Here is a 60948-nt window from a genome sequence, read left to right on the forward strand (position 1 = left end):
CGGGACCTGACGCTGGAGTCGGCGGTGGACATGGCAGTTGCTGCAGAAGCAGCGACAAAAGATGCCACACAAATGGTGAAGCCGGAGGGAGAACTCCAGAAGATAACCGCGAGAGGGACCAAGACCTCTCAAACCCGAAGTCCTGGCAGGATCCAAGAGAAGGTGATAGCATCGGAGGCCTGCTACCGTTGCGGGAGAACTTCACACCTCCCTAAGGACTGCGGGTTTCGGAAGAAGACTTGTTTTCGATGTGGGAAGATTGGACATGTTGCCCAGCGTTGCACTTCACGCGAGACTACGTCGCGTGCAGGGGCCAACGCCTTTGCTGGAACAGAATCTGATGACGACTGTGGCATTGACAGCCTTTTTCCACGACCGCAGCGAGAGGACACGTTGAACCTAATTGCGCCGGTCCGACGGTTGTTCACGTGGGGGGGTGTTGACCTACTCATGGAACTGGACACCGGCTCCCCGGTCTGCGTCATTCCAAAAAGGGTATATGAAGAAAACAAAGCAAGGTGGCCTCGGTTGCAAGAAACCACGTTAAGTCTGTCATGCTACCTCGGTAGGGTGCCAATCATCGGGAAGTTGAGCTTGACGGTCAGTTATGAAGGACGTCAAGAAAAAGCCGAGTTAACGGTTTTGGGATGTAACGGACCAAGTCGATTGGCCGGTGACCGGTGAACCCTGGTCGAGGTTACACTTGGATTATGCCGGGCCCGTCGAAGGAAAGATGATCCTGATTGTCATCGACGCATACTCGAAGTGGATTGAAGCTACAGCTACCAATCATGCAACGTCGGATTCCACAATCCGACAGCTTCGGGAGCTTTTCAGCCGTTTTGGAATCCCACGGACTGTCGTCACGGATAATGGTACACCATTTACAAGTGAAGAGTTCTCTCAGTTCCTAAAGAGGAACCACGTGGAGCACTACCGCACGGCCCCCTATCATCCACAATCGAACGGCCTCGCCGAACGAGCCGTACGTACTGTTAAGGATGCCTTGAAGAAGACAAGCGGGTCCACACTGGACGTCAAGTTGTGTCGACTGCTTCTCAATCATCGGCGCACGCCTGTGGCTTCGGGCAAGTCTCCATCCCAGTTACTTTTGGGATACCAGATCCGGTCACGTTTGGACACGTGCTTTCCGGACAAGAGGTCAGAGCTGACTGCACAGGGCGGGAGTCAGCCCACTCCGCCATTTTTTAAACCGGGCAGAAAGATATTCTTCCGAAACTTTGGTAAGGGTCCAAAGTGGCTGCCGGGAATCGTCAAGAGCGCAGAAGGCTCACGCATGGTGACGATACAAACCAATTCGGACCTGGTGCGTCGCCATCTTGACCAAGTTCGCCAGCGGCACACAGAAGACCCACTTGGGTTTCCGGAATGGACTGACCCAGAGGCGCCACTCACACCTACATCAGAGAGCAAGGTTCCCTGCGACGGAGCTCTAGCTGAACGAGGGCTGGACCCATTGCCGGGCCCGAATCCCACTGATTCAATTCCCGCAAACCCAAGTTCATCTAAAAGTCCCTCAACAAACCAGAACCAGCCCCTCTCAACTCCTGTGCCACTTCCACGGCTCTCGACTCGAGAGAGAAAAAAGGTTCAGCCCTTCCAGTCTTCTTTTTAAGGGGGAAGATATGATGGGAACTGAGACTAGACGACGACGACAACACACACTCGTCTGGAGCCGAGCGCGCGAGCGGCGATTCGGCATCCGCCATCATGAAGTAAAGACGTTTACTGTCCTGGCTCTTCAGTTCTTAGTAGAACATATCGCCACACCGGCGATTCGGTAGTACTTTACCACACTTCCATTTACTTAATTTACTCTTAAATTGACATTTACTAGTTGCTGAATTGTCATTTACTGCCAATTACTTTATTTACTGTTGAATATGTATAATTTGGATGGAGGTTGACAAAGAAGAAGACTGTTGTGGAAGTAAATGAGAGCTGTACGCTGTGCTGGTTTTGAGACGGTAAAGTGTACGTCCCTTTTTGTTTCCTGGTCTCAAGGTTTTATTTCTCAATTATGACTAAAAATAGACGCGAATTATCATCATCACGAATTACGTCTTCGTCCATCGCTGGATTTTTTTTTTCCGATATGCTACTCACTTTTCCTTCAGTGGTGCTTGACGTGCTTGCGGAAGCGCCGGCAGTATCCATCGTTCGTGGTTTCGGTTTTTTCCGGATTTGGCTCGGCCACAACACCGGCAGTGAAGTGGTCTTCTCAAACAGCTCGCTCCCCCCTCAAAGGCCACGTGAGAGCGTTTCTGAGCGGCCATTGGCGGCGCCCTCAGAGTGATTGACAGGACTCGGCAAAGTTTCAGCAAAAGATCGCTCCAGAAGCGATGCGTGCGCGCAACTTTATTTAGATGCGCGCGTCCTTTTCGGACTCGTTCAGAGGGCGCAACCATTTCGCGAAACTACGTTTCGCGACACTAGATGCGCGAGAAAAATGCATCGTGTGAATGGGCCTTAAGTATAGTATTTAGCGAAATAAGAAAAATCGTTTTACGTCCTTTTCAACGTCGCCTACTTACGGTGTCGAGAATCTCGGGCGATGCTGTTTTGCTTTGTCGAGGGCTGTTTTAACCAGGGAAACGAAAAATAATCCAGACATTTTTAAAATAAAATAAATAAGGTATATTTTAGATAGACCTGATTTATTTTAATTAAAATAGATTATTATAATATTGCCACAGTTATACCTGCTCTATGACGCAGGTATAACGTGAAGATGTGAAGGAACGTGACTTTATACCCCTTTCGCGCAAGATCACTCTGGGTATTAGCACCTGTGAGGCAGCATCAATCGTATCGCCATAGCGGTGCTCGGGTTCCCGGATGTGTTCGAAGGTTGACAGGACGTTTAGTGCTTTTAAATTTTCGTATTCTCTTAGCTTTGTTCGATCTTTGGAATGTCTGAGAATCTATGCGACGTTTACGTGTCGTATGTAGGGCCTAGGGAAGTTGTTTCAGCCCTAGGTAACCGCATAATCGCAGTAACTTCTAGCGAGGAAGCTCCTGCGATCTTCACGTTGTGTACTAATCCTTACAAAAGTTATCGATGAATTTCAATTGAGTTTCTAATGTATTTTATAAGAAATAAATAAGAAACTCAATTGAAACTCGTTGATCACTTTTGGAATCAACGATTGTACGATACAACTTTTAGCATAAGATTTTCGCATTTTTCTAGCTTCGTTTGAACTTTAAAATGTCCGAGAATCGAAGCGAAAAGTATATTGTAAACGAATTATTTTTCATGAGCTCAATATTTCGCGATTTAGATAGGTCAAAGTTGAAGTTTTGGAATGATTCGCAATTTCCAATTTTCGCGACGCGGTGGGATCTTAATATAGATTCCAATGTGTTTACATTTTATTGGAATGGTTCGCGGGTCCTATTTTTTGCGAATTCTAGGCGACTCGCGAAATTCGCTAAAATTAAGTCGTTGCTGTACGTCGCGTTTTGGACCATGTGGAAATTGTTTCAGCCCTCGACCACGGAATAACCGCAGCAAATTTTAGCGAGTAGGCTCCTGCCATCTTTAACCTTTAGTACTAACCGACGATCTTGCAAATTGGCCGTTCTCAAGATTTTGATATAACGTGCTTTCGTTGTAGTACTTGTAAAAGTACTACAACGAAAGTTGTAGTACTTTTGTAGTACAGTAAGTGAAAAGCTGGAGTTTGTTTATGTGGCGTGCACGCGAACTCTTACGAAGTAGTCGGACCAATCATTGAAAAAAAAAAAGTTAATTACTGACGTTCATAAAACAGTACATTTACTCCCTTGCAACTCAGACCACACTTAGCAAGCAAGTCTTCATATTTTCGATTGATCAGTGCACGAATTACTGCATCCGACGTCCCTTAGAAATTAGTTATAGTAGGCTCTTGACCTTGCCGATCGGTATCAATAGTCCAGACTAACCTCCATCTGAATGGTCAAACTCCTCTTAGATCAGGGGTGCTCAACTCATAAATGACGCGGGCCAAAAAAAAAGTTTATTGGGCAGTGCGCGGGCCGCACCTAGTGTGACACGTTACACCTTTCTGCTGCAGACAGGTTTTTAATATCTGGCATCAACGCACTTGTTGCCGTCTTGAGCACATCTTGAAGTGTCATGTCCGTCATATAAAATTGGAGACTGTTCTTGTTGAGGGTCATCAGTGAGAACGTCTGCTCACAGACATACGCGCTCCCCAAAAGTGATGCAAGCTTCAATGCGTGGTCTTCAAGGTTTCCGTACTTGCTCCTTTGAAGGTTTCTGTAGAAGTCAAGCAGCTGAGACTCACGATGCATACTCTTTAGTCCTGGCGAGCACTGGAGGTCGATCGATGAGTTCTAGCTGCAGCGTCGGATCTGTGTCTTCCGGTGCGACAAAACGCGGATCGCGGAACAAATCGTAGTTGCTCTTCTCACTTTTGAATGCCTTGAGTCGTTGCTGGAACTCTGAGAGAAGGTTCTCAACCTGTGGATCGTATACACCGCAGCTACCTTCTCCCGACTTTCGCCGGTGGGAAAGAGCTTCTGGCAGTTTGGAAAGTGACCTAAGCTTCCACCCCCAAGCTGCAATTCGAACAGACACGCTTCCCTGTGAACGCGAAGATCGCGCTCACATGTCCAAAATGAGATGGTCCTTTCCTTGGAGAGCTGTGTTAAGCGTGTTCAGATGGCTTGAAATATTGGCGAGGAATGCGAAATCCCACAACCATTGTTTGTCCTCCAGCTCTGGTATGTGTGTCCTTTCCTCTCGCAAGAAAGCGATGATGTCGTCCTTCAGCGCGACGAAGCAGCTCCAAACATTTCCACGCTTGGCCAGCGAACTTCAGTGTGATACGGGATGACCGTGTGCTCACTCTCCATTTCTTTAAGGTACTCTTGAAACTGCCTGTGCTTCAGTCCCCGAGCACGTATAAAGTGGACAACCGAAGTCGCGACCTTCATCACATGTTCAAACTTCATTACTTTGGCACAGAGTGCTACGTGGTGTAGCACGCAGTGATATATTGCTTCAATTCTACACCACTGCACGCTTGAAGTATAAGCTAACAATTTAGTTTCTTCTTCCCATCATGTCTGGGGCTCCATCGGTACAGACACCTCAGTGATTTTTCCATGGTATTCACGACTCCAGCGTCCTATAGGGGGCGCCACCACCAAACAAACATGGCGGCTGAGTCCAGGTCGCGTCGGCTCGGCCGAGCCGCCTGAATGGGTGGCGCATTTAATTTAACAAATTTTCTTTTGCTGAATGCCCATTTTATGGGTATTTGAACTGAGACAGTTAAGTGTAGCCGGTGCGCTTAAACTTGCCGAGCATAGTTTTGTTTTGCCGGTGTTTTTTGTTCTTTTCATGTCAAACTTTCGTTTCGGAGACTTCGATCAAAACCGAAACTATGGGCTCCGGAGAAACGGTAATAGACTCTAATTAGTTTTGATCATCTAAGAAAAGCGGCGAGGGCTACAAAATTGTTCCACCGAGAGTAATTTTTAGCTAACTCGCATGCCTCGACCATGCGACTTATCTGTCCGCAAAATTGAGCTTTTGTGCCTGTCCGCGTTTCAAGAAACAGCTCCACTCGTGTGCTCGGTGAGCCTCGGTCAAGAACACAGGCTGCAGGAAAATTACGAAAATTAAGCAAGCGCTTCTTGAGCCAAGGAGCATGTCAACTCGCTGGCGCTTCACCAAGCAGCTGATACTCGTATATCAATTCAGGTTTTAGTAGCAATCGAGAAGTCATTTTGACGAATATGCGGATTATGTATTATATTACGTACTACCCACTAAAGCGATATTAGTATATTCTGCGGGTTGAAATATGAGCTTAGTTGACTAACTATTAGGTGAACTGCTGAATAAAAGTATATTTGACAGACAGAGAGATACTACTTAAACTTAGCCAAATGGTTCTAGCCGGTAGAACGGAGACGAATGCGGACAAACTGAGGAGAGATTTCATCGGAGATTCACTCAGACCTCTCTGCATTGAACTTGACTTGGAATCCTGAACGGATAAAATGAGTTTATTATTATAATGCAATTAAATGCAAAGGTGCAAGCGAGCTGGACAATAATGATGAAAATAATCCCTGGAGAAGGGGATAAAATGAGTATTTTTTGTGGCCGGTCAACCTGAGCAATGTAGACGTATATTGCTGCTGGCTTCGACAGGGTTTATAATATAAATATTGGAGGCGCGATAGATCCTAATGACGTGACAGCTTCTAACTTTGCGAGACGCGTCCCCCACCTTTTGAAAGCAGATAATTTCCCTCATTAATCATATGCAGCGAGCAGGTTTTCTGAATCAAGTAATTGCGAAATTAGCCCAACTCCTTCAATGTGGTCTTTTTCGGCGAAAAGCCGCCAAGATGAATAGCCAACGCACCGGCCGGCGTTAGTGGCTCAAATTAACTTTAAGCTAATCGAGCACAACCAAACTCAAGGAAAGCAGCTATCGAACCTTCCGATTCACTTGACTGCAACATTGGTGTTCCCTCCAGTGAAACACTTCGTCTGTCGACCTCAGTCCACTGTTCTACATCCTTATAAAGAAACCACTTATCAGTTACCAAGCAGTCGTCACTTTGAATGTGATTAGAGACAAACGAGAAATCAAAACGTTTTTCCGTGATTCCTCCTCATCCAAAAGAATTGAAAGCACGCGACCGTGTGTTGTGGAGTAAACGGGCTTTCAAACACGTGATGGAAAGAAACAATCTACCGAGGCTTCACCACACTGATGAACACTCAGGCAAACTTAAGAAATTTTCGGACCTTCGTCAGCTCACATTGCTCGCCCCCGCGCCGACAGCACGTGTCCGCGAAAGCCATCAGAGACGCGGCGGGGCGCGGAGCGACCTGGACCGACTGGTTCCCGGTTTTCCCGCTTGGCGGCGTCCGTTTTGCTGGAGTCGCGAATACCTTGAACTTCTCGATGACGTCTTTGACCTCCTTGCTGATCTTTCCTCCCGTAGTCCGTCCGCGCATTGAGCAAAGTTCTGCCAGCTCCTGGGTTACTTTAAAGTTTTCGTTCACACCACAGATAAAAACAAGCAGCTGAGCGCGGTGTCTTTGATGTCTGTGCTCTAATCCAAAGCAAGACAGTACTAGACAAAATGGCTGCAAAGTCTTCTCCAGCTGTTTTGACAGGACGTCGGCATTGTCATGCACACGTCGTTGTGCTGCCGTTTTTCACAGGCTGAGGTGGTGGAAAACCTACTTCTTGTCCGGGCACGTTCCTTCAGAAGCAAACGTAAGACATTCCTCGATGAAGTCACCATCAGTAAACGGACGACCTGAACGAGCGATCTGTCGAGATATCTGAAAAGACGTCCACGTGGCTGCTTGAGATGTGTTCTTTGCTTTCGTAAAGATGCTTTGCCCAGCAAGTAACCTTTTCGGACTTCGTTTTTCTCTCCGAATCGCGGGCATGTTTGGTCTTATAATGGCGTCGAACGTGGTACTTTTTTAGGAGCCGCGAGAGACTCTCGAAACAAGACATAAGCACTTCGATGCATTCTCAATGAAAAAGTACCTCCATGTCCACTTTTGGTTGAATCTCTGTCCCTCCTGGTCGCTTTTTCTGTTCAATGGAAGTGCACTCATATTCCAAACGTAACACGACTAGCTTTTCTCGACGCAAAAAAATAATCTGGCGCATTTTTCTTCTACAACAAGCCGTCACAGATCATGTCCCAACAGGAGGGGAGACGGCTGTAGCCCCCGTGGCGAGGGGGAAGAGGAAACGGGATGAAGGACAACAAGTAAATACGATACCACTAATGCTACGCCAATACTGGAAACTCCCGCGGCGCGCGGCCGAAAAGTGAACGCAGGCTTTTGCATTGTTTTTCTCTGAGGTTCTAGTGAAGGGGGAATATTTGAATTTTGAACTGAGGGCGCGGAGTTTCCCCCGGAAAAGAGGACTGGGGGAGAAAAGTAGGTCAACGGGTTCGAATAGGGTGCCTTCAGGCACTCTAGGTTCGAATACTTTCTGTCAAGTGAATGGCCACGGTGCATTGAATGACACGGTGAGCGGTTTCTGCGCTCAGCTGGGCCGCGGGCCGCACAAAAAGTGCCCGCGGGCCGCATGCGGCCCGCTGGCCGTATGTTGTGCACCCCTGTGCTCCAAGCGGTATTTCCTGCAAGTGAAACATTTGCTGGATCGCCTCTTTCAGCTCTGGGGCTAACTTCCGAGTAACTGCGGTAGCTTGAAGCGTTTAGGGCTAAAGGGGACTCGGCCCACGCACTTCTTTCATTCTTGACAGGAGCGTTGTATTTATTGTTCTCTTTGACATTTAAACTGGATACTAACTTCAAGGGAGCACTCACCTTAAGGCCTTAAGATTTTTACCGAGAATGGCGTCTCTGTTTTTATTGATAACGCGTAGCACTAAGGGAAAGGGCACAAACTATGTGCTGCCCAGGATATGTCCGTAGCCACGCTTAAATAGCGGGAGAGCATAGAAGCACCGTGGTACATTCGAAAATATCCCTACCCAACGCCGCTATGCTGGTGCGGAAAAATCCAGGTAAGAGAAAGGAAAATCGTGTTTGAACGCGTTAACGTTTTAACGTTAACGTTAACGTTTAACGAGTCTTGGAGTTCAAATCTTGGCTCCGCCGTTTATTTTTGACCTTCAGCGGGTTTTTAAAACTGATTTTTTTCGATCAAGTCCGATTTATTCATCTGAATACGCTCGGTTATTTCATCTTTGACATACCCAGCCAAACAAAAAAAAAAAAAAAAATATTACAGCTTGTTTTATTAGTTAGCTTAAAAAAAGATTTATTTGCCTTTCATTACGCGTTTAGATTGTTACGAAACTGGTGAACGAAATTTTTATTGATGTAGACCCAGCCATACTAAAAAGATACAGCTTGCTCTTTTGGCTAGTAAGACAAAAAAGGTTTATTTGCTTTTTATATCGTGCTCTTACGTTGCGTCACTAAAGAACGACGAACAAAGTGCCAGATAGAAAAGAAAAGCTAATTAACGCTCCAATTTTCTCTGAAGACCTCGTGTTGAGCCTCATCTAAATCTTCCTTTCTTGACGGGTTTTTGATTTAAATGCAAAATAAATAATAATTGTGTTATGTGTACGTTTATGCAGCCGGAAGTTAGTCTGCCTCAGTGGGTGTCTGGTGTCTCGGCTGTAGATGAGCAATTTAGCCAGTGCGATACAAGCGCACTGGCTAAATTGGGTTTTTGGGTTTTTAAGGTGCACCACGCATTAGTGATACATGACCGCACGCCGGTACGATGCTGATCCAGATCGGAACGGGCAAGGGGGGGGGGGGGGGGGGGGGATTGAACCCAGGAACCCAGGGTTCCGCAGAACAAGCTCTCGCTCCACGCGCTCCGATCAAGCTCCGGTGCGTAGCACACTCGACCACCGATTCCCCGGAAATACAAAGGTAATGCGTATAGAAAGCATACAATATTAGACAAATGGTAAAAAAAAAAAAAATAATAAACAGACATATATATTTACATTATTTTTTAGGGAGAAGGTTTGACGCAAATCACCGTAATAAAGCTGGTCTGATATAAATCACGATTTAAATAATATTGACCTTTTATCCTACAAAGTACAAAGTGCGGTTTGGTGAAAATACAATTTTCAATGGAAGAATTAAATCGTTTTTATTCTCCACCCTGGTATTAAAGGGGCACTGACACCCCAAAGGTCGTATTTATTTTTATTGTCTAAAACGATGCAAGTTGCAGTCATAGACACGCAAAAAAAACCGCATCGCGAAAAAAAATTTTCCCGCGCGCGCGCGCGCCTTTTTATTTTTGGCGTTTGATTTTCCCGCCTCTCGCCTCCTCGCTTCTTTTGATCGGTGACGTCAAAAATCATGAAATTTAGAAGCTTTGTAGGCGACATCTCTATAACATTTAATTACGGCAATCCTAAAACATGTTTTTTAACGCAATTGCGAACGCACTACGGCCCTTCTTTTTGAAATACCAAAAATCGGGAGTTCGTTGTGGTGCCGTCTCCTGGATTTGTATCCTCCAACGGAAAACGGGCGACACCGCTCAAAACCGGTCCGCCGCAACGCCGCCGCTCACTCCTTTCCTCCTCGCTTTGGGTCGCCATGGCAACAGCAGGGAGTGGTGAAAGAAAGTCGACTCTCAGGTCTCCGCAATTTTTGACGTCAAGGCACCGGCGCCGATCGCGCGGGAACTTCGAATTCGGCATTTGGAAATTGTTTTTTTACTTCACAAATACTGAATTCCCAAATTTCAAATTTTGAGGGTAATGTCCCGGCATCGTTTTCAATCGTTTCGGATAATAAAAAAAATATGATTTTGATGTGTCAGTGCCCCTTTAAAGGGATGCTGAACCGAAATTTGGAACTCACAAAACAAGGCTGGAGCGATAGGCGGGGGCGCTGCAAAAACAAAAAAAAAAAAAAAAAAAAAAAATCGCTTACACAGCGATATCTCTAACGCAGTGGTTCTCAAATGGCGGCACGCGGACCCTTTGGGGTCCGCGATGGCATCCTAAGGGTCCGCGAAGCCCTTTCTTATTGAGAAGAAACGTTCCAATATTCGGGTGAGTTCTTTTGTGTGTGTCAATGAGATAAGTCTACTTCATACTAGAAATTACATATATTCATTTACTGAATCGTTATCACGATTAACCTATACTTTTCTGTCCCCCTCGCCCAGACCGAGTCCTTCATCATCTCCGCAGATCTATAAGAGGTCCACGAAACATAAATGATTGAGAACCACTTCTATAGCGGATGGACGTATTTTCGGAAAAGAAGTGCGGCATTGAACACGGCCGACGAGACATGCGACGTCGCGATTCTCCATTCCTTCTCCTCCTCGCTTCGTCCCCCCAAGCAGGTGAACGGAAGCGAGGAGGAGAGAAGCGAAGCCGCTTCCCCTCATTCTCAACTGTTCGAAGAGAATTATGACGTCACATTCCTCGCTTGATCGCGCCCTTCTCTTCCAAAAATACGGCCATATCCGTTTGAGATATCTATGTAGGAGTGATGTCTTGGAGTTCGTAGCGTCTCGTTCAATGCTTCTTATTTTGCGAAATTCAAATTTCGGTTTGCAATTTTAGATCTTTGTTCCAAATATATTGCAACCACAGTTTAAACTACCAAGATGGATGGAGTGTCGTTACCCTGAAGCCCCTGAAGCGTAGCCATTTTAGCAGTGTTGGGAACTACTTTAAGTAAAGTACTACTTGAAGGAGGTTTAAGATACTTGAACTTGAAGTACTACATTCTCTCAGCATGTACTTACACTTTACTTAAGGTATTTCTTTCTGGTGCCTTCCGATGAAAGTAAAACTCAGGACTTCAAAGTAGATTACCCAAGCTTGGACTTGTTAAATTTGTATCACAAAATGATGCTTTGTCAACTCTGAAGTCAATTCACTTATTCAATCTTTGGCGCCATTTCCGAAAATAACTGATGCACCCCTGATTGTTCTAAAACAATAAATACTAATTCACAAAAAAAAAAGGAATTGCATAGGGGAATGAAAGGGCACCATGAAAGCTAAAGAGTACTTGTACTTTACTGAAACCACTTTGTACTTGTAGTACTTTACATGAAGTACACTGCACCCGGTGTACTTATACTACACAACCTCTCATTTACTCCGTTTTTAGGCGTCCTTTACCCTACACTGCTCTTCAGTCGAAAGTTTTTTTCTTTTGTAGTGCGGTTTCAGACTAGCTCCCGTGAATAATAATTGGGGTTGTGTGGATATTTATACAGCGTGTAGTTGGTCAGCCATTTCAAAGTTGCGACGAGTTACTCGCTGTAGATGAGCAATTTAGCCAGTGCAGTACAACCGCTAGCCTAAGGTCTTTAACGTGCACCACGCAGTATTGATACACGACCGCACGCTGGTACGATGCTCATCCAGATCGAAACGGGCAGGGGTGGGGATTGAGTCCAGGATCCCTGGGTTCTGCAGCGCGAGCTTTCGCTCTACGTGCTCTGAGCTGGTGTGCGCTAGCCCACTCGGCCACCGATCCCCCCAGCTCCCGTGACCTTCGGCGTAACCGCAACAATGTGTTGTTGCGCTCTTTGTTGTGAATACCAACGACCTCCCACTTTCGTTTTCCCCTGACGTCAGTTTACTTGCTCATAAATGCAGTGCTCATAGTTCAAAGAGCCATAGCGAAAACAGATGGCTTACTATATTTAATCTGCAAAGGGATCTAGCCAAAATCACCGAGGGGTCCGGGTTTTAAAGCAAAATGAATTCAATATTGAAGAAAGAAGAAACATGTGGCACAAACAAAACCACATCTTTCAACTATATTGTTAGGGTGATGCAAATAGACCCTTCCCTAAATTCAGTGACATCTGGTGGCTATAATGGCAGTTTAACTTTTGCCGTACTAATGGCGGCAATGCAAATGGAGTCTGCCGTATTTTATCGGGCACCGTCACTTTGGCAAGTCAACGGCAAACGAGAGTGTGCGCTTCACTGTACATTCCCTTCTCAATCTCTTTCAGTGAGGACATAAACAAAGATGCAACCAGTCAGAACGAAGCGTCAACCCACGTACACGGCTTGATAAAGTTCTACAAATCAAGAGGCTTTGGAGCACCTTGATGCTACCAACAGATTCTTGCTTTCAATTTCTGCTTCGTACCGTGCTAACGTCACGAATGTATAAGCCTCTAATTATCTGCTAAGGAGCATCTTCAATTTCTCCGTTGATCAGTAAACAGAAGGCCGGCATTAGTACGGCACATATGCCATTTTTCCGATGATGATGGTGATCAAAGTGGCGAGTCTGAATTTCGGAAAGGGTCTATTGTTGTGCATATGTTTATACAGCCGGAAGTCAGTCTGCCTCAGTGGGCGTCTGGTGTTTCAGCTGTAGGTGAGAAATTTAGCCAATGAAGTACAATCACGAGGCCTGGTGTTTTTAACGTGCACCACGCGGTATATAGTGATAGACGATTGCACGCCGGTACGATGCTCATACAGATCGAAACGGGCAGGGGTAGAGATTGAGCCCATGATCCCTGGGTTCTGCAGCGCGAGCTTTCGCTCTACATGCTCCGAGGTGGTGTGCGCTAGAGCCAGTAAATGAGCTGAGCTTAGAGTATCGGCACTCCGTTCCCCGACATTGTTGTGGGCGCCGCCATTTTGGTGCTTGTGCAGGGCAGACGTAACTGCCGATTGTCCTGATTCAAACGTGCTACTTCCTCAGCATCCGGTTCGGTGTTAGGAAGCTCATGTAATATTGCTTTGCTTTGTCGCGAACTGTTTAAACATTAGGGGAGGACGGAAAAGCGTTTCCTGTGATTTAAGATAAAACTTCAGATAACTGGCAACCATGATTTTAACCCCCAATATGGCCAAGTGTCGTTACTCTGAAGCGTAGCTTATTTGGTGGCACAAGTGTGCGCTAGCTCACTCGGCCAGCGATCCCCCCAGTTCTGATACCTCTGGCTCGCTCACTGCGGGCATCCAGGCATCTGACACCCTGATTTCTGGCGCTTCTTCTGTCTTTCACGTGGCGTACCTAGCGGCACACGACGGCAAATTCACATCAAGCTATTTTTGAGTAGGTGTCGCCATCTGTATTTTATATTAAGAAAATGCATTTTGCCGTAACTAAATGGGAAAGGTTTGAGGTCTAATAACATTTTTAACGTCTGATAAATCAATATGGAAGTTCTAGAAAATGTAATATCGAAGGACGCTTCGTAATATAATGTCTCGTAATTTGGTTAGTTGACGTGATTCCGATTTTATAGCACCATACAAAATTCAATTTTAAACTTTATTTTTTATTTTAAAATATATATTGTCTGTACAGTTCTTTGCTTACTTTTTAATTCGTTATATCTAACCGAAAGCTCACGTAAAATATCGAGGACGATGGGACGTTATAACTCGAGAAATAATGTTTTCAATATTAGAGACTGTGGTCTATCAAAAGCTGAATAAATAACTAACAGCTAGAAATAATTGCAATAACGAGACATTAAAGTATACCGTTGAAAAACAGTTCTTTAAATTTACATTAACTTGGCGATTGTAGGATACATAACAATAAAGTTATAAACCGTAAAAAAAGCACCAAAACGTCATGCACGGTGGGGTTGCACCTTAGTTTCCCAGTACTCCGGGCCCAGTCCTATGTCCCACAGCAAGTGTGTAAATACGAGGGGAAAATCTGAGCAAGAATACAAGTCGAAAAAAAGTAGGACTTGTTCAAGAAGCGCTAACATCCCGATGACGCTAATATTGATAATCTGCGAGATCAATATACTTCTTAAGTTACTCCTATTTACGAGCGGTAACAGTAACAGTAAAAATGCACGCACTATAAAGGGTGCTTCTTTTTCTATTATTGTCCTGAAATTTTCGGGCGGCAAGGCGCTTCATTATGGTGTCGGAGGACTACCCAATTAATATTTTGCAACAGAGTAGCGTATTTTTTTAATAAAGCCAAAACACGCAACTGCTCGAAACCGAAATCGAAACCCGACGGAGGTCGGAGAAGTGGAGAGAAGTGAGTGACTGGCGGAAGTCACGTGGCTACACCCGACCGTGCGTTTTTTTTTTTTTTTTTTTCTCCTCTCCGGGTAGCAGACGACACGACATGCGGCGTGCGATGCGGCGTGCGGGAACCGCTCGCCGTGCAAAATTCTTTTGCAGTTAACGTTTGTTCCGCTCGTTGTTCTGTACTCCAAGATGAGTTGTTTTGTACATTGAGGAGTTGGAAATGAGTAGTGAGTGCCCGTGGTGAATTTCCATGATCGGCTCCGAAAAGAATACACCCAAGATGTTGCGTGAAGTAATGGCTCACATGTCCTGCATCCGAAAAAAAGTGGCATTGTGCGACAGTTTCCGAAAGATCAACGGGATCGGGACCAATGGCTGGCTGCAATTCCTGTAGAACATTTACGGGCACCTCGGAAAGCGGACGCTACCTGATTTATATGCTCCTTGCATTTTGTGGAAAGTGATTACATTGAGTTCGCAGGTGTCAAAACGGAAATCCCATACCATTTAATTCAGCGAAGTATCGTGCGCAACATTTGTTTGTTATTTTTTTTTTGTTTGCTTCTTCAGTGATGATTGTAAAAAAAGAGAAAAAGATATGTAAACATCAAAAAATGTTTGAAAAAAAAATATAATAACACTTCACGGGGGATCGAACCCGGTCCTACCGCGTGTGAAGCGGACGTCTTTCCCACTGAACTACTGAGGCATCTTTTTTTTGTTGGATATCTTTCCTTAGTAATAATTCAGCCGGCAAACTGTAAGTTGGAAAGTTTGCAGTCGATTTTTCTCTAGCAAAAGCACTCCCGGGTCGACGTCGGGAAGCACCACGCTTTGGGGACATTCGCACCTAGGAAAGAAATCGTACGTGTGCATATTCAACTCGAAGTAGACACGTCGTGCTTGACGTTTGCGCGAGCGTTGTCTTCAGCCACGAGAAGGCAGCGACGGCTCGGCGACGTCTTCGTGCAAATCGGCTTGGTGGCCGGGCGTGTCGTACGGGATGAATACCAATTCTTTTGATCAGTCCTCTTTTAACGGTAGACAGAATTCGCCGGTACCGCGAACGACAGTTCTAAAATAGAGGTCCCACGCCCGTCGTCCGCTGCCATCGCCGTCCCCGCGAGCCCCACGATACGCGAAACGACGAACGCACAGAATGCTTCCGGTTGTCTGTGGAACTTTTTTTCAATCAACGTATTTACAGCTTCTTAGAAGCCACAAAAAATGGTTTTCATACTTTTTTCTATTTTTAATATTGAGTGTGTGCCTTCAGTGACCCACGACTTTGATTGAATTTGGTGGTCGCATCGATACCTTAGAAAACGGCCCGTGACCGCGAAAAAGAGAGTGAGCGAGACTCGAACCGGCCAGTTCTTGATCGGCGGTTTTCGGGCGGAAAGAAACCGAATTTCAAGCCGCAAATTCTGTTCTGGGTAGTTGAGCTCTCATATGTCACGTACAACTAAAAACCTCGGCGAGCATAAATACCCTGTCAGTGTCCCTTTAAGTTACTCCTATTTACGAGCGGTAACAGTAACAGTAAAAATGCACGCACTATAAAGGGTGCTTCTTTTTCTATTATTGTCCTGAATTTTTCGGGCGGCAAGGGGTTTTGACTTTACCCCCATTTTAAAAATTTTCGCCAAGAGTGAGAAATGGGTTAGTTAGTACATCGTTCAGGTGGGACGCCAGAGGTCGTCGGGCTACCCTGATCGTTTTCTTCAGGAGGCAGCCGAAACACTACGGTTTCTAAGATTAAGAGGAAAAATAATGACGAGGAAGCACCGAGGTACACACGGTTTCACACAACCTAAAAAAAGGTGGCGCCGCATTTTGATGTGCCGGTACCAGTAGTGTCTTCGGCCCCAGAAAAGCTGTCTGGTCTCTGCCAAAAAAATGAACAACAAAAAAGATGAAGATGACGTGGAAAAAAAAAACAAAAAAAACAACAACACTTAAAGCAGTTTCTAGAACGTGCCTCCGCGGTCGTGCATGAAATTCCTATGACTTGCGGTGAGGCGGGGTGAGGCTTACGTAGGTTAAACGGACAGGTGCGTCAGTGACGGTGCAGAACAGAACGCGCTGTCAGTAAGGAATTCCCCCCAGGCAGTTCGGCTATTCATTGCGATAGATGTCCTTGCGCCCCTGAAATGAAAAAAAAAAAAAAAAAAAAAAAAAATCTGGGGAAGTTAAGAAACAAGATCTCGAGAGAATTGTATGGGTAATTCAACATCCGAATGCAAGGAGGTAACACCGGCACGTAACCGGGGGGGGGGGGGGGGGGGGCACATGGGAATTATGCATTTGCGTCGGAGAGCTTGGCCGCTCTCAGACGCAAATGTGTGAACGTATACTCTTTCGGGCCCAGGCATATACCTTTCGTCACTGTGGAGCTTTCGGCCGCCGTTGCTGCTGGTGCTGTTCATTTTTCTCCTGAGGATTCCAAACGCAGGTGAGCGGTGTATTTCGATGGACGTTTCTCCCTTAAATGAGGTGTAGCATATTTTTTTTTGCTTCGCTGACTACACTCGTTTAACAGTTGAAATTTTATGCTGTGCAAACTACCGGGTGTTTGTGAGATATTCGAACCCGGCTTTTCGCATCGCAAAAATAAATTTGACACTGGGAGGAGCTCCAACTCCGTCAGAACGCAGCCCCAGCCGTTCGAGCAGTATGCCAATGTTTCAGCACCAACCGTTACCTCATTTAATAGTTATAAGCAATTTTCTGGTAATTTCAATGAAAAAATGGCGGCCGGCGGAGTTCTCAAATGTATAGAGCTCCGTGGCGCCAGAAAACAAAACCGAGCGAAAAGGGGCCCCATTTTCCTATTGTAAATAAAAACAAGAAAAGAAAATAATAATTTATAGTTTTTGAATAAGATAACGGTTGGTGCTGAAGGTTTGGTATCTTGCTCGAACGGCTGGGGCTACGTTCTGACGGAATTTGAGCTCTCCGGAATGTCTATAGTTAATCTTTGCGGTGCGAAAGCCGGGTTCGGATTTTTCATGAGCACCCGGTATAATACTAGTACTTGTGTTTTCAAGATTGTTCATTATAACGAGACGTGAGGAATTTCGTGAATACAGATTGTATTAATGGTGATTTCAATATGATACAAGCTGCTCTGAGAGCTAGAATTATAAAGGAAGCATTTTTTCAAGGTACACTCTAACAAAAATCTGGTCGTAAAAGAACTCTGAGGGGTCCTTCGGATTGTCCATATTTTGCATCGTAAAACATTATTTTAAACATCCCCTATAGGGTTCTTTGTAAAGAATCTTTACGAGGTACTTTGAAGCTCCTTTTTTGATGCAAAATAGCTTTTCATCGCCAAGTTACCTTTCTAGTGTGTCAGGGTGCAATAGTGCCTGAGGAAAAACCGTTCTTTAAGAGCTGAAATACTTCTTGAAGCGTCAAAGATCTCTCAATGAGAGATTCCATTTTTTAAGGACGTATGCTTTGTATCAGAATGTTTTATCGGCGGATTATGCGCTGGGTGTACGGACTATGCGCCGCGAGAGGGCTATCGATTTGTCCGGAAAACACGATGCTTGTGGCGCATGTCTTTTCGTAATCTTTCAACGAAAGACACTCGCGAACTTTAGTATGTTTCCTACCCAGCGAAGCACCCCGGGACGACTAATCGTTGGTCTGCTTTTAATTAGGTTAGCCAATGGGAAGGCCGACTTGTACCACGGCCCGGTATCACAGGAAGTCCAGCCTTTTCACCACTCACTGATACCTAGCTGCCATTAAAAAATACTCGTTTTGGGTTTTGATGCAGACCAAATGACACGCCACAATCATGTTGATATGTTGAACTACGGTAAACTCCGGCGAAATTTTGATGACGAAAGTAATCCCTGGAGAAGGGGAACAAGAGGGACAAAGGACAAACATAAATCTCCAAACACAGCTAGGTGACTGGTGAGCGACCGAAAAAATCCGCCTAGTGCAAGCGAGCTGAACATTCTTGTCCAGCTCGCTTGCACCTTTGCATTTAATTGCATTATAATTAAAGAAATTTTGATGGTCACCAATTTATCTAAAAAATTTACTCAACACGGTAATACGCACATCTGAACTGGTAAGCACAAATAAACACACACAAAAAGGTTTTTGGTTCACGAAATTATTGAAGTTTTAAATTTGGTCTGAGAGACTGAGGGCTCTACTGGCAACACTGAGAGCGTGACGTCCGACGTTTCAATATAGACAACACGGGGAGAGTACTGCTTGTTTCCGACGGATCATAAGCAACTTGATGGTGTGAAATGAGTGCTGCACTCACGCCAGCAAAACGAAGAGAAAAAAATACACTGCGTTTTTTAAGACTGCCACTTCGCCTTGCCATTGATCCAAGATGTGACGTCACACCACTAGAGAGTAGGGGAAAAGTTGTATTTGTTTTAGGCATCAACCTCATTTGTTGTTTTCTGAATATATACTTCGAGGGCTGGTCAAGCCTCCTTTGAGGCTTTTACCCTTTGCTCCACCATGCTTCATGAAAATAAACTATTATTATTATTATTATTGTTATTATAATTTAATGGCGACGAATACCACACTAGAAAGAGTAAGAGCCTGGGTAGTCCAAAAACGTGCTTAATTTAACACCCCCCCTTCACACACACACACAAAAAAAAAAGGACAATTTTTTTTAAGGAAAGAGTATTGGTGGGCGTTTTGAGTACTATACATGCAGGCACTGGATAAAAGTGTAAGAAAGCAAGAAACGTTACGTTTGTTGGGTGAGTGTCATGTTTAAAATAACGATATATGTAGTATCTTAATCACACCGATAAAGCTGGGAGACACAAGCTGTGCAGCGGAAGAAGAACCTGTGTATTTATCTCGTCATAATTAATGTCTTATCGTTATAATTAATAATCTGTACTTAGCGGAACTCATTAAGCTTAGCTAAACTCGTCGGGACGGAAGTCTTCTGAATTTAATGGCCGTGTCACGGTTTCTCGTAACGCTTTTTTCTGACGTGACGCTTTTTGTTTACAACGACACGTCATTGAAACCAGGCCTAGCTATTATAGCACATACAGTGTTAAAATCAATTGACGGCCAATTTTTTTTTTATCTTAAACCAAAAGGGCACTGCAGGCTTTTATGGAATTTTCGCGCATTTTACTAATATTCGGAATTTAAACGTCGATCCTTTATTGTGTATAATCCTCTTAATTTAGACAAAAGAAAAATAGTCTTCTTTTTTTTTAATATTGCAGTTTTTTTCCTAAATTGACGATTAACGGTAATTTATTTTATTTTTACCGGCGAGTGTTTATCGCATATCCACAATAAATATAATATATAATGTAGGTATAATTAAAAACAAATGGCAGAATTGCTTGATCTTGTTATATTGTATGGCGGATGACAGTGTACTGCAGGACGAAACGAGGTCGGATTGTGTGACTTGTTTCGTTTTTCTGTTGTCGCAACAAGTTTAATTTCGAATGTCTTCTTATTTTTTTCCAGAGATGTGTCAAAGCCACACACCTCCGGTACCTACGAAGCCCCCCTCAGGTATATTACTTTGGACACTGGCTTCATGAGATACGCGACTTAACGGTCGCGAAGGTGGGCGGGACTTGAACTAATTAGAGCGCAGCTTTTAGGCGTCCGTTTCCGGTTTGAGCGGAGTCGCCGTCGGCGTCGGCGTAACAACGCGGTGCATTATAGGAAACGTCCCATAATGTGTCGCGCCGAAACGTTGCATTACGACGCGCGTTCCGCGCGTGAAAGAAAGAGGGGAGGAGGAGAGGGTACGGATGAGAAGGAGGGGCATACACTCCCCTCAGTACCCTTTCCTCCTCCTCCTCAAGAGCTGCGCTCTAAATCGGCGTTACAGGAACTTGTAAACATCTTTCATTTTTTCTTTCCCCTTAAACCTTGTTTAGTTGTTGGTAACATTTAAGAAATATACGCTTGTTTTCTGTTTACAAACACGAGCCGGCTCTTGCCTCCCGAAAGACTTTCTGTCACTCCGTTCGGCAGACATTCCCCGAGCGTATGTTTATGTTAGGAAGCATGGTGTAAGGCGCCAAAAAATAACGAACACAAGGAAGAAGACAGACACAGAGAACTCCCTTATGTCTTGCTTTTTGCGCCTTATTCCGTGCTTCCTAGCGTTCACCAACAAGCTCAATTGCAAGTTTTGTATATGTTTATGCCACGATTGGTAGGACGCTAAAGTGCAACAGAAACGACGCAGTTGAAAATTTAGCAACGTTCTTCTGCTATTTTACTATTCAACCTATAATAGATGACCACTCATGTAAGGGGAGTATTCACAAATATTCAAGGAATCTATCTGTATCCGAACCTTTTGCAGAGCAGCTATTTCGTGGAGGTTGCAAGTAGCAGTTATATGTTGGGGATTGTTTCTCCGTTCATTTGACCGGAAGTTGGTGGTTACGACACATGCAACAGCATCCTCTAGAGAAAAGTGCCTCTAGAAAACAAATGAGAAAACCGAGCAGAGTGAGCTTTCCTGATTCGGGGCATACTTGTGTAGCAATTAATTTACAGTAATTCAATTACTGCTCTAAACAATTTTGTAATTCGTAATTTCAAAATAATATTTTTGACCGAAACAAATTGTAGCTGTAATTTCGTTACGTTTATCCTAGGTAATTTGAGAAGTCGAATTACGATTGCAACTAGTTTATCCGTGATTCTGTCACGATGGAGCCTATGTCCTTCCGAGTGACTGACAATGCGGTGAACAGCTGCTCTCTTAGGTCCCTCTTGGCCAGCTCGTGGGGCTTTTAAAAGCGACAAAACGGTTCCCATGCGTCAACCATAGGTGCACAGCTGAGCAACTGTCAACGTGACAACACCTGCAGGTTGGCCCTAAACATGCCCCTCAGGTGCAATAAATTTCCATTGTGAGAATAGAGATAAAGTATAAAAATACAAAAGTTCGTGATGATAATGTGCACAGCTTGTCCCCACTAAAAAATGTAATTTTTTAGTTTTTTTTTTTTTTGCGCATAAGGAATCTACGCATTCCCGAAAGCTCATTTTTTGCTTAAATGTAGCGCTACTGGTCCGTACCAGCTGACGAAGTTTCAGAACTAAACGTTATCTCGATCAAAAGTTATGCCGACAATTTCAATAAGAAAATAAAGACCCTTTTTCGCCCGTTTTCGGTAACTGGTGCCATTCAGCTCCCGGCATTCCAAAGCTCCGTCCGCCGCCATTTTTTAGAGCGCAGCTCTTACGGGCCCGTTTCCGGCTTGAGCGGTGTCGGCGTCGCCGTCGGCGTCACCGTCGGCGTAACCGCGAGGTCACGTGACCCCCAGAAGTCACGTGACCCCCTTGAGGTCACGTGACCCCCTGAGGTCACGTGACCCCCAGAAGTCACGTGACCCCTTGAGGTCACGTGACCCCCTGAAGTCACGTGACGCCCCTTGAGGTCACGTGACCCCTGAAGTCACATGACTTCTGGGGGTCATGTGACCCCTTCAGGTCACGTGACCCCCTGAAGTCACGTGACCCCCTTGAGTTTACGTGACCTCAAGGAGTCACCTATCCCTCAGTACGCTTACATCTTCCTTCTCAAGAGCTGCGCTCTAACCGGTGTTACAGGGCATTGTAAACGGCTTTCATTTTTTTTTCATTGAAAACTTAAGAAAATCACTTATAACTTTTGAATACCATAACTGTTAGTTCTGAAACTTTGGCATCTGGTTCGCACCTCTGGGGCTAAATTTGGGCAGAGAATGACATTATTTTTGCGGTGAACAATAACCTTGTAAATGTTTAGGAGACGCCTCGTACATTGAATATCTTACCGCGACTCTTGTCAGCTAATTATTAGAATAATATAAGAGTTTGTTCCTCCATTCGGTTCTTTCGGTGCAAAGCCTCCTAAGAAAACCAGTTTTGCTTTGAAATGTTGTAATAAAAAGTAGACTAAAATGTGCGTGGTGTTGCGCAATATCATACAAAAAATAAAAGTAAAGAAAGAAACTGACTCACACCACAAGTTATACGGGAAATGAAGAGGTGAAACAAAGGCTTGGGATGTGAGGAATCTAAAATGCCGTATACTGTCTCCTCAAAGTTGAACATATAAAATATATTACTACACGGCATTGATCTCTGGTAGCTCTCAAAGCAAAGCATTTGCTAAGTGCTTGCATACTCTTTAAAAATAATAATTTAATTGTAATTAATAGCCTTTTGTGTGATAGTAGTTTTAATTGTAATGAACTACTCCCTCTGCAGTAAAGCAGTTGTAATTGTAGTTGACTTATATTTTTGAAGTACTTCTTACCCAGGCATGATATATGAACAGAAGTTGTCGGGTGTTTCATTGGCGGATCGTACCGAAAGTGTTTATCAAAGCCACGCGCCTCGGTTTGCTGTGCTGTGGGCCGAGGCGATTAGATTTGCAAAAGTCTTTTAACACGATAAAAAAAAGAGAAACATTTCTAAAAAAGAGGAACAGAAAAAAAAGCCGGCTCCAAAGGTGTGCACATGTGCGAAAAACCAACCAATATGATGGCACGAAATTCAGAGCATGAGAAAACATTTCCATTCCTTCACCATTTTTACGACGGAAAATAGAGCACGCATCGGAAATCGCAGACGTGTGCTTTGAAGTCGAGACACTACGGGAGCAGATACCCCCTATTGACCTTTGTGACTAACCGCCTCCCCAAGAGCAGTATTTCTCCTCTATTGTCAGAATCAGACATTTTGACCTTCGTACTTTTTCGATAGTAGCGTGGTACGATTTTAAGCGTTTCCCGAATTTCGCAGGTTCATCGATTGGTTTCTCTCACATGTGTTTCAACCTTCAAGGCTTAGATACTCATGCGAAAAACCATCTCATAAAAGGCCTACAACATCTCGTAAAAAAAAAACGAAGTAAAAAAAAAAAAGAAAAAAAAAGAAAAACGTATTGTTACTCTACAGAAATTGAGGATATACTTTTAACAATACTTCTGAAGACACTTGAGCACTTCTTACGAGCTGTGACTGCGAAAGTACACGTATAGGGGCACACCCCTTGTCCCACATGTAACACCCCAAAACTGCATTTGGACGTTCAGTCCACTAACGTCGAGCCAACTGTTACGAGCGGCTTGATAGCAATTGGATATAACGTGATAAATAGCTAATCTGCGTATCAGACTTGAAAAACAAGAAAAAAAAAACACTGAGGATTGGCAGCAGGGCCCAAAAAACCTTGGTTGTCTTACTGCAGCCTTTACTGCGTTCATTAGCTATTTTAATAGGTTGTATTGGTCGACTAAGGTATCGTCGGTGTGGACTGAACGTCGAATAGTTGTTTTGGGGCATTCCATACGGGACAAGGGGTGTACCCCTAGACATCCTCTATTTCTTAGAGTGCATTCTAGGCGCCAAGAAGAGCAGAAGCGGCCGCAGCACCGGCAGGGAGTGCGGCGGTGCGCCGTGCAGACCTCCCTGGCTCGCTGGTGATTGCTGCGCCGCCGGGTGAGGCAACGGCGGGAGTACGAAGTTTCTCTGCGCGGCGCCGGAAACGCGAAGCTCGGCGCGGCGCGTGCTGAAATCACTTGTCCTCTCATCATCATCATCGTCTTAGCTGCGGGTACCTGTTGACGACGTTACGTCGGCCTAACGTAGGGTTTAACGTCAGCCCAGCGCATACCCGCGTCCCCCCCCCCCCCCCCCCTCAAGTCAAACAGCTGCGCCTACCGGTTGACGACGTTAGACCTCAAAGCGTAACGATGCGCCTATGGTTAGGCCTAACGTCAGGCCAGCGCGTACACGCGTCGTCGCCCCCCCCCCCCCCCCCCCCCCCCCCCCCCCATCCTTTCCCGCTGCGCCGCCAGCAATTCGGCTGGCTCCTAAGCAACGATGACGCCGTTGTTATGAAGCCACATGACGCGTCGCGGCCAATGGTAATTTAGGTGCCGTTTCGCTGTTACGGACAACGTCGGCTTCACTACATGAGACAGTTTATGCATTCTCATGTTTAAACAAATCTAAAACGTTACTTTGGAACAAAAATCTTTTTTTTTTCTCAGGTTACAGTATATCGTGATTGTGACTGTATCTTGCTGCACGGGCGAGACGCTTGGGCATTTGCGTCGCCGCAGAGAGACGCTCTTCTAGAACTCTCTTGCCTAGCGTGTGCTAACGCAAGCGGTAAATTGCGTTCGTTATTCTAAAACTCCCCAATACCACAATTTCTCGGGAATGGCTTGGGAGGGACGACTTTTGCATCTTTCGAATTCCGTGCGCATCTCGACCGAAATTTTTGCGCACTTTTGTTCCAGTCACTTTCTCGACATATCACAGCGGGAATCGCCTTTCTAGAGCCTTGTACTCTCATCTGCCATAACGTACTTTACTCTTGTCCTTCTGTAGTCAAATGCAAACCGAAAACAGCATGGCGCCTTTTTCGGACACCCGGCCACAAGCACGGTCTCGTTGCCTTCCAGCGTGCACTGGTTGCGCGAGCACGGTGGAAGCTCACGAACCTCCTAAGTGTTATCGAAGCCAAAAAGCTCGCGTTTGAGGCGGGACAACAGCTGAAATGCGTCCCTGCTGTTTTCATCCTGTAAGTGACGACACGTAATATGCAGATAATAAAATTCTAACGCATTACTGCTTTTCTGGTATCCTTGGTAACTTACTCGGCATTACTGAACAATGCGGGGCGCAAGTTTGTCTGCTTCTTTTGCAGGTGGTGTGATGACGTCAGAAAGACGCCGAGGTCCGATTGGCTCCGATTGAGGGATAGTGGGTAGACCTCAAAGCAAGCTGCCTCTAGGTCTACCCACTATCCTTCCAATCAGAGCCAATCAGAGGTAGGCATCGTTCTGACGTCACCACAATCCCTGCAAAAGAAGCAGACAAACTTGCGCTCCGCACAGTATTTCATCGAGACCGATAGAGTTGACAGTTACTTCCTGTTTCTATGCAGTTCCTTCGCTGACTCGCTACGTTAACTTATATCTCCTGTCGGACCACTCACATTGCAAATTGTTTAAGAATATTGGAGATCAGCGCCTTTACATGACGGTTCTGACGAACGGAGTAAGTAGAAAAAATATTCGTCCCGCAGTTTTAAATATAGAACAACAAACAAAAGTGATAGGTAAACTTTAGTCACTGATAATGAATTGCATTTTTTTAATGCCCTGATTGGTCTCATGAACAGCCACCCAGAAACACAAAAACCACGCGTTGATTAAGTTTAGATTTAGATTTTCTGCTTTTTTTAATTTTTGTTTTACGAAGGCGACCAAATTATCGCTCATTTACGCCATTTACGATCTGTCGAAAATAGATACAATATTTCACCTGCTCAAATTTTGGATCATTTTATATTTATGCACTTATGATTTGGTTATCATGTTTCTGCAGTGGCTTGGCCCCTTTTTTCGATATTTTTTTTTTCAGACTCCAAAAAATTGGTTTAGGCTTTTTTTTTTTTTTTTCGATCTAGAGACTTCGCAATATTTGAGAGTCAGTGCACTTGCCCGACGTTTGATTTAGAGAGACTCGATGACTACAGGAGGAATGGGGTTACACAATCGTGCGAAGAACTGACATGTCCCAAGTAAGGGGTGACCAGACGTCCTGTTTTGGCCGGGATAGTCCCGATTTAGAGACGCATTTCTGCCGGCTCGCCGTTTTTTTTTTCTCAATGATCAGACTCACGTCCCGTTTTCGTGGGAACGTGCGCGAATAGTTGCGAAATGAGTTTTAAGCAAATGGAAGAAATCTAAAAGAATACATAATAAATCTAATAAAAATAAACATAATATAAAGATATGTTTCATCCAGATAGCCTAAATTTAGAGCTCATTCTGTGGTTACATTTGTCAATACGCGCTGTTCGCACAGACGTTCGCTCGGGGCAGTTTTTTATGTTACTTTATTTTTTATGTTTAGAGATAAAGAAAGGTGCTTTTAGGCAACTAGACGAAGAACTTCAGGAAAGGGTGAATTTGTAGAGTGAATCGAGTACCAGCAGAGCTCGCATTTTTTGTTTCGGCTGTTATTCGCACGTGTCCTCGTGTTTGTTTCTTTCCGTAGTTGAGAGCAACCTACAGCGGACTGCCGCACGAACTGGGACTCGCTCTGAGGCTCGTTGGCATCTCCTGCTTAAAGGTAAGATATCCTTTTTTTCGCTCCTGCAGCAGCCCGAGTGTGGAGTACACGCGTGACCATAGGCGTATACTACGTTTTCTACTCGTTCGTCGTCATTCGCCGAAGAAGTTAACACCCTGTGTGACCCTTGAGACGTGCCGTTGTGAACACGTCGAGATTTTTACGAAAGCGCAGTGCCGCTGGAAAAATGCAGAACTCGTCGAAAGCAAGTTTCGCCGGTCTCGCGGCGGGATCAAAGCTTCCTTGGCACACCGAAATACTGCGTCTCTGTGCCTTCAAACACACAGACGCAATGCTTCAGCGAGCCAAGGAAGCTTTGATCACGCCGCGAGACCGGCGAAACTTGCTTTCGACGAGTTGTGGTTTTTTCCTGCTGCACTGCGCTTTCGTAAAAATTCCCACATGTTCTCAACGGCAAGTCTCAACGCTTACACAGGGTCTTAAAAATCTTCTTCGGCGAATGAGGACGAACGAGTAGAAAACTTGTCTTCAGCATGCTGCCGCCAGTCTCTGTAACGCAAGCGAAACCGCAAATCCCCTACGAGCAAGATGGCCGTCCCGTGGCTTCACTCGTGGTAGCGGGAAGCGCGATCCAGCAATTGTCATTGAGATCAGTGGCGCGATCGATGGTATCTGTCGATGATCTCCCGGGATAATTCTTGATGACACTACACGTCTGATGCGAGCTCGAGAATCTTAGAAACAGACGAAACCGGTGCCACAAGTATAACTTTAGTGGCGACGGCCATAAGGACGCATTCATGCTGCTCGTACATTAAACAAAAGACACGATGAGATAATTATCTGCGGCCTCAAGCATGTTCTAAGTATCTTTGTTTCATACGAATGTACGCTTTGAACATGTATGCAGACAGTCTTTGTGTGACCAATGTGGCGGGACAGTCATACGTGGAAGAACCACACCACAGACAGTGTCTGGAGGCTGCCCATTGTACGATCTGTTAGCAGTGTTACTTTGGTTTTAAAGTGATACGTCGTCTCCTGCCCTGCCGAGAACGTAACTGTCACGCATCGCGCCTTATTAACTGTCACTTGCTAAGCACTAAGCGTACATGGAAACTCTAAACTCCACAATAAAAATGAAAACGAAAGTAAAAATCTTGACATGGAAAGCATAAACATGTGTTTGCGACGTGTGACATTTTTCAGAAGTCTGAGCAGAAAAAGATATATGAAACCAGCATCAAAAAACGCAAATTGGATGGGAATAGTGCTCTGTGGGGTTTAAAGATTTTCGTAGCGGAAAACCAGGCGTGGTTTGAAAATGCTACGGTCATCGCTATGCTAACGGCGTAAGTATTTGAAAACTAGTTGTCACCGCCGCCGCGGTGGTGACAACTGTTAAGATCTAAACTGAGAACGAGCTGTTTTTGTTACAGGTACTCCTTCCAGGATGAATCTCGAACTGGTGACGTATTACTGATTCCCCTTTTCATACATAGTCTCGAATAGAATGATTTGAACTAAAGTAACTGTACAGGCGAGCTGGTCCAATAGTGACATGGGAAACCAGGAGTGAGGGAAAACGGGCTCGTACTATTTGCCAGAACTTTTACGCCCGACCTCCGGGATCCTGACATCCGACAGTATGACACTCCGGCTTTTGCGACGTAATTTGTTGCCGCTTCTTGTTGGCTTTTCCTCTGATTAACAAAACTTTTGGAAAAATTAAAAGTCTTTAATACAGGAAATTAAAGATTAAAAGTTACACGTGCGGCCAACGCACACTTGCGTGCCGCCTAGTGTCCCCCCGCATATCACTCTCTGCCCAGCGTTGCCTCCTTTCGCTTTCAGATTTTGCTAACATATTCTGTACTTTTTTCGATGCGTGGACGGAATAGGGGGCTAATCACACCAGTTGGAGACGCCTCCTAGGCACTTTAGCACCCCTCTGACAACCTGCCGTCTTCACTTTGTACGGGGTATACACCTCCTGAATAGCAAGGCCTATAGTGCCTAAGATTTAGGGTGACCATATTCCTCAAGGTACAAAACGGGACATCCCAGCGGGAGGCGGGGGGGGGGGGGGGGCTATAAAATATTGAGAGGGGGAAAAACATTTTACTGAGATCATTGCTCTTATATCGAAATGTTACCATATTGCAATACGCCCTAGGGCCAGTCACGCTCACAGTTCAGTTGTACGCACTCATTTCGAAGGTCCTGCTTTGGGTCCTTCGTTGGTGTGGGCGTATTTTACCGACGACTGAAGTTTCCTAAGCAGGATTTTATCCTGCAGGACTCGGTTGTCAAAGTCTGCGCACTTATATGGGGAAAAAAAAGAATCATGTCTTGAAAACGGGACATGATTCTTTATTAGGACAAAAAGACGGGGCGGCAGGAGCGGACCTCAAAAACGGGACTTTCCCGGCCAAAACGGGACGTCTGGTCACCCTACTGAGCTTCTGCGTCAGCTGCTAGATGCCTGCGTGGCGGGACAAAGGTTGAACGCGAGTGCTGCGGCAGCATGCGGCCGGAACTCGTGATCCATCTCCCTGTCTTTTTTTCCGCACATCCTCTTATACGCGAGAGGCACATTTCCTCGGTGTTGGTTTTGGTGGTTTCGGTGTTTCGGTCGACGTTTATGTCGACTCAGGTTAGCGAAGAGCGCAAGCCGAAAAAGAAGGCTCAGGCACCTGCTTCAAAGAGAGGCCCTCTGCCTTGCGGATCCAACAGTTTTTAGAGCGCAGCTCTTAGTCGCCCGTTTCCGGCTTGAGCGGCGTCGGCGTCGCCGTCGGCGTAACCAAGGTCACCTCAAGGTCACGTGACCCCAAGGTCACGTGACCCCGAAGGTTACGTGACACCTCCCAAGGTCACCTCAAGGTCACGTGACCCCTCCCAAGGTAAACCAAGATCACGTGACCCCCCAAGGTCACGTGACACCCTCCAAAGTCACGTGACACCCCCCAAAGTCACGTGACACCCCCCCCCCCCGAGGTCACGTGACCTCCTCCCCCCGAGGTCAGGTGACCCCCCCGGAGCATATTAAAGAATGAAGGGAGGAGGGGGAAGGGTCTGCCCTCCCCTCAGTACCCTTCCCTCCTCCTCCTCAAGAGCTGCGCTCCAATTCGGCGTTACAGGGAGTTGAAAACGGCTTTCACTTTTTTTGTTCAATTTTGTTAATTTCCATTTTCAGTTTGACAGTTGGAGCGAGATAAAGGACCAGGTCATGCCGATTCGGAATGGGCATAAAGAATCCGCCCTAAATTAAACAAGCTAAAAAAAACAAAACAAAACAAAAAAAAAAAAACGTGCAATGCGTTTTGAGGTTAGAGTCGCACGATTAGTTTTCCAGTGTTCATAGCAGCTTCAACCAGCTACCTGCTTTAACTGCATTAAAATTTAGCTGGACCAATCGAAGTCGCAGCCCCCAATTAGTCAAAGTGTTTTTTCGCCAACAAGTGCGAATTCTATAGCGGCGTGCTGAAAACGAGCATTCGCCGGATTTTTCTCGCTCCGTCAGCACCGTTGTTAATTTTATACGATAAGTTTATTTATCAACACCCCGTGCTGAGGACATGGGAATACTCCATATGCTTTTTTAGTAATGCATTCCTAAAGATATATGAACACATAACAAAGCATATATCCCATCATCTGGCAACATATGAACTTCCTTTAAAGGGATACTTCAACGAAATTTGAAATATTCCCGTCGTGTTCAAAAATAGGTTGAATATGATCCACTATATCCGTAAATGACAATCGCACGTTTATATTTTGAGCCTGGTGGCTGTATTTTTCGTTATAAACGGCCCACTCTGGCAAGCGCTCGGAGGAGGCCCAGTGGAGACCACGTGACATCCAACGCAATCGTGACGTAGGTCGTCTCGGGACGAGCATAGCTACGGCGAGGCTGACGTCGAGAGGATGGCCTAGTCGTTCCAGCCACCGAAGCGGCTGCTTTTGTACGAATTTTGAGTGACGGGTTAATCTTCTATAATCTTCTAGGGGGACAATAGCGACTTCTGCGACACACAAAAGGCATTCTCGGGAAGAGGGGAGTTCCTCCTGCCCCTCTTCTCTCGTCGTGGCCGGAGACGAGACAACCTCCGTCAGTAGCTGTCAAGGTTCCTAGACGGGCATTACAAGCGAGGCGTTAGCGACATCCACCAGGTGCTCTTTGCTAATCGTTTAATTCGTTTTAAAATTCCTTTTCGTGACTTTTTTTAACAAGATATTGGTATGTTCGATGTGATGCTGCTCCTTTGAACACATATAGACCATAAAATAAGCGCCGGAATTTCGTTGTAGTATCCCTTTAAATAAGGAGAAACGAAAAAAGAAAAGTTTGGTATTATGTCCCATAACGTGGGGCTTCTTTCTTACGCGCAGTCAGTGGCTGCTTGCGCTTTAAAGGGCAACTCCGCTCAATTCCGAAAAATTTAGGCTTCCATGTGATTCACATTCACAAAGTAATACTCAACAACTCTACGTCTTCGGATTCGCGAAATGTGGAATAATATTTGTGTAATCCTAATTTAAACATCAGCAGATACCGAAACCGACACTTCGGTTGCGTCAGGCAACATTGGTCTCGGGTCGTCACAGTCATGAGCACCTCACGTCGAACCACGTGGTCTTGTGACGTTCGGGAGGGAGTGAGAAACAGGACACGCGACGCGGGCAGGTCCTTTTTTTTTTTTTTTGGACGCGGGCAGGTCGCTTCGCATGGCGTGGACGGTGATGGCCCGGGGGAGAGGGGGAAGGGGAGAAGACGAAAGAGGACAAGGGGAGCGGAGAAACAGTCCGATAAGCGCGCAGGGCAGCGGTGATCACGTGAACGCCCGGTCAGCCAACACCGGGAGGAGAAACTCATGACGTCATCGTTAAATTTCGCTCTGAAAAGTAAAAACAAGCAAAACATGAGAATGAAGTATGCATGCCTCTGACGTAGTGGCTCAACGTTGGCCGCTCCAACTTCGTGGCATTGACTGCGCTGATGATTGCGCCTCGCGCCGCACGCTAGAGTTGGCAGATTTCGGCGACTTGGCTCGCTTGAAGGTTCGCTGGCCAGTTTAATAAATATATAGACGGAATTAGATCGTAATATTTGACATGGGGTCTTCCTATATGATACTGAAGAGGGCTACATAGTTTTCTAACTATCAAAAATGAAGCGGAGTTGCCCTTTAATATCTACCTGTGACCGAAAGTCATATCATTGAACTGCAATACTTCGATTCCTTTCAGGCTACTCTTTCTTTGCTGGATTCTGCAGTAGAGATCAAGTAATACTCATGAGCGATCCACACGCAATGTACCGCATGCAAGAAGAGCTGGCGGAGCACATCTTGAAATTGTAGGGATAAATATTCTGTCCGCACTTGTGATGAAATTATTCTACTTTATTTCACCTTATGATGTACCGGAGAAATTGCTACAAGCGCGAGCTCCTTGCTGTGGGGCGCATCTCGGCGGCACAAGCTCTCGTGCATTAATGGGACGTGGCAACGCTATGATATCGCGCTTCTAGCCTTCGCTGCGGTGCAATTTAAGGTGAAAAAGATACACTCAGTTTTATATATATATATATATATATATATATATATATATATAAATCTAATACGGTTTTGTATATAAAAAAAAAGAAACTTAAATTGTTTTTGCGTGGCCACCAGGATCGCGAATACGAAATTGATGCGCCTACCAGCCACAACAGCGCTCTCCAAATAGCGCTGGAGCCCCTTTTCCCCGTAGTGTTTGGTGTGAGGAGGAATCATGACGTAATATGCGGAGACCTTAACGTTTCCGCGCTTTCCGAAAGCCTTAAACGAGCAGTCCGAATTACTACACGCGTTCCCTTACAAGCCGCACGCGTGAGGCAGCTGAAACTTCTGGGTATGACGTCATACCCAGCGGTTGGTTCTCCGGTTTTTCTCGCCTCTATTGATACGCTTGGGTTAAATGCTGGAGATATTCAAATTCACGGGACAGAAATACGATAGAAGTTACCTCTAATTCTATTTTCATTTTCAAGATTTTTTTTTTAGCTTTTTGTGAAGTCAGAGCGAGGCGAATAGCTGGTTGCAACGCAAACACAAACGCATAGATCAAAACGTATTGTCCCGACGCGTCCTTGGCGCTTGATCGAATCAGTTGGGCGGTAACTAACACGCAAAACGCCCGTGATCTAGCGTTTTCTAGAAACTTGATAGGCCACGTTGTCTTGTAGCGTTGGTAATGCTTTAAGATGAAACGGAGTATAACAATTCACGTGAGCCCGATGCACCTTCGGATCAAAAGTTTTCAGAAGCATTCTGTGTGATCACGTAGGTAAGCTCCCAAAACACAGGGACAACGAAGTAGACAGACCCCTGTCTTTCTACTTGAGTCCCTGTGTTTCTTTGGCGCTTACCTACGTGATCGTGAATCAACTGGCCCAAATAGACCGATCTCACCAGGCAGCTTCGCTACGCCCACGGCATGCATCCTGGGAACTGTAGTCTTTCTGCAAGCGCGACAGCTCCGCTGCGGGTCGGCTCAAGCTGACCCGTTATCTGTCGCCTGCCTCCTGTGAACTACAATTATGGCGGCATCACGCATGCGGGGAATGCTCGGTGAGATCGGTGCGTTTCTGTGTCCTAAAGACGGGATCCCATCTGCTTATATATACACTCTAAAAAAATAGGGTATCACCTTACACCCTTTTGTCCCATATAATACACCCCAAAACTTCATTTCGACGTACAGCGCTCTATCGTCGAACAGACGGCACCAAATTTTACCAGGGGCTTGATAACGGTGCGATATAACTTATTAAATTTCTAAAGTACGTATCAAAGACCAAAGAAAGAAAACACGGAGCTTTTGCAGTACGGCCAAGAAAACTTCGATAATATTTCTTACAGTCAATAATACGGACATCAGCTATCTTAATAAGTTGTACCACAAGGCTATCAAGCCCCTCGTAAACTTTGGGGCCGTCTGTACGATTATGGGGCGTTGTACGTCGAATTGAAGTTTGGGGGTGTATTATATGGGACAAGGGGTGTAATAATACACCTTTTTTTCTGAGAGTGTAGGGTGGTCCAAGCCACCAGGCTCGATCAAAAATGGAGCGTAAAAACCGACGCCTGCACGTAGCCATCTAAACTTTTCGTCAAAGGTGTATTTCAGAGTTATGATTATAGTGCAATTAAATGCAAAGGTGGGAGCGAGCTGGACAAGAACGATGAAAATAATCCCTGGAGAAGGGGAAAAAGAGGAACAAAGGACCAACACAAATATCCAAACACTTGTAGTATACGATTTATAAGTAAAAAATGTGTTTTAAAACATTTCAGGATGTCTGTGGATTTGGAGGAGGGTTTGCTCGAGAAATGCGTTAGAAATAAAACTGACACGCAACATTGCAGTTTGGACAAGCTGAACGCTTCGCTTGCGTAAGTCTCTATTTAGTAATTACATTGCCTAATTGTTTATGCGGGTGGAAAAATTAAACGGCGGTCAATGAAATGTGACTCAATACATTTTCGAAATACCCGGGATGTACAGTTTCCGGCCTGCTTTTTACTATTTCTAAATAAAAAAAATAAGAAAAAGACGAAGTTAACATTTAAACAATTTTCCGCGCTTTCTAGCGACGCAGAGCATAATTTATACAAAGCATGAAACTAGGCCTCGACATTTACCGAAGTAAACTGCACCAATAAAGTTCGAGTGCACTTACGAAGTGCACTCGAACTTTATTGGTGCAGTTATTGGTGCAAAATCGTTTTATGGCGTCCTGTTTCCATCTAAGCCGTTTAAAAAAAAATGTTTTTTTCCTTTGCATGTGTCCTTTAAGCTGAGACTACAAGCCCGACCTTCAGCGCAAGCTCGCTGGCTTCTGCAGTGCTTTGGCTGCGCGTGCCTGCACTTTCACACTTGTGGTAGCAAGAGCAGAAAGCTGGCGCTGAAGGCGGCAAAACCGGTTGTAAACCTTAATTGCTGGATTTTATAATCGATATATGGCACCGAGACGATGGGAAAGTTTTCACGATTATGTACTGGGAAAACACGATGCTTACAGAATGTATTCCCTTTCCCAAAATGCATTCGCATCGGGCCCCCATGCATTTGACCACTACAATGGCCCTAGCCGTTGTCGCACAAATATAATCATCAGCGTAAGGGAACCGCCAACAAGGATACGAATTCGATGGCGAATAAATGCGGCGTGATAAACTGCGTTGGCGATTAAGAGATCTTTTACACATCCCTTTAAACTGTACCTCAGAGAGTGGATATACCTGGTTCGAGTTATCTGCATTGTGGCTTAGTTTGAAATACAACCATTAAAAAATAAAAAAGAAGCTTCTATTGATTTGGACATGCGGTCTGTTCAGTGTACTTACATACGGCACAGACGATAACTTTTGGTTAACCGATTCCCAAGAAGAAGAAAGAAAAATGCGAGCAGGTTCATTGGTGGGTTCTTCGGGAATGCGTTCGCATGACCCCTGGAAATGGAAACGCCACACACATCGCTTTATACAAGAAACGGTAACGCTGATGCCTTCACGTTTTTCTTTTGGCTTTATCTTTTGCATTCTCTATTTTTTGCATGCCGCTTTTTGACTTCGTTACGGGGTCAGTGTTAGCGGTTTCCAAAAGGAGGCGTCTATGGCGTTTCCCCAGGGTTATGCTAACGAATTCCCCAAAAATCTAGCAATGGATCTTCTTGAAATTTTTTCACTCCTTTTTTGTACTTTGCTTGTCAGAGTACGTCGACGCCATTGGGTATACGATCATCCATATCATTCGTGGAAAGAACCAGATCCATACCACTCGCGGAAGGAACCACATTCATATCACTCGTCGAATGAACCGCATCCATCGTTTTGATCAAACACATATCACAGCCCACGCACCGCTACTACGGAAATCCAAAGCGAAGAACAACCGGCGACACCGGAGCGGCAACTGAGCATGCCCGCATTCCACCGCGCCGGACGCAGCACCTCCTAGATAAAAAAGCCAGTGCTGAATGAGATGGCGTCATCAGAGAAGGCCAACGCTGGGCACGGATTGGTCACGACGATTGCGTCAATGTTCGGCTCAAATTTGACTCAAAGCCGACCGCTGACGCAGCACTCCTTTCCAATCTGTGTCAAGCGTTTGCCTTGATGACGCCATCTTATTCAGCACTGCGGCTTCGTTATCTAGCAGGTGTTGCGCGGCGCCTCCTCCTCTCTGGCTCCGCATCTGCAGTAAGCTGTGGGCGTTACTTTGCCAAAAACGGAAGGGCTCGGTTTTACGGAAACCCAGTGGTGTCTGTCAGTTTGTCAGCGCCGGGGAATGAGGGAGAGGTTGAAGCCTGTTCACGTCAGCACAATTCGGACGAATGGGTGTGTCGCACGCGAAAACTGACAAATGAAAGAGAGCGCCGGGTTTTCTTCAAAACAAACGTTCTAATGCTAACACATTAAAACAAAAAGTTGGCAATGCACTTTTGCTAAGTCAGCATCATCGCTTGCTTTTATGTTGGCACTAATTTTTACTTTGTTTCAAAGCCGCATGCCCCAAGACTGCTTTCTACCAAGAGGAGAGGAGGTTCCTCAAGTCACTAGCTTGCCTGGCGACGTCGTCAATTTGTTTAAGCTATGTGAAGCAATGTATCCTCACGAATGGTTTATCGATTATTGTTTCGTAAGTCTGTCTTACCTTTGCTGACCACTTTTAGTTCCATATACGACTGTCATCAGGGGAATGGTTCACATATTTTTTGTACGAATGTCATTGAGTGTTTGCTCGCTTCAAACCGCTTCGAAAAATCTGCGTTCAATCACTGGCGCCATCGAGTGGGTAGCGTTGGAACGCATCAATATGCCTATAACCAGACCACAGTGTAAGATATAAAATTGCGTGACGACCACACGACGCGATGCATTTAGACAGCGGCGACAAGGTCGTACGATGTGTTTTCCCGCCAAATCTAGCGGGGAAACTGACTTGGTGCATAGGTCACGTACCGTCAATTTTTCCGCTAACTTTATCGGGGAGCATGGATTTCTCTGTAGGCCTCCCGTGCCGTCAGGTCACGTGACATCAATTTTCCCACCAAATCTAGCAGGGAAACTGGACCGGTATGTAGGTTGCGTGACATCAAGTTTTCCGCTGTATTTAGAGGGTGACCTGAATTTCTAAACATGATTCGTTTAGAGTCGTAGACGTCAGGTCACGTTACAATACTTTTTCCGCCAAAGTTAGCGAAGGAACTGTTCGTTCGCGCTCAGGCCGTCGCGGAACCCGGGGACGGGCCACTAACAACTGCCGCTGTAATATATATATAGGCGAGGACACAGCACGGCGAACGCTGCGACGCGACCGTCCACATAAAGTCCTCTTGGCGCGTTCGAGTAGCCTTAGAGTTCCTGAATAGGCTCCCTACGGGAGCCAAAGTTGCGCGTCTGTTCTCCACGTGCCGCCGGTCCGCTATTCGCCGAGATCCCAGCACGTGAGGAGCCGGATCAAGTGCCGTGCAGGAAAGTAGACGTTCCACGCGCCCCGGCGTACGTTCCCCTCCTTTTGAGCGCGCCTCGAACGCGCGGCGCTGCTATTCGTCGAATTCAGTCACGTGAGGAGTTGAATCAACATGCCATGCGGGAAAGACGGCGCTACGCGGATGAACGCGCAACATTTAACATCATGTTTGTATTGTTAGAAGACTAATTTAGTGTTGATCTGTCTTGCCTCATTAATAATTCAATTTTGCCCCCCCCCCCCCCCCCCCCCCCGTTCTTGACGGTCATCTTGCATGTCGAAGAATCGCCTTTTTGGAGCGTTGAGGAGGCTGGCGGCAGTGAGCTGAAGTCACGGTTTATACTTGTTCGACACCATTCGCCAAATAATTTTTTTTTAAACTTTGTGTAAACGATAAGATTACCTTTGAGTACACGTAAAAGTTTTTTACGAAAGCGCCGCGACGCAGGAACAAGGCACACCTCGTCGAAAGCAAGTATCGCCGGTTTCGCGGCGTGATCAAAGTTTCCTTAGCACGCCGAAGTGCTGCGCCTCTGTGCCTTCGCACGCTTGGATACCGATCAATGATCGGTGCCGCGGCAGTTTTCAAGGTTGCGTCGCGCGCAGATGTCTTTACTTCATATATCGGCCACGAATTCGTCCAGCTGTTCTGGCGAGTTGCTATCAATAAAAGGGAATAAAAATCAGTGGTTGCTATTAAGCACAATTAACCACGGCTATGTTCCACATCTACTCGAATGGATCACATGGCAGCACAAAGAGAGCAACGCCGTGGAGAAAGGTACGTTTTCGGACACAAAGGTATAAAATGGCGAGTTCGACAATTTCTTCAAACGCGACCATTATGGTCGTGTGCATTCTGCCGCCATCCACGCCGCCGTACCTCCATCCCCTTCTTTCGTCGCCACTGGATCAAGCTCGTTTCTGGGCCGCGAGTACCGGAAATTACAAATGCAGTCATAGTAAAACGCTGCTCCCGAGGCACATACGTCTTCACGCAGACAGCACTCGCGAAACATATACACGGTGTCGATTCTTGATAGAGAGAGAGAGAAAAAACTTTTAATAAACAATTCGCTTGGCTTTTCCGAGGTGAGAGGAGCCCTCATTCCAGGGCCCCTGTAGCTGTCGCTGCGGCACGGGCCCGCGAGACCAAATTACGCTGGTCGTCCGGATCCCAGCTGGACAGCGCAGCTTCCCACTGCTCGGCGTTTGGGTTGGGAACTGGGGGGGCAGCCTGAATCTTAGGGCATGCCCACGTGATGTGATATAGTGAAGCCTTTTCGGTGCACAGGGGACATTTGTTTGTGGGGTATACTGTAGGGTACATGGCATGTAAGAGGCTGAGGTGGGGGAAAGTATTTGTTTGCAACATGCGCCAACCTACAGCGTCCTCCCTCGTTAGAGATTTGTGCGGCGGAGGAAGGGTGCGGCGACTCAATCGGAGATGTTGAAGGATGTCACGATAGGTAAGGGGGATCGGGATGGGGACCAGGGATGGGTCTTCCTGCGGTGGCGGGGCCCGGAGGGTTAAAGCTCGGGCTGACGCGTGTGCGCGTTCGTTCCCGCTCAGGGAATTATGCCCCGGCGTCCATATCAAGGATACTGTAGGGAGTTGTTCAGGGGGGTGATTATACTGCGTTTCACCTTATGTGCGAGCGAAGGCAAAGCTGGAAGCGCCAGCACGAAACCTCCGTGCCTTCAGGCTTTGCTCGAGCGCGCGAGCTGGGCAGAAACGCAAAAAGCGCTGGTCTCGCGCTTCTAGCTTTGGCTTCGCTCGCAGATAGAATGAAACGAAGTATAGTTAAAATTCGATGAGCAAATCTGGAGAGGCGACCGTTGACAAAACTACGGCAAGCCGCCTGCGAGTCAGTAATTATTGAAAGAGATGTGATAGCTGGGGTGGACGTGATAGCGAGCGCTATGGCCGCTTCTTCTGCCTCGAGTGGGAGGGAGGTAGGAACGGTCGCGGTGGTCACTTCTCGCATGTCTTCGTCGATTACGCTGACAGCCATGGCCAGTCGACCCGGGTAACTGGCGGCGTCAGTGTATCTGACGTGGCGGGCATATTGAAGTTTCTTCTGAAGAGTGCGGGCGCGAGCCTGTCGTCTCCCCTGATGGAACTCGGGGTGCATGTTTTTGGGTATTGGGGCAACTGAAATTTTGGTGCGATAAGCAGCAGTGAGGGGAATTGTTTCACTGTGGCCCAGAGTTTGAATTGGGTAGCCCAGACGAGTTAGAACCTGCCTGCCTGCAGGTGTTAGCTTGAGACGTTCGCGTTGACCTGTGAGGTGTGCTTCAATGTGCTCTTCGACGGTATTGTGAATGCCGAGAGACAAGAGACGTGGTGTCGAGGTTCCGGGTGGAAGACTGAGGGCTTGTTTATAAGACCGGCGAATCAGTACTTCGAGTTTTTCTCGTTCCCGAGGTTTGAGGGTCAGATAGGGGACAGAGTAGGTTACACGGCTAATGATGAGTGCTTGGATGAGACGGGTAGCGTCTTCCTCTTTCAGGCCGTGTCGTCTGTTGGCAATTCGTCCCATCATACGAAGGATTTGATTCGTGGTATGCGTAAGACGTTGAAGCGCGTGTGATCCTCCGCCGTCTTGTTGGAGAAAGAGGCCGAGAATCCTAATGCATGTCACTTGCGGAATGACTTGATTCTCGAGAGTGAGAGTAAGCTGTGGCGGATCATAAGGAATGTTCCGGCATTTCTTCTTTACAATGAGCAGCTGCGATTTTTCAGGCGCACATTGAAGACCCCCACCACGTGCATACCGTTGAACCACGTCGGTCGCGCGCTGTAAGGCATCTTGGATCTCCCCGTCAGAGCCGGAGGTGGCCCAGATAGTAATATCATCGGCGTAGAGGGCGTGATAGACACCCTCTATTTCTGCGAGTTGGGCAGGGAGCTTCATCATCGCCACGTTAAACAACATAGGCGACAGAACCGCGCCTTGTGGCGTTCCCCTGTTGGGAGTGGGGAGAGGTTGGGTCCGAAGGTCGCCAATGCCGATCGTGGCGGTGCGGTTTTGTAAAAATGCTTGAATGTAAGCAAAGGTTCGTTGACCACAGTTTAGATCACTGAGATTGGTAAGTATGATGTCGTGACTCACATTGTCAAATGCCCCCTTCAGATCCAGCGTCAGGATGGCTCTAGTGCTGTGAGCGGAGACTTGTCGATTGATATCCTCGTGTAGTTGGAGGAGGATGTCTTGCGTACTGAGGTGCGGACGAAAGCCGAAGATTGTCGGTGGTAGGAGGTTGTTGTTCTCGACGTATGGCTGGAGCCGGTTGAGTATCACGTGCTCGAACAGCTTCCCAATACATGAAGTGAGAGAGATGGGCCTCAGGTTCTCCAATTTGGGTGGTTTGCCGGTCTTGGGGATCAGGATGATATCGGCATGTTTCCACGCTGCCGGTAATGTGCCTTCCTCCCAATGCTGATTAAAGAAATTGGTGAGGGCTTGGATGGAAGGGTCGTCTAGGTTTCGAATGATACGGTTTGTAATCTTGTCCGCACCGGGGGTGGTATTGCGGGTAAGAGCCTGGATGGCTTGATTCACTTCGGCCAAAGTGATGGGATTATCAAGGTCCGCGTTGGGGGCACCACGGTATTCCATGGGCTGAGAGGGCGGATGTTGTTGCCCTATGTACTTGTCCCGCAGAGCGTCGAGAATGTCCTTGCTTGTCCCTGGATATTGATGTAGGAGTTTTGTGATAATATGCCGGGTGGCTGACTTGCTCTTGGTGGGGTCAAGCAGGTGGCGCATCAGGGACCAGGTTTTGGCGGTGCCCAGGGTGCCCTGCAGGCTGTTGCAGAACTGTTGCCAGTTCTGTTGCATGAGGTCCACAGCGTAATCAGCGGCCTCCTCTGTGAGCCTTGCTATCCGAATCTTGAGGGTCCTGTTGTGCTTCTGCCGACGCCATCGCTTGATCAAGCTTCGTCGAGCTTCCCACAGATGGAGTAAGTGGGGGTCAACGGCTTGTCGTTCGTCGTTTAACATGATATCTTTGGCATAAGCGGAGACGTCGTGTTGTAGTGCGCTCACCCATTCGTCGAAGGAAATGATCTCTGAAGTGGAAGTGGTTTCTCTCTGCTTACGAAACTCGTCCCAATTAACGAGTCGTGTCTTTTTGATGTAGGAGTTCTTGCGAATGAGGGGGACCGTAGTGATGAGAATGCAGTGGTCACTTCCGAGCGTTTCCTCGGTGTTGCACCATTCAGCGTCTGCGAGCCTCTTGGTCATTGTCAAGTCGGGGCACGTGTCACGCGACACACTGTTGCCAATCCTGGTAGGGCAGGCAGGGTCTGTGTGTACTGTGAGGCCCTGTTGATGGATGAGCTCCCACAATTTATTGCCTTTCACGGTCGCCTTGCCGTATCCCCAAGCTGGGTGCGCCGCGTTAAAGTCGCCCAGGATGACGACGCCGTTCTGCTTGGCTAGTTTGAAAGTCGCGGCGAACAGGTAGGCAAAATTCTCCTTTCGTCGACTTGGTGGACTGTAGACATTGAGCACGAAAATACTCATCTGACCCCTTTTTGCAGGCAGGATCTCGATAAGGTTATGGTCGATGTTACTGCCATCAATTTGGTGCAGAACAGTGGTGAGTGATTTGGCAGTGAGTGTGGCGACTCTACTATCGGCGGACGTTGTATGACAGTTGTAGCCGGATTGCGATGGGACCGATCCGGTTTCTTGAATTGCTATGACATCAGGGGGGGTTTCGGCATCGCATATGTATTGACGAAGAGAGGCATGTTTTTGTTTGTACATACGACAATTCCATTGCCAAATGGTTAGGTTGTGGGAAGTTTGTTGAGCCTGATTATTCATCATGACCGGGTGTATGAGTAGGAAGGGAGGGGGATTCTAGGTTGGGTACTAGTTTTGCTTTTTTGCGGTTTGCGTGGTCAGTATCTTCAGTGTTAATGAGAGTATGAAGGTGCTGGAGCGCCTGTTTCATCTCTTGCAGCTGTTGTTGGGACTGCTCTTGGGACAGCTGCATTTGCTGCTGGATCTGAATGATTTGCTGTTGCATTTGTTGTTGTGATTGTACGAGTGTTTCTCCTAGTCCTGTTTCTATTTGCGAGGGCATGGGGCCAGTGGGTTCGGGGATTACAGCCACTTCATCGGAAGCTGACACTGGTGAGGTTGTTTTTTTCCCCGGATGTGATTTGATTGCGGGTATGACCTGGGAGGGGTCTGGGGGTGGCGAGGATCTTGAGGGTGTAAGGAGTGTTCGGAGTTGCCTATTCTCCTCTCTAAGTTGCCGACTCTCCTCTTTAAGTTGTTGATTCTCAGCCCTTAGTTCCTTTAACTGGTTTAAAATTTCGGTTAGCTGCTGACTAACATCCGGCGCGCAGGACGAAGAGGAAGTGGTCTGCCTCTTTTGGTTGTTTTGTGGGAATAGCCGCGCTGCCCAGCTCACCCTGTTGTTGTCTGTTGGTTGACAGAGTGCTGCTGGTGCCTTGTCGCATTGTGGGTTGCTTGATCGTGTCCTGGAATTGGACCTTGGTCTTGAGGAAGACCGTTGCCTCGGTCCCGTCCTTTGTGGCCCTCTGGAGCGGGAGCGTGACCGGGAGTTGACGCGAGTGTCCTTTCGTCTTCGGTGATGGTTCGAGACAGATGTTGGTGGGCGGTGAGCCAGCTTTTTAGGGCACTCCTTGGAGCCCGTAGGGTGGGCGCCTGTGCATAGAGCACATCGGGGCGTACATTCGTGGCCTTTCGTTGGGTTGGAAACACCACACATCACGCACTTAACAGTGTCCGGGTTTGGGCACACATCAGCGCGATGACCGATCTCGTGGCATATGTAGCAGGCGTGACGGGTAGGTAGATACCAACTGCATGGAAGTGCTGCGTGCTCGAAGATGACATATTTCGGTAATTGCTTGCCGGTGAAAGTAATAAGAGCTGTCGATGTTTTTCCGATCATTCGGGCTGAAAGAACTTCATAGCCCGGCGAGTAGAGATTGTCGATTAGTTCTTGGCCAGTGGTCTCGGGCGGGATGCCACGCACCACGCCGCGAGCCGAGTCGTCGGGGGCGGCAATATAAGCGGTAACTTCATATTCGTTGTCACCAAAACGCAGGGTTGGAATGTCTCTGATGTGTCGGGCCAGGTCTTCACTTGGGGTGCTTGCGATGGCGATATTTTGTATTCTGTCCATGCGGACTTGGAATGTTGTCGAGTTTGGTCGGTCGCGGGTATGTTGCCGAGTTTTCTCCGCGATGGCGCGAGAGAGGTGGATAGTCTCGAGGTTGGCAAGATTTAAGGCTCCTCGCGGGCGAATAATAATTTTGAAATCGTCTCGAGGGAGCGGAGGTACCCCCCATTCACACTGGAAGCGGATCCGCGTTCGCGAAGCGGTTGCGAAAGCGGTTGTATAAAGATCCAGTGCAATTGCACGCGCATTTGATGTCATCGTGTGCGCGTGCAATTGTACTGAATCCTTATACAACCGCGTTCGCAACCGCTTTGCGAACGCGGATCCGCTTCCAGTGTGAATGAGCCCGTAGTCTTGGTTGTCTAGTTAGGGCCCTCTGCGGCGTCGGTTGAGAGACTGAGATTGTGGCCTCGGTATTTTGTGGCTTGACCTTTTTGGATCTTCGCCTGCGTATTTCTACCCAGTCGTCTCGTTCGGGTTGTTCTTCTTGGAGGGGGATGCCGGTAGCATCGCTTGCCTCCATGGCCGTTGCCATGCTTGGGTTGTGAGCCGGAGGCGGCGTGGGGTGAAGGCACGTGCCTAGCGCACGAGCACCGGGTAAAATGCTGCCTACCTGGTTAGTAGGCTTAGCGTGGCGGCCGTCGCTTGGGAACTTCGAGAAGCGATATTTCCGAGGGAAATTCACTCACGCGCTGGATGATGGTGTGCACTTGTTCCTTGCGACGAACTGCGTTGATTGAGACCAGAATTGTTGTTGGATTATACTTTTTGCCGGTGATTGAGATCTCTGAAAGCGGGAGCCCGTGAATAGTACATCAGCGCCAGTTGGCCCTCGTCTTCTTTTTCCCTCATTCTTGATAGGTATCCGAGCCATGCGAAGACACGTAGACGCAGGACTTCGGGGTGCCAAAGAATCTTTGATCACGTGCGAGACCGGGGAACCTTGCTTTCGACGAGTTGTGCCTTTTTCCAGCGGCGCTGCGCTTTCGTAAGAATTTTTTCCTGTTCTCAAAGGCAAGTCTCACCGTTTGCACACGGTTTTAAAAACACACTTCTTCGGCCAATGACGACGAACGAGTAAAAATCGTGTTTTCAGCTCGCTGCCGTCAGCCTCTGCAACGCTCCAAAAAGGCGTTGTTTCGACATGGAAGATGGCCGTCCGGTGGCCGCACTTGCGGCTGCCGCGACCAAGCGGGATGCGTGATCCAGCAAATTGTCATAGAGATCAGTGGCCACGACATTTCAAGATCCCACCTCGAGCTTATTATTAAGAAAAAACTAGTTTTTTTTTTATTTTTCGGATAATATCGGTTAATAAAGGTTACTGGTAAATAATTTACGGTTACAGTTATGGTTAAGGTTTTCATAAATTTCAAATAACGGTTTCGTTCCGGTTACGGTTAGTGAACACATTTTGTTTTAAACGGCTTTCGGTTTCGGTTACGGTTAAGGTTTTAGTCCCTGATTAAAAGCTCTCTTCACGTGTTCCGTTGTGATTGCCCTAAAACGGGCCGTGTAATGTGACTTCTCGCATGTTTCCCTTTATGTATCAAGGAACACGAGATCACTGGGATGCATCGCTTCTATCAAGTGTACAACTGTGAGTTAACCTGCTGTTCCGAAAAAAACACTCTGCATCAAACATTGTATAAAACTTCAGCAATACAAGGTCTTCGATGCGGCGTCGAAAATAAGGTGAGCGTCCCCTTTCAGAACTCTTCCCCCTTCCTTTTAGACAGAATCGTTTTCTGGCAGTCAAGACTAGAAAAGAGGAGAGACACTAAACCACTTACTACGATAGGCTCTTTGTGGTCATAATTTAACCTACGGGCTTTAAAGGGATACTGAACCGAAATTTGGATTTCGCAAAGTAAGGCTGCAGGAGTGTCGAACCGGACGCTACGAACCCCAAAACATCACTCGTACATCGATATCTCAAACGGATGGCCGTATTTTTGGAAAAGAAGGGCGCGATCAAGCGAGTTCTTTGACGTAACTGTCCCCCGGGAGAATATGAGAATGAGGAGAAGCGGCCTCGCTTCTCTCCTCCTCGCTTCAATCCACCAGCTTGACGGGACGTAGCGAGGAGGAGAGAGAATGGGAATCGTGACGTGCCTTGCCTTGTCGGCCCCGTCGGCCGGGTTCCATCGCGCACTTCTTTTCCAAAAAAATACGGCGATCCGTTAGATATATCGCCGTATGAGTGATATTTTTCGGTTTTGTAGCTTCCTGCCTATCCGCCCGGCCTTGTTTAGTGAGCTCGAAATTTCGGTTCAGTATCCCTTTAAGAATCCTAAAGAAAAGAAAAAGACCCACTAAATTCATGCCTGGCCGATTTCTTTACTACAATTGGTATCACAGATCGAGACACCAGAGGTCGCCGTTGGACGAGGACTGAGGAAAGGCAAAGCCCTGCCCTTCCTCAAGCGACGGCGCCTTTTGGTCTCGGCGATAGTTCCAAGTTATGGCCCGTTCACACTCTAGCGACCTCTTAGAACTGGGTGTCTTGAAACATCTCAAAACGAGGACAGACTGGCGCCATCTATTGGGTAGCAGCATAAACTTGGCGGTTCGGCATATTTTCTATTTCTCTCGCGCATTATCCTTTCTTTCTTGGCTCGAAAAACTTTTGTCAACGTTATAAACGAGCATTTCTTATAGGTATTACGCACATTTGACCTTGGAAATCCCTAAAAAACTTCGCTCTTGTGAAATGCAGTTCCAGGGTCACCGCTTAGATGGCGCCAGAATGCCAGTGTGTTCCCTCGCCCTAAGAAATTTTAAGAGGTTTCAACAGGTCTCGCCTCTCTCGGTCGTACTCGGCTGCAACAGTGTGAACGGGCCTTCAATCAATCTTTGATAACGATTTTAATAAAAAAATTCGCCGCGCATGAATGTTATTTTTTTTTTAGGATGCTTCGACACCATATTCAGGGTGTTTCACGAAAAGTGGATAGATTTGACAAATTCGATATTGCGAGAACAACAGGTCGCAACAAAAAAAAGGCTTGTGGTGTTTTGGTCCTGGGCCAAGGGCCTATTTAAGAAAATTATTAAAGTCCGGTAAAATTAGATCGTTACATATTTTTGGCGTAATTAACTTTTTTTAGCTTAGGCTTAGCTTAAGGCCTTGGTGAACACATTTTTTTAGCTTAAGGCTTAGCTTAAGGCCTTGGTTTAGCTTAGCTTAAGGCCTTGGTTTCAATTAGAACCTTGCTGAGCATCATGGAAAAACATTAAATCAATAAAGCGCAGAACAATCGAAGGCACGCGCGGCATTTTACGACTTTCTAAAAAACCGCACAACTTCAACGGGTTTTTGAAGTTTCGGTTTGCAATCGGAGCGCTTCGCGGCCCGGCAGAAACGCGCCCGTGGAGAAACATTGCATCCAGCCTCCGTTGCGTTGCGCGAGAAGAGCGCAGCAGAGGCAGCAGAACTTTTCTTCAACCGCAAAGCAAAAACGAATGCATGGCTGTGAGCCAGCCACCGTTTCTGACGCCCGTTATGCGTATACGGATCGAAATTCTTTCTAGAACAGTAAAGCAAACAGGGTCACTGGACACATCTGTATATCAAAAAGCAGTCCAACTGTATGTATGTAGTGTAGAACAAGGCTGGCCAAGACTGCGAGATTTGTTTTTCATTCTAGAACTCTTTTCGTCTTTGGAACACAGGAGGGGAAGTACGCTTACCAGGAAGCCGCGAGCCACACTAGAGCGTGCCAAGAGCCGGCTGGCAAGCCGCACTTGCCTCGAGACCACGGTGCTCGAGACCCAGATTGAAATTACGAGAAACGTGCTCTTGTTTATCTTAGGGTGCCTCAATGTCCTTCTGTTTAGAGTGATGCCACCCTTTATAGTACCCGATGACGACAGCACGCGCTCATAGGTAAAATACAAAGAAATCGACGAAAACGAAACGTGGCCATAGGTACACCATAGCAGAGTCAGAGCCATAAACGCGTGTATGGACACGCTCTTTCAGGCGCTTCTGAACAAAAAGTTAAAATAAAAGTGTGGGGCAAAATGGCCAGATGTCTCCACCCTCAGCAAAGCGCACATGAAGGCACCCTAGTTTATCCATGGTCCTCTATGACGCTCGTGGTGATTCCCTCTGTCCACAATGCGGCAGGAGACAAGGCCTCCACACTCACGGCAAAGAGCACGGCCAAGGGTACAGAGCACGAGCTCTTAGCAGTTGATCCCAGTGCGCGAGCGCTGCATTGACGCCTCCCATGGCTTAGGCCTCGCGTGCGTTGCATTCGCTTTGCTCCAAGTGTAAAACAAAGTGTAGTTCTGCCTTTAACCACGTGAACCGCGTCGACCGGATCTCGAGGCGAGTACTTAAGATTCGTAAAACAGTGTGTTTGATTTTAATGTGAACACATTTTAAAAGGAGAAGGTGAGAGTTAGATCGGTTCCGTCTCCCTCATTATATTTATCAGGCTGGGGGGTTCATTATGTGACGGGATAATCGTCGTTAAAAGTTGGATAATTAACTGAAATCTGTTCATTACAAATTTAAATTATTTGGTTTTAGGGGCCATGCTGTAAGTGCAGTATAGGTGGCAATTACAATCGGAGGCCGGATCATTAAAAAAAAATATGGTGAGAAGGTAATGGTTTACGAGATATTAGGGACTTTTAGCAAACCGTCACCGTGTTCCGCTTACCGCACTACCGGAGCCTTTTCTCCAGCCGATTTAGAAATGGCGCAAGAAAACAAAAAAAAGAAAAAAAGATTAGGCGCCGCAGTCTCTACTTACAGTGACGCTTAGAGAGGGGCGTTGTTGTTTCAGACACAGCTTCACTTGTGTCGTCAGCGCAGTCCGCAAGGAGACGCTGTCGACATTGTGACGACATGTTTGAAACGACTACGTCAGTATTCTAACCGCCATTGTGGGCAGGGCTTGCGGCACTCTTTTAGAGCTCAATTTTTAAATCGAGCGAAAAAACGCAAAATTTTGATCGATTAATATCTTAAAAACCAGCTTTTCACAATTTTTTTTTTCAACTGGTTTGGCCTCGAATAGTAATTGCCGTCAATACTGCAACTGCAATGTGACCCCTTAAACCAATATTTGAGAAGTCCATTAACACATTTCAGTTAATTAATGATGACGATTATCCCCTCATCTATGGCGAAGACAGCACACCTCTAGCTTTTACCCCCTTTAAGAAGAAATTTTGTTCCAATTAAAATCAAGCACCATGCCTGTATAGTAAATTGTTTAATTAAAAAGACCATCTTAATGTCTCGCGCGTGAGTCCATAAACTATTTGGGGACTCTCAAAATATTTTGGGAGCTCAACGTATCCACTCATACCGTCGTCAAGGCCTCCGCTGTTGTTTTCAGTCCTCAGCACCCTGAAAACAAGGAAGGGGAGGGGACGACAGCTACGAGGAGAGAAGGAATCCGTTCTTTTTGCACGGTTGATGCCCTCGCGGAAAACGAACACGCGCTCCGCAACGTTTTCATCTCTTGGGAAGTCGACAAGCTCTTTTTGCCGTGCTCACCAGAAAGCGCGTCCTGTTTGTGCAGCCCTTAACTCGTGCTACTGTATTTGCAGTTTTGCGTCAACGGCGTTTGTTATAACCGTGAAGATTGGATCCACGAGCACCTTCCCAATGGTTCCCTCGACATCCACCCGTATGTTCCGCCCGAGAACCCGTTTTAAATGGACTCAACGTACGCAATAAAATGGCGATGGAAGAACCCTCGAACGCTTCTGGGTCTTTATATTCCTAAACATGAACAACACATAGAGAGCAAAGCACTGATCTCTACGACGAGTTTTCTGAATCTTGCCTTTCCGCTCCACGATTGCGGACACGGGAAATTTTCGATCGGCCATCGCCTTGTTGGGGAGCCGGGCTATACAAAACGCGGGGCATTCTTTGTGCTCAATCACATTTTCTTTTCTTTTATCCGTGAGGATTCGTCATTGAATCTGCGCAAAGCTGAGCCGCTCTGCTCGTAGATATACATACAAAAGAGACACTGTCCGCTGAAAGCATATGGACCAAACTCTGCGGGCAGGCCTAAAGCGCGGCTTAAAGGGACATTGAAATAAAGAAGGAACAAATTAATACAGTAGATGAGAAACATTCTTTATTTAATTTTCTTTTCACACGCAAGAAAAACAACATTGTTTTTGCTGCAATATTTACGTTGTTAGATGCATTTTAGGTGGAGGTATAGCCCTGCTCTAGTGCGCATAACGAAAGGTCCTTAGCTAAGCGCCGTTTCTCGGCTCTCATTGGTTGAAGGGACGATTGACGTGTGAAATGTTTTGTGTAAAATTACTCCTCCGTGCCGTCATAGTATTGTTACCGACAATATATATATATATATATATATATATATATATATATATATATATATATATATATATATATTGCCGCGCGCAGGGTCACGGACTTGTAGAAAGTTCTCGTTTACTCTTGCTGCGGACATAACTATCGTTCATCCCTGTTTTTGTTGTTCTAGAAAGTGCTTGTTCATTCTCGCCCCGAGCGCGCTACGCTCGAACCTTCTCCGCCGAATCTTCGAGATACTGACTCACTCTAGATAAGAGGCCGCCCGCGACCTTGTCGAGTGAGTCTCGCCCCAGCGCTCGATTCTGCTGACACGCCGACTTCGACGCCCGCGACGCTCTGCTTTCTTCTGTTTCCTTCTTTATTTTTGGCACAAGTTCGCCACATTAAACGTTTATTTATTTCTGTTTATTTCTTGTTTATTGGTCACGACTCACCACCCGTGACAATATATATATATAAATAAACGAACATATGCAGATGAATGAACCGTACTTAATCCAATGAATCAAAGGATCAAAGTTTTTCAGGAACCCCCCCTAAAGCCAAAATAACGGCGGAGCCAGCACCGGGTGTCTTGGAACCTTTTAATATATCTTACGACGAGAGTTCCTGTATAGGCTTCCTACGGGAGCCAGACTTGCGTGTCTGTTTTCCACGTGCCGCCGCGTCGCTATTCGCCGAGATCCGATCACGTAAGGATCCGGATCAAATGCCGTGCAGGAAAGTAGACGCGTTGCACGCACCCCGACAATATGTTCCCCTGCTTTTGAGCGCGCCGCGCGCCTCCAACGCGTGGCGCCGCTATTTGCCGAATTCAGTCACGTGAGCAGCAGGATCAACATGCTGTGCTGGAAAGACGGCGCTACGGGGATGAACGCGCAACTCTGGTTCGCGTAGGGAGCCTATACAGGAACTCTAGTGCGTCCTACTCGTATGCGTTTGACCCTCGAACAGCACAGCCCAGCCCAAGTAGATGATGTAGCCAATGACATTCTTGAACTTTTCTAGGTCTACACATGTAGACATGTGAACATCAAGAAGACTGTTTGTGCATATCGTGTCATGAAAATGTGATAGCTGATGATTTATTTGCTTCGAAACCAGTGGGTGTGTGCTATTCTATTCAATGTAACCTCGTTATGAAAATAACAACAAGCTTTTTTTTTACCACATTTAATATCTAGCTTTTTTTACTCCAAATCTAGCCGTTTTCGGGCATATGTCTAGCGGGAATTTCATAAAGGAGTTGGCAACACTGAGCATTTCTGTCTCGTCGTTTACCTGCAAGTGAACGGCCCAGCGTGCTTCGTTTTTGTTGTTGTGCTCGACTTGTTTCGTGGTTGGGTGCCACAACCACCGGGCAGCACATGCGAGCAAAGACATGACGTTCCGCACTTTTCCGCGAGACGTGCAGTGACCAGCAAAATGAATCGTCGCCGTGTGTAGGGACTGGGTTCCCGTTAAGATCGAGATCCCGCTTATGCGGCAATCATCTCACAGGAGAGAGCTACAAGCTGAGTTCAGCGGACAGAAGGCTCGTAAGCTGAGGTGTGATGCTGTGCCAACGATATTAAACTACGTCCCTCGCCCAGATCGGATCGATCAATTTGTTTACGCAGCAAAACCGAAATCAACAGCTAGACCACCTGGAAACAATACCAGAAGTTGTATTCAGCACGCGTGCAGCCAAATTCTGTTTGACCCTCATGTGCCAATAGAGCGTGGCTACGATTCACCAAGCTCGTCCAAGTCAAGTGATGCCATGCATTTGAACGATTCGCCGGTTGCCTTCGACCCGCGGTCATCGCCTCTGAGGGAAAGACCCGCAGCCTCATCACCGATCCAGTGGAACCGCCGATATGTGTACCCAGATACTGCTTCGTGTACCTAGTTGCCGCTTGAGAGGCGAAATCTGCATACCTTGCTTTGCAAGCTCCCCTGATTCGATCGGCGGCCGTCGCAATTGTGTTTGCGCGAAACGGCATACGTTTGCTGGAAGCTTAATGCTGTTTTCGAGTAATATCCCGCTAAAAGGCGTGACTTTTTTTGCACACCCTTGGGAACTGCAATAAAAGAACCTTATTTCAGTAGGGTACAGCCTAGGACAGTGGTTCTCATTCATCGATGTTTCGCGGACCCCTTGTGGATCGGCGGAGATGATGGAGGACCCCGTTCGTGGTGAGAGTTATATCCATTTAATATATGGATATAACTAAGGGCTAGTGTGAAGTAGGCCTCTCTTATTGACGTTCACACGAAATAACTCGCCCGAAAACTGAAACATTTCTTTTCGACCTGAAAAAAATAGAACTTTTATTGCCGGGCTTGACTGATGAGGCCGCGCTTCGCGGACCCCCATTTGAGAACCGCCTGCCTAGGAGACTATATAATTTGAAACAAAATACGAGACATCCATCGACCAACGCTTGTTATCCCGACCATCCGACAAACCTTTGCGTTTTGTGACGTCACGCAGCAGCTACGGATGTCAGCCATTGACACTGGCGAAATTCGGGGTGCAGTTTCGTACATAGGCTCATGAGAGGTTTAGTCAATAACGGGAGATCATATATCAAAATAAAAATGTCATTTGTGTACATGAAGGCTCCCTCTACGTAACGAGCGCAAAAACTTAAGTACTTACGGTTTCGACCGGACAATCCCTTTAAAGCATAACGTCGGCCTAACGTATACGGTTTAACATGAGCCCAGCGCATACCCGCGTCCCCCCTCGCGTCAAACAGCTGCGCGTACCGGTGGACGACGTTAGACCTCAAAGCCTAACGATACGCCTATACACCAACTCATGTTTACAAACGAACCGGAGCGCCCTTAGCGGACGCCACCGGCGCCGCGCATGCGCGATGGGGGTGTGGGCAAGAAGCTCGTCGGTGTGAGCCCCCCTGCCCTTTTTCGCGTTCGAATCGTTAATTCTACGTCTTCCTGGCGATGTCTGACTATCTTGAGCGGCGTCAGCGAAATTACCGACGCTCGTTACACCGCAAAACTTCGCGTGAATAATGTGACATGTGGCGATTCATTCCGCGTGGACGCCGCAGTATGTATTTTTTTTTTTTTTTTTTATTTTACCTTTAGGGCACATGGCATTACAGAGGGGAGGGAGAACAATAGTAAGCATAATAAACAATTGGAACAAAATATACAATACCTAAAGAACAGGGAACATGAAATTGGCAATAGATGTGCAAAAAAGTGCATGGTCATTAATTGATGTGAGCGATGCAGGTAAGCGATTCCAGTCTTTGGAAGTCCTGGGAATAAAAGAGTCACAATAAACGTTAAAGTGGCAAAATGGGACACCGACTTTGTGACGATGATCAAGGCGTGCTGAAACAAAGTAGGGGGGGGGATGATTAGTTGTGATTTAAGGTGAGGAATAGGGTGATAGATTTTATGAAAAAGTCAAATACGAGAGACTGTGCGACGATGTGCGAGGCTTGGGAGTAACAAATTATCTTTCATTGATGTAACGCTTGCGGTGCGGTTATAATTGGCCATTATGAAACGTGCAGCTCTGTTCTGAATACCTTTAAGTGAATCAATGAGGTAAAGGGTAGAGGGATCCCAGATGGAAGCTGCATAGCTGGGACCTAACTAGTGTTTTATAAAGGAATAGTTCGAGTGTTTATAAAGGAATAGAAAGGAACGCTAAGGCCTGCTTTGCATGTTGAGATTTCGCTCGCAATTTTCAATCGCGACTCCACTCGGTCTGCAAAAGCGTGAACCGTAGCTGAGATAGTCGACGTTTGATACTGAAAATCGCAAGCAGAATCGGATTAAGTGAATTATGGATAACAAGTCGGTGATGGTCACTGGAAACAATGATCAACATCGTTGTGTATCTACTGTTTACATCGAGCCGGCTTACCAACTTTCAAATTTAAGTCTTTGAGGCCTGCACTTACTTCTTATCGCAAGTACCGAGCCAACATTTGGTTTACGGGCCGGCGTCCTCTAAGAGAGCAGACGAAAAGCAGAAACGTTTGAAAGAGGAGACGACAGCTCGAAAGATCAGGCCGCCGTTTGAACTTGAAGATGCACTGAACGTAGTCCGCAGGTGGTCCGCACAACTTGACGGTTTTCTGGCGTTCATGTTGGAACAAAACAAATAAGTCTGATGACCTCAAGTATCCGCGAATTCAACCCAAAGTGCTGCCCGCCCAAGCAATCGTTGTCCGACGGCGTCTGCTTTTCCCTTTTCACGGCACATATCCAGATTCTCGGACGAATCACATAAAAATTGAGGCTTCAAACCTTTCACGACACTTTTGGTATACGGCCACAGTCGCGGCGTTTTGACGAGAAGGCAGGTTTTTGTCTGGTTCCTTTCAAAACAACGCATGGAATACATGTCTGGCATGGGGGCTTCTGCCCACAGCCCCCGACCGGAAGTGCGACCAACGCGCCACCACCGCGCCGTGACGTCACAGAGATGAGTTCGTGTATAGTTAGGCCTAACGTAAAGCCAGCGCGTACACGCGTCGCCCCCCCCCCCCCCCCCTCCCCCTTTCCCCTTTTCCGCTGCGCCGCCAGCAATTCGATTGACTCCTTAGCATAGATGACGCCGTTGTTATGAAGCCGCATGACGCGTCGCGGCTAATGGTAATTTAGGTGCCGTTCCGCATGGTACAGACAACGTCGGCTTCACTCCATGTCCATGGGACAGTTCATGCATTCTCATGTTTAAACAAATCTAAAATGTTACTCTGGACAAAAAATCTCTTTGTTTTCTCAGGTTACAGCATTTCGTGATTGTGACTGTATCTTGCTGCATGGGCGAGACGCTTGGACATTTACGTCGCGGCAGAGAAACGCTATTCTAAAACTCTCTTGCGTAGCGTGCGCTAACGCAAGCGCTAAATGTAGCGCTAGCGTGCGCCAAAATTGCTTTCGTTATTCTCAAACTCCCTAATGACATCGTCTCTCGAGAACGGCTTGGGAGGGACGACTTTTGCAGATCTTTTGAATTCCGTGCGTATTTCGAACGGAAGTTTTGCGCACTTCTGTTCCAGTCACTTTCTCGACATATATCACAGCGGGAATCGCCTTTCCAGAGCTTTGTACTCTCATCTGCCATAAAGTACTTTACTCTTGTCCTTCTGTAGTCAATTGCAAAACGAGAACGGCATGGCGTCTTTTTGTAATACCCGGCCTTCTGCACGCTCTCGTTGCCTTCCACCGTGCGCTGGTTGCGCGAGCACGGTGGAAGCTCACGAGCCTCCTAAGTGTTATCGAAGCCAAGAAGCTCGCGTTCGAGGCGGGACAACAGCTGAAATGCGTCCCTGCCGTTTTCATCCTTTAAAGGGGGATAATGAACCAAATAATTTAGTGTACATAATAAGTGGCGCACGTTCTTTCCACGAGCCAGCAGCAGCCGGTGTGCGCGAGCATGCGCAACGAAAATGACGCCGAAGACCTTTAAGAGGACAGTGAAATGCATGGGCTTCGGGCCAAAGCAGAATAAAGACAGGTTTTCATCTCTACAAGTGCAAAGCTACGTGCTTGTTAGACCGCTTAATCGCTTACCTTTGGCACCAGACACCAGTTGTAGATGAAAAACTTCTCTTTATTCTCCTTTGGCCCGAAGCCCATACATTTCACTGTCCTCTTAACCGCGAATGGAGATCTCTGACGTCATTTTTGTTGCGTGTGCTCGCGCACACCGGCGGCTGCTGGCTCGTGGAAAGAGCGTGCGCCACTTATTATGGACACTAAATTCCTTGGTTCAGTATCCCTTTAAAGCAGTACTCACACAGGGAAATCCCATGAGATATTTCCCCGGAGCTCGCATATCACGTGACGTGATGCGTTTGTGATGTGGCACGTTGACGCCAGCTCCGCGGTGGAGGGCGGAGGGAATGCACGGGGAGTACATGATGATGATGACAACATTTAATTTGCCCATAGATGGGGTCAGGGAAGGGGGAGTGTTGAGAGAGCCTCCCCCTCTCCCCCCTCAGTCGGCGGCCAGGAGTTCTTGTTCCTTGGCGGCGGCCTCGGCCATCTGGACCAGACGGACCTGTTCACCCGGGTCCGAGCTGAGCAGCACGGTCTCCCACTGCTCGGAGGTTCTAATGTTTAGCATTAAAGTTTGAGCTCTGTTTCTGTTGTTTCTATGTTTTTTAAAGGGGCAGGCCCAGACCATATGTTGCAGGTCGGCCCTGTCCCCGCAATGCTTACATGCGCTGGAGTAAAGCCCCGGATAGCAGTGACTGTACGCCACGGGGTTTGGAAATGTATTAGTTTGAAGAAGGCGCCACGCCACTGCCTGCCATTTGGACAGAGTCCTGTCTGCTGCGGGGTATTTAGCCCTTCCCAGCCTGTAGTGGTTAATCACGTCCCGATAGGCAACCAGCCTGTCTCTGTCCGACCGGCGGAACGAGTGTGCGTCAAAGATGTTGGTGACGTCGGCCCGGTCGGTTAAGCCTCGAGCCGCGTCGTGCGCCTTCTCATTCCCCGGGAGGCCAGAGTGAGCTGGCGCCCACACGATGTGAACTCCCCTAACTCGATCTCCGTGGAAACCGGTCCGTAGAATTTTGAGTGCCTCGGACGATATGCGTCCCCTCGTGTAATTTAAAATTGCCGGCTTGGAGTCGCTTACTATGAATTTGATCCGGGAGGACGAGGTCATTGCCAGTGCAATGGCTGCCTCCTCCCCAACCTCGGATGAAGTCGTGAAGACCGTGCCAGAATTAATTAACTTGCCCTCTCGATCAACTACCGATGTGGCCATGGCGTCGCGACTACTGTAATCTGCGGCGTCCACGTAAACCACGTCCTCGAGGTGTGCGAACCTTTTATCTAGTGCTTGTGCTCTGGCCTGCCTGCGTTCCGTATTGTGTTCGGGGTGCATGTTTCTTGGTAATGGTGGGATATGTATATGCCCCCTGATATCGGGTGGAATGTCGTGTTTTTCCCCGAGTCTTCCTTCGTAGTTGATATGTAGCGTCTGGAGGATGTGTCTGCCAGTCGGACTCTTGGTGAGCCTTTCCATCTGCGCTATCCTCTGTGCTTCTACTAGCTCGTCTAGCGTGTTGTGCAATCCTAGTGCTTCAAAGCGCTCGTTGGAGGCCGTGATTGGTATGCCGATTGCCTGCTTGTAAGCCCTTTTTATTAAAGCGTTGATTTTATTGCGCTCATCTGCCTTGAGGTCAAGGAAGGGAGCGACGTAGGTTACTCGACTCAGGACGAATGCCTGGACCAGCCTGATTAAGTTGCCCTCCTTCATTCCGTGATGCCTATTGGCTATCCGCGAAATGAGGCGGGTGGTTTGACACACACTTTTTTCGAGTGTTCGGATTGTCTCGATGTTGTGGCCGTTCTCCTGAATTTTCAAGCCTAAGACCCTAATGCTGTGTACTACCGGGATGGGCAGCCCCCCGCAAGCGTATAGATGAATTCGTGGTTTTTCGGTGGTTGCTTCCTTTTTCTGCCCTCTCCGGGTTGGCCGATAAAGGAGCAGCTCCGATTTTTGTGGGGAGCAGCTTAAGCCTTTCGGTTCCACGTACCCTTCCACCGCGTTTATTGCCTGCTGTAGTGTGTCCTGCACGTGCCCGTCGCTGCCGCCAGCCACCCAGAGTGTGACGTCGTCAGTATACAGGCTGTGATTTAGGCCGTGTATTTTCTCTAAGAGGCTGGGTAGGCCGATCATAGCGACGTTGAAGAGGAAAGGCGAGAGGACAGAGCCTTGCGGCGTGCCTCTGCTCCCCAACTCCAGCTCGCCAGACTCAACCCCCCCTACTGTCAGGGTGACCGTCCTGTCAGATAAAAAATCCCTGATGTAGTCGTAGGTCCTTTGACCTACCTCCAACTGTTCTAAGTTCTCTAGAATTGCTGCGTGTTTTACATTATCAAACGCCTTTGTGAGGTCGAGCCCCACAATGGCCCTGGTGTCTAGCGGGGAACATTCCTCCCCATCTATAATTTGATGTTGGAGCCTCAGCATCACGTCTTGAGTCGAGAGCCTGGGCCGAAAACCTATCATGGTATGGGGAAAGAGTCCCTTCTCATCCATATACTTGTTTAGTCTCGGGGAGTACAATTATAAACAATACCTGTTTGGCGGCGAGTCAATTTTTTTTTTCACGGTATTTTGTCGGGAACCACTTTGGGGTCAAGATTAGAAACCGCAAGCTTCGAACTGCTAACGCTGGCTGTGCAAAACCTGGACAGTGTAAAACAACGATGCTGAGAAGGGAGTTGTGTTTTGATCGCCTATCATGACGTCACACATATTCCTCCGCCGATTTCTGCCCCATGCGAGTACTGCTTTGCGCACCGTGTCTGCTATACTGAAGCGAGCTGTGCCTGTGCTGCCCTTGTGGGCTATTGCGCTTTCGGAGATAGTTGAAAGCAAACATTGATATGAAAACAGATTTTGTTAGCTTCAATGAAACACTCTTTTTTCTTTTTTTTTCTTTGAAAATGTTTTTTTCGAGTAAAGTTTCTGTGTTGTGGGCATGTTTTTACAGCCGGAAGTTAGTCTGCCCCAATGGGCGTCTGGTGTCTCAGCTGTACAGTGTGTCTCAAATAGTGGAAAGGCTCTTTCAATCAACCGCAAAAATCGGTTTTCTACCCTATCGCGCTAAGATTTTGTGCAGCGTTGCCCGCAGGTGGTGCATTTTTTCTCTAAAATTGACGAAGAGCGTACTTACTTCAGGAAAAAGTAAAAAAAAGAAAGAAGGCTTAACTTCTATGTAAACACAGCGAAGCCATCGGTCTTCAAACAGTAGGGTGCCCTGTTCGAAGACCGGTGGCTTCGCTACGTTTCCATAAAAGCTTAGCTTTTCTTTTTACTTTTTTTTTTTTTTTGCAAATTTATTGAGGAAATTTGCCACCTGTGGGTAACGCTGCACAATATTGGAGCGTGATAGGTTAAAAAACCGATTTTTGCGGTTGATTTAAAAAGCCTAGCCGCTATTTGAGGCACCCTGTAGATGAGCAATTTAGCCAGTGCAGTACAAGCGCTAGCCTGCGCTCTTTAACGTGCACAACGCAGAAGTGATATACGGCTGCACGCCAGTACGATGCACATCCAGATAGAAACTGGCAGGGGTGGGGATTGATTCCTGGGCTGAGGTGAGTTTCATAAACTCACCCAAGTGTAAACGTACCCTTATCGTTTGCAGCGCTCGCGAGACGTGATCGTGAAAGCGGCGTTCTAGCGTTCCATCATGCACGAGCTACGGTCCAATACAAGCGTTTCTCAGCGTTTTACGATGTACGCTAAAAAGAGACCGGAAGGACTAAACAATCAACAAAATAAGTCTGCACCCTTTACACTTTTCTGTTGATTTCTTAGCTTGAGATTTACGAGCAAGGTGGATGACCGTAAATTTACGCACAATTAAAACGTGACCTAAAAATAATCGCTTTATGAGGACAGGTGCGCTGCAAAACTTTAGGGCTACTTGCCTTTCGAAGCGAAATGACTGGAACATACCTGGACAAATTTATGAACGCCCTATTGCTACCTGCCAAACGGCTAGTAAATTTTTGAAAGGGTAAAAACAGCGCAAAAACGACACAGACAGAGAAGATGTACACACACAGAGCGCTGACTTTGAACTGTTCATTTCAAACAGAGCGCTGACTTTCAACTGTTTAATATCGTAAAAGCTTACCTCTGTATCTTTTCGGCATACCGAGAGCAAGTCCTCCTCTTCTTGCTCAGGGGTTGAGGTGACGTCAGAACGACACCGTGCTCTGATTGGTTCCGATCGGAAGGACAGTGGGTAGACTGCTGTGCTATATATATGCCTTGAGGTCTACCCGCTATTTTTTTTTTTTTTCAGTCAGTTATTAGACTTTTTGCTATATCCCCCAAACGCCCTGACCGGCACTCGAGGAATCGTGGGAACGGTGTTCCTTCAGCCCCCGAGTAATCGGTAATTTTGATAAATTTTATGGTTACACAGTCTCGAGTGTAATTTTAGAGTCGCACCAGACAAGCGTCGTATAGAGCTCAAGAACTTGTCACATCACTTTTAAAAATTCTCTTCAATGTCAGAATTTTCGATACTGTGCATGCTGTCCACCCTTCAACCTGGCCTGAGCTGAAGAAATGTCTTACAATATTATAATTCTCGTGATTGTTGTTTTAGCAGGAATTGCTTAAAAAGCAATGAATTCCCAATAACCAAAACCAGGATTTAGCTCGGATTCAGCGGGGCTGTTTATAGCATTTTTAGCGCTTCTGACTTAAGCGTCTTTGAAGCAGTACAAAAATGATAATAATGTCAAAGATTTCGGCAGCTCAGCCAGGTTGAAGGGTGGGCAGTATGCACAGTATCGAAAATTCTGACATTGACGAAAATTGGTAAAAGTGATATTATAGGTCCTTGGGCTCTATACGAGGCTTGTTCAGAGTGACTCCGAATTGCACTCAGAACTCTGTAACCATGCCATAGGTCGAAATCACCGATCACTAGGGAGCTGAAGGAACACCGTTCCCATGATTCCTCGAGTGCTGGCCGGAGCGCTTGGGGGATTTAGTAAATGGCCTATAAAAGCTCGACATTCTGACCTGTGCAAGAAGCAGGCGAACTTTCACTCCGCATTTGAACCATGGTCGCAATTACGACGGTTGCACAATTTACAGAGCAGCGAAGCCGTTTTTGCGGAAACGAACATCTTTATTCTGCATCAACAAGCGCAAACAAATCGATCAAGCCGAATCAAGCAAAATGGTTTGCATGGGACATTATGGGCAGTCCCGCTATAAAGCACCTGCACACCGCCTCCGAGGGCGCCTATACTTAGGACAGTTGTTTCCTGCAAATCAGGTCGGTTAAAGAGAACTTCCCCTAAACACCTTGCAATCATAAAACCAGACAAGCTGAACGAGCTGCGCGACTTGAGCACGCCGCAAACATCGGCGGCCAGATTTGTTATCCTTTTAAGCCAAAGCGGAAAAAGCAGTATCGGGATATTTTTAGAAAACAATAATGACTCTTTCTAGATTATTTGTAAAAAAACGACGACGACGAAGAGTCCGGTAGGACCATTGTCTACATTGCTCAAAAGGTAAATGACAATTTTATATATATATCTGTCACCGAATCTTTTGCAACCCCTCGTTCTTCAACGAGGGGCAGCTGTCCTCGGCTCTTGAAGCAGTGACCCGTCTCCGAGCAACGGGGATTAAGGAAAATGAGCCATCCAAACGCACCGCCACAAGCATGCAGCGCAGTCCAATCAGCCGAAGCATCCAACATCTCTGAGTGCTCCCCTGATAACGTCATGGAGGAGTCTGATGACGAAGGTGG

General features: G+C 46.8%; 2 protein-coding genes across 2 annotated transcripts; one reads left to right on the forward strand and one right to left on the reverse strand.

Annotated features, from left to right (window-relative positions):
- Nucleotides 1-7400: 7400 nt before the first annotated feature.
- On the forward strand, nt 7401-49017 carry LOC120839163. The gene is made up of 13 exons (XM_040209409.2): nt 7401-7416; nt 8482-8559; nt 16913-16996; nt 20038-20085; nt 25487-25599; nt 26605-26679; nt 27850-27992; nt 28080-28108; nt 31894-32002; nt 33987-34085; nt 36198-36333; nt 44893-45033; nt 48910-49017. The coding sequence occupies exons 1-13, from the start codon at nt 7401-7403 to the stop codon at nt 49015-49017; spliced, it is 1179 nt and encodes a 392-aa protein (XP_040065343.2).
- A 6544-nt stretch (nt 49018-55561) lies between these two features.
- LOC120839162 lies at nt 55562-56534 on the reverse strand. Its single transcript, XM_040209408.3, has one exon. It carries the CDS (start codon nt 56532-56534, stop codon nt 55638-55640), a length of 897 nt encoding a protein of 298 aa, XP_040065342.2. The 3' UTR covers nt 55562-55637.
- Nucleotides 56535-60948: the final 4414 nt, after the last annotated feature.

Source organism: Ixodes scapularis, unplaced genomic scaffold, assembly GCF_016920785.2.
Source record: "Ixodes scapularis isolate PalLabHiFi unplaced genomic scaffold, ASM1692078v2 PGA_scaffold4__175_contigs__length_147842914, whole genome shotgun sequence".
NCBI lineage: Eukaryota > Metazoa > Arthropoda > Arachnida > Ixodida > Ixodidae > Ixodes > Ixodes scapularis.

Excerpts from the sequence above, each read along its gene's own strand:
- LOC120839163 (XM_040209409.2), top strand. Across the intron at positions 16,997-20,037 it reads CCTGAGGATTCCAAACGCAG|AGATGTGTCAAAGCCACACA; the intron begins GTGAGCGGTGTA and ends ATTTTTTTCCAG. Across the intron at positions 32,003-33,986 it reads GCGGAGCACATCTTGAAATT|GATGTCTGTGGATTTGGAGG; the intron begins GTAGGGATAAAT and ends AAAACATTTCAG.
- LOC120839162 (XM_040209408.3), bottom strand. The coding sequence starts at position 56,534 with ATGCACCCCGAACACAATACGGAACGCAGGCAGGCCAGAGCACAAGCA.